Genomic DNA, 72,089 nt, shown 5'->3' with positions numbered 1-72,089 from the left:
AGAAAAATATTGAAAATAATATAATTAATTTTTTGGAGAGTTTCTCTAACTGACAACCATTACTTTGAGCCTCATGATGATACAAGTCTTGCCCATTTTTTCAGAGTCATCCAATACCTTGCCAGGGTAAAGCACAAGCTAAACTAATGGATCCAGTCTCTGAGCCTTTACCAAGGGCTTATTGAGGAGTCACTCGAACCAAAGGTACTATCTTATCCTATGCTAGCAACATAGTTTTGGGGTTTGGATTATCTATAGTCTTACTCAATTCGGTGCTCAATACTACTCCCAAAATATGCCCTGTACTCAATAACTGTAAAGATGTCCTACTTCAGGGAAAGTGTCTCACTTTAGGGAAAACTGAAAATCTGTTATTTTGAGCCCATGCTCAATAATATTGCTTTAGAATTGAACTGAACTTTACTTTAAAACTTGACTATGTTTTTTCTAAAAAATATGACTATGCTTTCTCAAAATTGAGGTACGTTTTCTTTAAAACTGAATATGCTTTCTTTTTGAATTTGTCTATACTTTCTTTCTGAAAATATGCATCTTAATGCAAAAAATACATTCTTGAAACTCTTTCTTGAAAGACTTCTTTAAAATCTTAAATTTTACTTTTACTCATGAAAACAGTTCTTAAGAAATAGTATGACAAGGTGTTCAAATAACTTTAGCTAAGAACGGGGTCATGTGGTAGAATAGCATGAAGCCTAAATCAATCAAGAATCATTAACAAAATAAATTATAATAGTTTCAATAATGGGCATACTTGGAATAGAAAAATTCGAAAATCATGAACTTTGAGGTAAAACTCTAACTTTGATCTTACTAACTGAGATTATAAATGTAGCGCATGAGGAAGAACTTAGTTCCTCACTATGATAGTCTTACATATCTTAAATGCTCCGCAAATCTTGAATAAGAACTCTAAATTGATGTTAAACAATCAAAAAAACTTTTCTTGAGATTCTGAAATTTGCTTCTTGAAAACTTAATGGCCAAGGATTAAGATTTCTATTAATAAACTCATGATTAGATGGAGGAATTTGATTTGAAAATTTTGAAATCATCTGAGAAGGACTTACCTTGATAGAGAACCTTGAAATAGGAATCCTAACTTGATATTCTTGATCTTTGAGAGAAGAAAAATTATGAATTTTGAGAGTTACTATACGTATTAGGATATTTTTATGTTATAAGATTGATTTACAAAAGTTAATTGAGGGATAAAGATCAAGAATATTTCTCTTGGAATGTAAAAAGATAAGGAAAATCGAAAGAAAAGACCTTTTAATGTTACCGTAGGCCAATTCGGCGATTCAAAGGCTCCATTGCCAAAATGGGGCTTTGAATAGACAAAATTAACAGTTTTTGAAGGTTTTTGGGCCATTTAGGCGATGCAGTATGGCAATACAAAAATCTCTTCGATGATTCGCCGAACTCTTCACTCCATACACATTTTAGTAAAAACAAACATAACTTTCTACTACGAAATTTGATTAACGAACGGTTGGAGGTGTTGGAATGAAGACTCATAGAAGATTAATTTGAAAGGTAATGGAACACACGATTCTTCATATTTTAAGAGATATGCTCAATTGAAGTTGACCCTTGCGTGATATTATAGAAAAACTTAATCGTTAGGAAGACTTTGAACTCAACTTAGTGCTAGAGATCCCTTATGATCCTAAACCATCAATGATATACTTACCACACTTAGTAATGAACATTAATACACATGATATGCTTATGCTAAATAGTTTAGATCCTAGAGTAGAATTTGCAAGGTGTTTCAAAATAGTTCAAATCTTAGCTTTGAAATTTGTGGGGTGTTACAATATATTTCCCTTGGGCTCATCTGTTCTCAAATGATGGTCAAGCTAGACTAATAGAAAAAGGAGATACTCTTGCTATCTGTCTAACTTCTAGACTTGCCTACTAACAAAGATGGAGTTGGTTCATACTAAGACTTTGGAACTCAACTAGAATACGCATGGCACAAACGTTCACATAAAATTTCAAGGTGATATATCAAGACATAAAGTTTCTAAGAATCATAATAGGAAGAAGTCTATTACCTCAAACGTTCTCATAACTCTTTGGAGAAAGGTTCATTGGCATAATTCGCATGGGACATCTAAATATGAAACACAGATAGAGTATGAGTATCTTAATGAGCTAACATGATTTCATAAAACATGAAGGATATCGATTTGAACTTAAGTCACACACTACATGAAGTTATTTGACATGAAACCTAGCTACCATGGGCATGAAGTAAGAATAGGACTACTATACCTTAAATGATACGATTGATAAAGTTTAGCTTAGCAACACTTCTCAACTATGGTTATTCTATTGAATATTACACTTCATTAGCTGCAACTTATAGTTCCCATAAGGGTACATGTGACTACTCTTACCAAACTCTGAGTCTAACTACATGCTTTTACTGTGTTCAAGCCTAACTCGAAGGCGCTAGTCACATAATGCAGTTATCCACATTGTATCAATACGACATTCAAGCCTATATTTACAATCGCTTTATGTATTATTTATAGTCAACACTACCTAAGAATTTTCCTGTATTCTATAGCATCTCTATAACTTTAATTTTATTAACTTCTACAAAGAAGCACACCATATATCCTCATCTAAATACTACATATAACTAGGCCTCACTTTGATATTTTTCCATACTTAAAACCTTAGGAGGAATAGACATAATATGGTCTTTACCATAAGAATCATCTACCTTCTGACCTAAACCAATACTCAACTATTATCAACACGTATCTCAAAATTGAAGTATGGTCACAAGAAAGGCTTAGAGCGAAAGATCAAAAGCACAAATTGTTTAAGAAATTTGATCTAAGCATACATGACGTAGCATTATTATACTAGCCATATAGGATGTATAATAACTTCATATGCTAAGCATACTATGAAGCATGAGTGGGATATATCATGATTCGTATAACATAGAGATGTAAATTCTTAATTTCATGGAGTAAGATTGGGATCGTTGAATGAGGTTATTAATTCTCATTCTAGAAACTGAGCATTGATGTGAATTAATATGAAATGCATGAACCTAGCCATGGGTATGATGCTAATACATAAGACAAGAATAGAGTGTCATCTTGACTGAAGTACAAGGAATATATCGAGATAGGAATGCATTGATGTCTCATCTTGGCCAACTCATCACTACCTATGAGAAGATCTTAATTTTACTATTAGAATTAAATCAATGTAGAAAATAAATACTATGATTTCAATCAAGTAAACCCAATCAAAATCGATTTCAACATGAAATATAAAGATAAATAGAAATAGGAGATAAGAAAGGAAGAAATGAGGTCTAACTGAATGCACAATTACTTATGGAGGAAGAGACTTGAATTCTATAAAAAAGGTAAAACTAACTTGAAATCCACACATGAGTGAGTACTATGAAATCAAGAGCAAGGAATCTTCAATCAACAATTGGAATCTACCCATCAATCTAAGCTACACTAAGCTATGCTAGAATAGGAATTCCACCCTCTACAAGATACTAATATCTCAATTCTTCATCTCAAAATAATCTAAGGAAGAGAATAGATAATGCATATATTTATAGGATGCCTCTTAAAAGAGTAGTCTTTTTACATAAATAGCCCAAAAGTGGGTTATTCAAACTATTTAAAATATAGCCATGAATGGTTAATCCTTTCTACCATCTCCTCATCTTGAATCTCTCCACTTTGGCCTTCCATGCTTCGAGCTATCATCCACACGAGGAAGCCCACCCATCCAATAAGATCCTCCTCGGCTCCTATTTATATCATTATGGATTATGTAGCTCAAGGTATAGGTCAAGCATAAGTTGTGCTAACAGTGCTGGTATCAACTTGAAACTTAAAATCTACTTGGTTCAACACCTCATCATCTTCCTCTTATATAGAAGGTAATCATCAAAGGTGTATGGACCTATTCTCTAAATTAAGCTATAAACACAACACTCTGCATGAACGGTTATCTTTTTGTTAAAAAACTATGCTTGGTCTTTAGTAACACAATGATACATCATCATAAACTCCTTTTATGGTTCAATTATACCCTGACTCATCCTAACCAATAACTTTTTCTCTACATTTTACTATAGAAACACATGATACTTACTACTTTTTAGTTAAAACCAAGGGACTCATTATCCCATCACTTATCCTATAGATACATGACTCTATCTATATGACTCAATGTCATGACTCAAGGTAGGCTGTAGATGTGACATGATCATTAGAATCCTGAGAGACCCCAACCAAGCCTATTAGCATATCATACATGAGAGGTAAATAACAAACAAAGATTAAAAGTTAAAAGTGGAATATAAGTCTTAATATAAATATCTCGATAAAGGAGAAATCAAACTCCAAATCCAAATGAACATGATAACATAGACATAATAATATCTAACATGCCTCTACTAGTCTAGCCATGACATATGACAAGCTCCTAGCTCACAAACATAAGAAATAAAAGTCATAATGAAATATGAAAGAAAGTCATAAATGTCCCATCCTCGAAATATGAGGACTCACCAACAATAAGAAGTAGTACTCAAGCTCTAGCCACAAACGAGGATGAGGATGATCGTCGGACCCTACATTATGATACAATATATGCAAAAAGTATCTATTAGCACATGGAATGTACTAAGTATGTGACAAGCATGCATGAAAAATGATAAACATACATAGTTAATATGAACATGTGATGCATGACAAATAGCTTGAAAATATGAGTAAAAATTGAAAACACATGAAGTCATATCATAAGGTCAATGCATCAAAAACATCATTTAAAGCTTGTAGATATATCATATACATATGTGGGATATTTACCTTAACCGATATGTAAGACCATGTGAGCTATAACATGGAATTCAATTTAACTTCCACACCGAGAAGTGAGAGGCTACTTGCCAAGGTAGACTTTGTATAAACATGAATATGAGCTATATATGTATCCATTAGCTAGAACATATAGGCAATCATCGACGAATCTATGTTGATCAAAAGGGGGTGCCACGCCACCCCGTGATCTTAACTAAAAATCTTTATATACATGTATATTTGTATATATATTTATAAGACAAGTATAAATATTAAATATGGAACTCTTAGAAATAATGAGACTTGTGATGCCAGCGCTTAAAAATCAGGTTTACTATCGTAGGGATGGAAGTTTGAGCCCTATTGTAGGGTATATTTTCTTAAAACTTTTTTATCATTCTCACAGTAACAAATTTATTGTAAAAAGAATTGTGAATAAGTATATTAAAACCCTAGACCTCTTATAACTAAAATAACAGAACAAGTCTAAATTTTATATGTAAATTTGCTAATAAATATTAAGTATTATCTTGCTCTACACTGAAGTTTTTGCCATAAGTTACTATTCAAAGCAACGTGGCACCCAGAAATTCAAAAACTTGGATCCACCTCTGAGGCAACCTATGGTGGCACGTAATTTCGAAAATAATAGTTGCTACTAGGGTTCCCTTATGGATATCCACCGCAAAGTTCGCTCAGTACTAAGTAAACCCCAATAAAATATATAAAATATAGTCATTAGGAAAGATAAATCAACCTGTCACGACCCGAACAAGGGACAAGCCACGACGCGGTGATTGGGATGCGAGGGAACCCAACCAAGCCATCTTAGCATACATAAGGTAAATAAACATGGTAAAGATAAGTGGAAGTAATCATCACAAGGGAATAGGACTAAGGGAGATCAACTCAATAGGTGTCCAAATCGGACTACATTATAAGACGTCTAAACATGTCTCTAGTTTAGTCCTCAATTGGGGCTTGGTCAAGCTCCTAGATCACCCTAACAATAGAAGAAAGTCAAGTATCAACAAGAATAAAAGTCATGTCCTTGATAGAATGAGGACTCACCAACTTCTTGAGAATCTAGGATAACTCTAGCTATCAATAGGATGATCGAGAACGTCATCTGTCCCTACATTATGAGACAATGTAGGCAAAATATGCGTTAGTACATTTGAATGTACTAAGTATGTGAGGTATGCATGAACAATTAATAGGAATGTGAATAATATGCCATAAAATGCATGACTATTCATAATAAGCATGAGTAAAGCTTAAAACATTTGAAAACATATGAGCTCATGGTCGATGCATATCATAAAACTTCATCATAGACTCATAAGTTGACATTTAACTTGTGTGGGATAAGACCTTTAACCGACATCTTAAGACCATGCGAGCTATAACATGGAATCCGATGATCCCCACATCGAGAAGAGGGAGGCTACCTTTCCAGGGTACACCCCATCATGTTACTTATCTCAACTCAACTATGCTATATGTGGATCCACTTTCTAGGCCATGAAGGCAATCCTATGCGGGTAAAATGGTTTGGGACTTTAGGTTGCTATTAGGATTTTCTTGAGTAACTAACTGCATTACAGGACCGAACCCCACCTAGAAGTCCTCTCGGTGCTTAGTCAATATCCCAATGGAAACTCATAAAACATTATCATAACATAATAGGAAAAGATAATAACTGCATATCAATCCAACTTTGATGAGAATTGTACTTATCACCATCTTTAATATGATTGTGTAAGAATTGAACTTATCACACCATAATAACTTCTTTGATCATAACTTTCTTCATAAAAATCATAATCTCAACTTTAAATTATAGAAACTTTCATTGAAAATCATTAAACTCAAAATAATCTTTAACTTTCATAATCATAACTTGAAAGTAGCTTTATGCATGGGCATTCATAATTCATCTCAAAATCATGCAATTCATTTAAAATATGCTTATAATGATCATGGATAACATCTAAAGACGGAATCAAATCAGCCCAATACAATTTATCAAAACTATATTTCATAATCAATCCCTACATACCTTGATTGAAATCACTTAGAATTGAAGAAGAACCTTGAATAAAATCTAGAAACCCTAACTTATAGCTTGAAGAAGAACCTTGAGAGACTTTGTTCTTGCCTTAGAGATATTTTGAAGAATGAATTGAGTAGGAGGGGAGTTTGAAGAATTGAATATATATAGGCTTTGAAATTGGCCATAAAAGTGTCTAGGTTCATTGAACTAAACTTGGGAAATGACATAACTACCCCTCATTAAATCTCAACTTGACTCTACAAGACCCCTTTCTATGGGTCGTCAATATGACCCGTCCTGCAAGTCTGAGAAATTGGCTAGAAATGAAGCATCTGATGTTTTGGAACCCGTCAACTCATCTACGGATCGTAGACTTGGTCTGTCATGCAGGTCCCAAAACCTGCAACTTTGAAAGCCTCTGATCTTTGGCTATGAGGGGTTCTTATGACTCATCAACAAGATAACGACTCGTCCTGTTGAGTCGTAGAATATCTCTTGAGGTTTGTTCCTAAATGAGTATAAATGCTCCATGGACCATAGAAACCTATACGGGTCATAGAGTAGGCCGTAAACTCTCATCCAATCAATATTTTAGGAAATTTCTCCTTGGCTCCTACTTTTCGACTTCTGAGGTCTTACAATATCTCCCCCTTAGAAACATTCATCCTCAAATGAGATTAACTTATATAGTAAGGACATGAAAAAAGGACTAGCAATCCAACATGAACATGATGATACCTTAAAATGCATTGAACATGAAAACTTTAACTTGACATAAAACCATGACTTTAAAAATTCAACTTCATGAATATGCATGCATATGAATAACATAGAAGAAACTGAATACGTAAGAGTTCAATAAATTTTGTATAAGAACAGCTTACTACTTTAGACTTGAGTAGAGGGAAAGAGGTACGGGTATCGTTTCATCATATCCGCCTCCACCTCCCAAATAGCACTTTCTACTTGTTGATTTCTCCATAACACTTTGACGGACACAACGTCTTTGTTCCTTAACTTCTTAACTTGCCGGTCTAGGATTTCCATTGGAACTTCTTTATAAGTCAAATTCTCTTTGACATTTACATCCTCCAATGGCACAATAGAGTTTGGATCACCCACGAACTTTCTTAACATAGACACATGAAACACCGGGTGGATCACTCATGAACTTTCTCAACATAGACACATGAAACACCGGGTGAACCATAACTAACTCAAGTGGCAAATCTAACTCATAAGCCACCTTGCCAACGCATCTCAATATCTTATAAGTTCCAAAGTACCTAGGACTTAATTTCCCTTTCTTGCCAAAAGGCATTACACCTTTTATGGGTGAAACCTTCAAATAGGCCCAATCATCCACCTCAAATTCAAGGTCTATTTTCCTAACATCAGAATAGGACTTTTGACGAATTTGAGCCGTCTTTAATCTGTCCCTTATGAGCCTTACCTTCTTCATAACATCTATCCCCAAATCTGACCAATCAAGGCCATCTTATCTACTTCAAACCATCCCACTGGTGACCTACATCTTCTCCTATACAAGGCTTCGAAAAGAGCCATTTGGATGCTAGAGTGATAATTATTATTGTAGGAAAACTCAATTAATGGAAAATGTTTATCCCAACTTTCTTTAAAATTAATAACGCATACCCTCAACATATCCTCTAGAGTTTGGATTATTTTTTTGGCTTGACCGTCAGTTTGAGGATGAAAAACGGTAGTCAACTTAATCTTTGTATCGAGACCCTTTTGAAATAACTTCCAAAAGTGCGAAGTGAATTGAGTACCTCGATCTAATATGATGGACGAGGGTACACCATGAAGTCTTACCAACTCACTAACATACAACTTAGTATAATCTTCAGCACTATAAGAAGTCTTAACCGGTAAAATATGAGCTGACTTAGTCATCCGATCTATAACAACCTAAAGGCAAATCCGTTACAAAATTCATATTCACATCTTCTCACTTCCAAGTAGGAATTTCAATATCTTGGGCTAAACCTCTCCATCTTTGATGTTCAACTTTAACTTGTTGTCAATTTGGACATTTAGCCATAAACTCTGCTATGTCCTTCTTCATGTCATTCCATCAATAAACTTTCCTCAAATCACTATACATCTTGGTGGAACAGGATGAATTGAGTATTGAGAATTATGAACCTCATTCAATATCAACTCTCTTACTCTATTAACATTAGGTACACATATTTGACCTTGATAACGAAGCACACCATCTCCCCCTTTGGAGAAAGCCTTAATGTCTTTATCGGCAACCGACTTCTTCAACTCAACTAACACGGGATCTTGGTCTTATTTGTCCTTAACATCCACCACAAGAGATGATTCCAAACTATTATAAATAAGAATACCTCTATCATTGGAGTCAATCAAACACACCCTAAACGTTTCCATATATGAACATCTTTGATCAACTCTTTCTTATCTTCCTCAACATGTGCAACACTTTCATGGAAAATCTACTTAGTACATCGACAACCACATTAGCTTTGCCAGGATGGTACAACACACTCATATCATAGTCCTTCAACCAGTCAAGGCATCTCTTTTGCCGAAGATTCAAATTGTTTTGCTTAAACACATATTGTAACCTCTTATGGTCGGTGAACACATCCACATGGACACCATAAAGGTAGTGTCTCCAAATCTTCAAAGCAAACACAACCGCCGCTAGTTCAATATCATGGGTTGGATAATTACGTTCATGCACCTTAAGTTGCCTAGAAGCATAGGCTATTACTTTACCATGTTGCATCAATACACAACCAAGACCAACCCTTGAAGCATCAGAATATACCATGAAACCATCGGACCCTTCTGGTAGAGTCAAGATAGGAGTGGTAGTTAGACCATCTTTCAACTCGTGGAAACTCTTTTCACAAGCTTTCGACCATTAAAATTTCACCTTCTTTTGAGTCAAATTAGTCAAAGGTGACTCTATTTGAAAATCCTTCCAAAAATCTCCTATAGTATCCATCTAGGCCTAAGAAACTTCTAATATCCGAAGGAGATAATGGTCTAGGCCAATTATTAACCGCCGCAGTTTTTCTTAGGATCAACCATAATCCCTTCACTAGACACAATGTGACTAAGAAAGGCCACCTCCCTCAACAAAAACTCACATTTATTAAATTTGAAAAATAATTATTTGTCTTTTTGAGTTTGCAACACAATCTTCAAGTGATTAGTATGCTCCTCCTCATTCCGAGAGTAAACTAAAGTTTCATCAATAAACACAATTAAAAACATGTCCAAATATTATTTTAACACCCTATTCATCAAGTACATAAAAGCCGCAGGGGCATTAGTCAAACCAAATGACATAACTAGAAACTCATAACGGCCATACCTTGTTCGAAATGTTGTCTTGTGAATATCACACTCCCTCACCCTCAATTGGTAATAATCAGAATGAAGATCTATCTTAGAGAAGTAACTCGCCCCTTGCAATTGGTCAAACAAATCATCTATCCTAGGAATTGGGTATTTATTCTTGATGGTTACTTTGTTCAATTGTCGTTAGTAAATGCACATACGTAGTGAATCATCCTTCTTTCTAACAAACAAAAGGGGAGATACTTGGTCTAATCAAATCCTTGTCTAATAAGTCTTTCAATTGGTCTTTTAACTCTTTTAATTCTGTCGAGGCTATTCGGTAAGAAGAAATAGAAATAGGTTGAGTGTCCAGAAGAGTATCTATACTAAAATCGATCTCCCTTTCTGGAGGGACACCGGATAAATCATCGAAAAACACATTCGTAAACTCATTGAAAATGTGGACCGAATCTAGAGTAGAGGCTTTGGAATTTTCATCCCTAACCCTCACAAGATGATAGATACAACCCTTGAAAATCATTTTTTGAGCTTTAAGGCACGAAATAAATTGACCTTTGAACACGAAATTACTACCCTTCCACTCTAGGATAGGCTCAGTTGGTAATTAGAACTTGACCACTCGGGTTCTACAATCAATAGAAGCATAACATACATATAGCTAATCCATATCAAGGATTACATTAAAATCGGCCATCTCAAGCTCAGCTAGGTTACATAGGGTAACTTTATGTAAGATCGTGACCGAACAACTTCTATAAATTCTTTTATCCATAACTGATTCACCTACAGGAGTATAAATGGAGAAAGGCTCTAACAATGTTTCGGGGCTAACATCAAACTTCATAGTCGCATAAGGGGTACAAAAGACAAATTTGCACCCGGATCAAGTAATGCATAAACATCATAGTGAAATACCCGTAACATATCGATAACAACATTGAGAATCTCCTCCACCTATTGCCTACCATGGAGAGCATAAAACCTATTGTTGCATTGACCACCCTTTGGTTGCACTTGAGCACCTTGAGCAACTTCGCCTTCATGAAGACCATCTTTGACCTTGTATTCCTTAGCATGGTGACCCAACTTATCATATCGGTAGCACATATTTAAACCGACTAGACATTCTCCCTTATGGTTTTTACCACACTTCTTGCATGCAGGAGTAACTTGGCCAATGTGTTGGGCACCCTATCTTTGTCAAACTTTGGAGTAGTGGCATTAGAAGAGCCTTGGTCGGAGTACTTTTGGCGAAAATGAGGACGTCCACCACTTCTGGACTTAGCATGATAGAATTTACCACCATCGGTCCTTGGTCTCTTGGACTCCCTATTCTTCACCTTTAGCTTCTCACTCTCTATTTTCTCCATATAGGTCATGAGACTAGATATGTCCTCTTGAATCAACATAGCCGTCTTGAACTCCTTTGAGACCATATCCTACACACCCAATACAAACATACTTATACGGGCTCTTGAGTCGGCAACCATAAATGGAGTATATTTTGACAATTGAGTAAACTTAAGGTCATACTCCCTCACACTCAACCACCTTTCTTAAGGTTGATGAACTCTTGTACTTTAGTCTTCCTCAAGTTCAACGGAAAGAAGCGATGAAGGAACACTCTTTGGAACTCATCTCAAGTCACGGAATCCTCCTTTCTAGGCCTTTCACTTTTTCATTGATCATACCAAATAAGAGCAACACCCTTCAATTGGTACATAGACAACTTCACCCTCTCTACTGGGCTAATTCTCATGATCTCCACAATCTTATGGATGCTATCAACAAACTCTTGTGGATCCTCTTCAACTTTGGAACCCTAAAACTCTAGAGGATTCATCCTCATGAAATCACGAACTCTTCTCACCACCGTACCCACATTTGGGTTCATAGGAGCAACCTCCTCATGATTGTCTTGAGCCGTAATGGCTTGAGAAAGTACTTGATCAAAACACGGCATTGGCAACTTTATCATTCAGCTTGTTGTTCCTCTTCAACCATATTTCTACTAGCAAGGTATCTTCATCAAGGAATATTTTAAAAATTGCAAAGAACAAGCATTAGAGGGAAAGACTTAACCACTCTACCGCACAACATAGATCATGAAAGAAGTGAAACTTTTTCTAAGCTATTTCATAGCCTTCTATTCATGGATATGACACACTTCACACTAATATATAAGATTCTACTTAACATGGCATGTTAGACTCCCTAGGACACTTCTAAACCTTATGCTTTGATACCAAATTTGTCATGATCTAAACTAGGGTGAAACCGTGACATGATGATTAAGATACGAGGGACCCCAACCAAGTCATCGTAGCATACATCGTATATATAAGGTAAAACATATGGTAAATATAAGAGAAAGTAATCATCACAAGGGAACTGGACTAAGGGAGATCAACTCAATAGGTGTCCAAACTAGACTACATCATAATATATCTAAACATACCTCTAGTCTAGTCTTTGATGGAGGCTTAGAAAACGTTCCTAGCTCACCCTAACAATAGAAGAAAGTCAAGTATCAACAAGAATAAAAGTCATGTCCTCGATAGAATGAGGACTTGCCAACTACTTGAGAATCTAGGGCAACTCTAGCCACAAATAAGATGACCGAGAATGCGTCCGTCCCTACATTATGAGATAATGTAGGCAAAATATGCATTAGTACATTTGAATGTACTAAGTATGTGAGGTATGCATGAACAATTAATAGGAACGTGAACAATATGCCATAATATGCATGGCCATTCATAATAAGCATGAGTAAGGCTTAAAACCGTTGAAAACATATGAATTCATGGTCAATGCATATCATAAAACTTCATCATAAACTCATAATTTGACATTTAACTTGTATGGGATAAGACCTTTAACCGACATCTTAAGACCATGGAAGTTATAACATAGAATCTGATGATCCCCACATCAAGAAGGGGAGGCTACCTTGCCAGGGTACACTCCGTCATGTTACTCATCTCAACTCAACTCAATTTTGCTATATGTGGATCCGCTAGTTAGCAAGCCATGAAGGCAATCCTATACGAGCAACATAGTTTAGGACTTTAGGTTGCTACTAGGATTTTCTTGGGTAACTAAATGCGTTATCGGACCAAACCCCATCTAGAAGTCCTCTCGGTGCTTAGTCAATATCCCAACGGAAACTCATAAAACATGATCATAACATAATAGGAAAAGATAGTAACCGCCTATTTTTTTTTTATTATTTTTTTTTTTTTTGGGAACAGACCCTACACGAGGCTCCCACCTCTCGTAGTAACCGCCTATCAATCCATCTTTAAAACATATTAGGAATAACTCATTAACTTTAGTGATTCATAAAAATCCATAACTTCGGTGAGAATTGTACTTATCACCATTTTAAACTTGATTGTGTGACAATTCGACATATCACACCATAATAACTTCTTTGATCATAACTTTGATCATCATCATAACTTTTTTCATAAAAATTATAATCTCAACTTTAAATCATATAAACTTTCATTAGAAATTATTAAACTCAAGATCAACTCATAAAATCATCTTTAACTTTCATATCATAACATGAAAGTAGATTTATGCATGGGTGTTCATAATTCATCTCAAAATTATGCAATTCATGTGAAAATAGGCTTATAACGATCATTGATAATATCTAAAGATGGAATTAAATCATCCCAATGCAATTAATTAAAATTAGGGTTCATAATCAATTGTGAATTAAAGGAAACTTTGAAAAAATCTTAGGATTTCATAGGTGAAAGAATCCTATAAATCAATCTCCACATATCTTGATTGAAATCACTTAGAATTGAAGAAGAACCTTGAAGAAAATCTAGAAACCCTAGCTTGTAGTTTGAAGAAGAACCTTGATAGAATTTGTTCTTGCCTTAAAGATATTTTGAAGAATGAATTGAATAGGAGGGAAATTTGAAGAATTGAATATATATAGACTTGAATTTGGCCATAAAAGTGTCTAGGTTCATTGAATCGAACTTGAGAAATGACATAACTACCCATCATTAAATCTGAAACTTGACTGTATGAGACCTCTTTCTATGGGCCATCGAAGTAATGATGGGTCGTCAAGAGGACTCGTCTCACAGGTCTGAGAAATTATCTAGAAATCAAGCCTCAGAAGTTTTGAAATGGGTCGTTATTATGACCCGTCAACTCGTCTAGAGGTCGTAGACTTGGTCTGTCCTACAGGTCCCAAAACCTACAACTTTGAGAGCCTTGGGTATTTGTCTATGAGGGGTTCTTACGACTCGTTAACAAGATGATGACTCATCCTATTTAGTTGTAGAACCTCTTTCGAGGCTTGGTCCTGAATAAGTATAAAGTCTCCATCTGCGACTTATTTTTACGAGTCATAGAAACCTATACGGGTCATAGAGTAGGTCATAAACTCTCATCCAGTCAACATTTTGGGAAATATCTTTTTGGATCCAACTTTCTGACTTTCGGGGTCTTACACAACCAATCCAACATCATAAAAATACATCATAGGAATAGCTTTTTAAAAATTATGATCATAACTTGAACTTGTGAATACTTACCTTTCTAAGCATCCAAATCATGATATCTTGCATATTGTGAGAAAACCTTTCACAATTCATGGTTTAACACTTGAAAACATACTTGATTTATAATACATAACTTTCGTAAATCATACATGATATTTCATAACTTCGTGTTCATAAATCATTCGTGAAATTGATAGCATAATACATGGGTCCTTATAAAATTCATTGAAAACATGTAATTGAATTGAAATCATGCATGAATAGATCATTATAATTGAATAAAAGTATAATTGAATTGAACCAATGTAAATTGATCAAAACTAAAATTTAGGAGAAATTCATGAAATAGAGAATTGAGAAACCTTTGGGAATCCATGGATGGAAGAAGATCCATGGATGAATTTTCACATACCTGGACTTAGAAATCTTGAATCAACTCTTTCAATGGAATCTTGGAGATTTTATCCTAGTTCTAGACTTGGAGAGAATCGAGAGAAACTTGAGAGAATTGGAAGAATGGGATTTTAGGAGAGCCAGGAGTTAGTTATAGGCTAAGAATTAATCCTCAAAAATGTCCAAGTACATAATTAAAATAATGGAAAAAGACTAAAACTCACCTAATGAAAAACTAGCGAAGTGCACTTGACGGCCCACTTATACGGTCCGTGAAACACTCCACCGACCATGGAGTGGTCCGTAGAAACTAGGGGTCAAGTCTTGGTAAAGAAGGAAATTTTGACGGATGGGGTTACAGGTCATAGAGAGCATGACAAGCCATGAGTCCATTGTGAAAACACCCCTAATCAACCTACTGAAACACCCATTTATATGATAGGGCCTACGGATTGTTGTCCCCTCTACAGGTCGTAAAAGGCTTTTTGAAGATAGGCTCTTTCAAGATTCTGAGGGTCGAGTTACACGGACCACCTTACGGTATGTGAAGTAGTCTATTGGTCGTAGACCCTGTCGTAGACTTTGTTCTACTTTTGCATTTTGCCACTAACTTCCACGGGACCCTTCACGGGCCTTGGTTCCTTTTACGATCTGTAGAAGGGTATATACAACCCCGTCCCCAGTCACCATTTCTAGATGACTTCTACAACCCCTTTTCACGAGTTGTGGTGATTTATAAGGCCTCGTGGGAAGTCAAAAAACTGTAATTTTCTGAGATTTTCCTTTCAATCTTCATTTTTTGACTTTCCAACTTTCGAGATCTTACACTCAATCAACCACCATTTCCATTTTTGATTTCTATACTTCTAACTTTATCTTTCTAAATACAGTATCATTCTACTACTTATGGCTTAGAATGCACCAAATCACACTATCTCTTGGGTGAAAACACTACCCAAAGGGTATCATCTAAAACAAGGTTTAGAGAAGAGAGTCTGAGAGCACATCTTTCTTTGGCTCAAATGCACAATTCATATGAATAAGGGTGTATTCTTTCGAATCAATAAACTTAAGTACACTAATGGACACCTCTGAAGCCCTTATGGAGTCTTTTTATTTTTTGATGGATTTATCTAAGAGTACCTTATCGATAAGGATATGAGCTTTACTATTTATACTATCTTGAGTATGAGGGATAGTCGAATGGATTTAAGCAATGCACAAATTTGAATAAGTTTCTTATGGCACATCTCTATTGCAGGATCTCGAGTGTGAAAGAATGGAAAAAAATCTCTTAAATGCCCCATAGCCTTCTAATTATATGTGCGGTGCATAACACACCTATAAAAAATACTTTATTAAACACGACTTCATATGAACCCTAGGATACTTGAACTCTATGCTCTAATATTAAGTTTTTCACGCCTCAAGCCTACACCCTGAACATAGCTGACACTCTAAATAATTGTTGGTCCCAAGAGAACCCTTGGTCTGATTTTCTACTAACTAAGTACTATGACACCATACAAAAGCTTTTAAAAAATGAGCATGCAACAAGTTTAGAAAACAAACTCAACAACTTTATAGATAAAATTTTTAATAATAAATATATTTGTAAAACAACTGAACTATGACTTAACTAACTCGTTTATAAAGCCCTTAACATACTGAAAATAGATTATTAGGATAATATATGAGGCTACCTAAATACTCTACTAACAATATCTAATGATTATTTATACTCTGGATAATCTGGAGTCCTCTGAAAGCAAGAAGGTCTCACCAAAGCTGGATGAAAGTAACATCCTAGTAATGCAACTACTACCGATTCTAAGTACCTGAAGCTACATCATAAAATAATGTAACATTGAATGACTTCAATACATGGAATATACGATATATAAAATAGCTGAATGAAACAACTGGCTAAACTGAATATGCTGAAATGAAAGAGTAGATATGAAGGTGGACTATAAAATAGTCAATTGAAAAGTAAAGAATTCATGTGTACTTTAACAATCAAGTTTTACAACTGAATATATATGCAATAGTAGAAAATCTTAAAATAATATAATTTACTTTTCTTGGAAAGTTTGTCTAACTGACAACCATCATTTTGAGCCTCATGATGATACAACATATTGCTCACATTGCTAGAGTCATGCAATACATTGCCAGGGTAAATGACAAATTAAACTAATGGATCAAGTATCCGAGTCCTTATCAGGGGCTTATTAAGGAGTCACCCAAACCAACACGATCCTAATCCTATTTTAGAAGCGTAATTCTGGTGTTTGAATTATCTGAACTCTTACTCAATTCGGTGCTTAATACTACTCCAAAATCATGCATTGTACTCAATAATTGTAAAGATGTCTCACTTTAGGGGAGAATTTAAAAATTTATTACTTTAAGCCCATGCATGCTCAATAATACTGCTTTAGAGCTGAACTAAACTAAACTTTACTTTAAAACATGACTATGCTTTTTCTGAAAAACATGATTATGCTTTCTTAAAACTGAGGTATGCTTTTTTTAAAGCTGAACATGCTTTCTTTCTTAATCTGTCTATACTTTCTTTTTGAAAATATGCATCTTTTTGCAAAATATACTTTTTAAAACTCTTTCTTGAAAGATGTACTGTACTCATGAAAACAATGGAAATAGTATGATAAAGTTTCCAAATAACTTTAGCTAAGAAGGGGTCATGTGGTGGAATAGAACGAACCCTAAATCAATCCAGGATCATTAACAACATAAAGTATAATGGTTTCAATAAGAAAATTAAATATGGACATATTTAAAATAGAAGAATTTGAACATCATGAACTTTGGGGTGAAACCTAACTTTGATCTTACTATAATTGAGATTATAGATGTAGGGGGTGAGGAAGAAATTAGTTCCTAGCTATGATGCACTTACATTAAACGCTCCACAAATTTTGAAGAAGAATCCTAACTTAATGAAGAACGATCAAAAAATCTTTACTTGAAAACCCTATCGCCAAGGGTTAAGATTTATATTGATAACTAATGATTAGATGGAGGAATTTTATTTGAAAGTTAATTCTTAGAGAATGACTTACCTTGATGAAAAACCTTGAAAGAGGAACCCTAACTTGATGTCTTGATCTTTGGGAGAAAGAGAATTAGGGATTTTGGGAGTTACTAAATGTATTAGGATGTTATTAGGTTATAAGATGGATTTAGAGAAGTTAATTGAGGGTAAAAGGGCAAGAGTACTCCTCTTGGAACATAAAAATACAAGGAAAATTGAAAGAAAAAATATTTTAATGAATCCCATAGGCCAATTCGGTGATTCAGAGGCCTTATCGCCAAACTATTTTGCGGATCGCCAAAGTTAATAGTTTCTGAAGGTTTTCAAGCCATTTTAGCGATGTTGTTTGGTGATACAAAAAGCTCTTCGAAAATTCGTTAAACTGACAGGTGCCATCGCCAAACTCTCCAATCCAGACATGTTCCAAAAAATAACATAACTTTCTACTATAAAATTAGATAAACAAATGGTTTGCGATGTTCGAATGAAGACTCATAGAACTTTAATTTGATAGTTGATGAAATACATAACTCTTTATATTTTAAGAGATATGCTTGTTTGAAGTTAACTCTTGCTTGATCTCATGAATAAACTTAATTTGTAGGAGGGGCTTTGAACTCCACTTATTGCTAGAGCTCCCTTATGACCCTAAACTACATCTAATATACTTACCAACTTAGTAATAGACCTTAATACACACGTAAAAGTAGAACATCACCCTATCCAAGCTAATATGCTTACGGTGAATGGTTCAGATCCATACAGTAAAATATTCAAGTTGTTACACAAAAGTTCATATCTTAGCTTGAAAATTTATGGGTATTACAAATGCTTCCTCTTTTCTCTTGTATGTTAGGGATATCTGAAAGTATACTCTTTTTGTAATTTTGATCAATTTCTGTTTCTAAAGCTTGGAACAACTTGATTTGATTCTTTTGAAGGAAGAAATCAAGATCTCCAAAAAGAAAAGAATGAGTGTAAAAAATAATGGGAAAGGCTTGAAGATCTGAAGCATGATATTTTACTTTCCAATTCATTGATGCAAACATGAACTCCAAAGTATACTCTTTTACAGTCCAAAACCATTTGACGCAAGTTTGATATCAATGCTATCCTATAAAGGAATTCAACATGGGGTTCAAAAGTAGAAGGAAGCTCAGGGAAAAGACGGAAATAAAAATAATAAGCAATAGAAAGGGTGATTTACGATCAAAATTCCATGTCTTCAAAAATCAGCATACGAGATAATATCTTCGACACAGATAAACACATGCCTTTCTATCAATGCTCGATCGGGATCATCAAGGTTGGCAAGAATACATTTCTTCCCCTAATTCTTGATGGTCACTAAACCCTCATGGGTGACATATGGGTAGTAAAGCAAATTAATTTCACGATCTGAACTTGGATCATGATGGCGCCTACCATAACCCCCTAGTAGGCAAGCCAAACCCAACCCAAATTATGAAAGTCAGACCTCAATTTAATAAATAAATAATAACATTAGAAGGCGGAAATAAGAGTAATATAACAAAAGAGATCGAACCATGGTATAAATGTTTAAATATGATACAAAATATACAAAAGGCCCGAAAGTGATAGAAATGATGAACTAATGCTAGACCAATCTCGGACCTGGTGTCACCTATACAGGAGCTGCTAAGTACAAAAGTTGAAATATATATATTATACAGAACTGACTGTCCCAAATATAAATGCAAGTCAGTACAAAAATGGAAAGAAACAAGTCTCTAAACGCCGGAATCTCACCATTATTAGGATCTGTCACAGTTAATGATGATCATGAGCGCGCTAGGGGTGGGTTGAACTGGGAGCTGCATCAAAAGATGCAGAAGTACAATATGAGTACTAAAATACGGGGTACCTAGTAGGCATCATACGCCAACTCATATTAGAAAGAACAAATTTATAAGTGCATTTGATGTATTTATGACCCATACTGCACACTCGCAAACTCAAGTTTTTTTCCATGTCTCTGAATCTCAACTACGAATGTCATCGATAGCTCATAAACTGGCTCGTAGATGGACAAAAGTCACCTAGAACAACTACAACAACTATTTTCAGCACTTAGCTACTGAAATTCTATTTCACTTGCAAAACACTACAAAACAAAATGGAAAGATGCGTTAGAAAAATTTAATGCTAGAAATGATGAAGGGATATTCTTAGGATACTCTTCATAAAGAAAAAACTACAAAATGTTTAACAAGAGAACAATTTGTGTGAAAGAAAGTACACATGTCATCTTTGATAAAGAAAACTACGAAACTCACTCTAGTGATGATGATCCTAGGATTTGACTGGTCCATGACTCAGAAGATGAACAGAACCAGGAAGCTTTCAAAGATGATTCTCCAATTGAAGGGAGGAAATAGGTGTAGGAGATAGGGGGAACCACCTATAAATACAACTATGAAGAAAAGATGCAGACTTCAAAGGGAACCATTCATTAAAAAGATACATCCTACCAGTTGAATACACCTAGACCTTCTGTGACGCCCCGGGAGGGTATCCTAGGCGTGGACGACACTCGAAGGCCATTTCTGACCTCCGAGCGAACCACCTGGTCCAGTCACACATTCAATCAATCACATTTTCTTAGCGGAAAACTCAATTAAAGAAATACTGTTCATATATGGGGGCCGAAGGCCAAACATTTACAACCCAACAAGACAATAAAATAAGACTCCTCAAAATAACAGTTCGACTTCCCCACACTCCAGTCTATGAAGCCTCTATCAAAGTCTAAGAGGTGCCAATGACAAGTCCATGGCTACCAACAATTAAAATAAAGGAAATGTCAACAAAACTGTACATGAAGGCTCAACATCCTCCGGAAATTAGGAGGACTCACCAACTAGCTGAGGGTGTATCTGGATCTTCAACGGAACACCAGTTGATGATCTCTAGTACCTGTCTCTGCATCATGAAATGATGCAGGCCAAATGGCATCAATACATGGAATGTACGAGTATGTAAAATGGCCGAATACAACGAACATCAAGGAAGAATTAATCAACTCGGAAGCTCAACTCAAGAGGAATAACAACTCAATCAAATGTCCTAAGTCTAAACAAGAATATGATTTAGACGGGACCAATCACATACAATTCAACTCAATCTGACTCAGAGTACTATCAAGACCTATTTGGGAGTTTCTCTTAACCGACAACCATCACTTATGAGCCAGTGAAAGTACAACAAGCCGACGTTGTTGCCGCGTCTGTTCATACCTTGCCAGGGTATGAATGAATCAACCAATCATGGATCCAATCCAACCAAGTCCTATAATGTCAGGACAAACATTTTGGGGAAACATCCGACTTTAACAGTTCAATCCCCTCCTATATTTGGCGACGTAGTTATTGGGTTCGAGTATGGACTTTACTCTTGCCCAATTCGGTGCTCGATACTCCTTCCAAGACTCAATGCTCATAAAACTCCATCCAATCAACTCAATCAAATCATATCGACAAGTCTCATTACAACCTTGTCAACTCATCAACTCTATCATGATCAAATCTTTTCCAATCATACTATCCGGTCAATCTCAGTCATATCTTTCAAAAGAAATTTGAATGCACATTTATAGCAACATGTAAGCACAACCAATCATTTCCTCTATCCATTTACTCAATCTTTGAAATTCATCACAACTCCAAGGCTTCAAGTCAACAATTTAAGATAAGCAACATTTTTAAGAAAATAGCATCCTTCATCATAATCCACATAATTATGAAGATCAATAAAACATATTTAACAACTCGTCTTCATCGACTCATACTCACATAAAGGCTCAATTTAGGAACTTCTTGGCTCCACAACATCAACACATATAGAATCAATTACATAGGGGACAAAGTTCATACAAGCATAAACCATACCAAGAAACTCCATTTTTATGGACATCTAGCCTCAAAGCAAGAGTAGGGCACATAGGTGGACTCACCCCATGTTTTAGATGGCCTTACATACCCTAGGGAAGACTTGGAGAAAACCTTGATGTTGGGTCTTCAATGGAAGACTCAAATCTTGAAGCTCTTGGGACAAATCCTTGTTGAGAATGGAGAAGAAGAAGGAGATGAAGAAGAGAGAGAGGAACTTCTAGGGCTTTTAGAGAGAGAGAGGGCTGGAAAGTTTGATCCCAAAATGACAAATGGCAATACATATATAACTTGGGTAAGTTCCCAAATTACCCCTCCTCAAAAGTTCTGAAAATAGGCTAAAAATGCACCTGGCGCGATAGTGGCGCGTCGCGCTATTGCAGCGCCAGGCCGATTATGCCTAAAACCTGCACACCTCGTAGTGGCGCGTCGCACCAAGGACCAAACTACTGATGCATGTTTCTGGCGCGATAGTGGCGCGTCGCGCCCTTATAGCGCCAAGGCCAAAGTTTCTGGGTTTTGGAAATTTGGCCTGAAAAACCCTGCACAACTTTTAGTGGCGCGTCGCGCCAAGGACCAAACTACTGAGGCATGTTTTTGGCGCGATAGTGGCGCGTCGCGCCCTTATAGCGCCAAGGCCATTTCCCCAGCAGTTGCAACCCAGGCCAAAAATGAAATTCCTGCTGCGCTAGTTCGTCTTAAGAGCGTCATATCTTTCGACTCCGAACTCCAAAATTCGCATTCTTAGTGGCGTTGGAAGGAAGACTCGACGAACTTTGATTTAATAGATCGTGGGCTACCCAGATCATCATCTATCAAAAGATAGGGTCGTTAGAAGTCAACCCCTCAAGCGAACTCCTCCTCGAACTTAGTCACGACGAATCCTTGGGTTAAATTTGGTCCTAGGGGTCCTTCATGACCCCACATCACCTCTAATGCTGCAATATTTCTCAACAACTCGTCTTACTCACGCGAAGGCTCCACAATACTCGAGTCCGACCCTACCCGAACATAAGAAGGGTCTGAATCTTAGGGAAAAATTTTGAGGGGTGTTACATTATCTCCCCCTTGGGATCATTCGTCCTTGAATGACGAGAAATCAAGAATGGACTCGGGGTGCAAATCACAATCAAAACTTAGTCATTCAATCAATCAAATTCTCAATCAATTATCAATCAAGACTCAAAATGCACAAATGGATTCAATGTCAAGGAAACTGATATTACCTTTAACATTCTCCTCGGTAGGCACGAATAGATGAGGATATTTAGATTTCATGGCTTCCTCCGCTTCCCATGTGACTTCCTCAACAAATTGATTCCTCCACAGGACCTTGACTGAGGCGACCTCTTTGTTTCTCAGTTTGCAAATTTAGCGATCAAGAATTTGTACCGGAACCTCTTCATAAGACAAGCTATCCTTAACCCCAACGCTATCAATAGGGACTACCAATGAGGGATCGCCCAAGCACTTTTTCAATATCGAAACATGGAACACCGGATGAATAGAGGCTAGCTCTGAGAGTAACTCTAACTCATAGGCAACACTCCCAATCCGCCTCGAAATCTGGTAAGGACCAATATATCGGGGACTGAGCTTCCCTTTTCTTCCAAACCTCATGACACCCTTCATGGGTGACACCTTCAAATACACCCAATCGCCCACCTCAAACTTTAAGTCTCTCATCTTCACATCGGTGTAAGACTTTTGGCGGCTTTGAGTTGTCTTTAGCCTATCTCGAATAACTCGCACCTTCTCTATGGCTTGATGAACAAAATCAGGCCCAATCAACTCGGCTTCACCAACTTCGAACCACCCAATGGGCGATCTATACCTCCTCCCATACAAAGCTTCATAAGAAGCCATTTGGATGCTTGCATGATAGCTATTGTTATATGCAAACTCTATGAGAGACAAGTGATCATCCCAATTCCCTTTGAAGTCAAGCACACATGCCCTCAACATGTCTTCCAATGTCTGAATGGTGCGCTCTGCTTGGCCATCTGTCTAGGGATGGAAGGCCGTACTCAAATTCACCTTCGAACCTAATCCCCTTTGAAAGGATTTCCAAAATTGGGAAGTGAATTGAGCTCCTCTGTCGGAGATGATAGACAAAGGGACCCCATGCAATCTGACGATCTCTCAAATGTACAACCTTGCATAATCCTCTGTGGTGTCAATAGTCTTAACTGCCAAGAAGTGAGCTGATTTTGTTATTCTATGCACAATCACCCAAATCAAATAATGTTGCTTTAGAGACCTCGGTAGACTTGTAATAAAGTCCATGTTGATCATTTCCCACTTCCATTCCGGAATTTCTATATTTTGAGCTAAACCGCACGGCCTTTGATGCTCAACCTTCACCTGTTGACAATTCGGGCATTTGGAAACGAATTCCGCAATATCTCTCTTCATCCCACTCCACCAATAGATTTCCCTCAAGTCATGGTACATTTTTATAGAGCCCGGATGAATAGAGTATTTAGAACTATGCGCTTCGGCCATAATCCTCTCTCGAACATCATCGACATCTGGCACACACAATCTATCTTGGTACCTCAACACCCCATCTCCCCCTTTGGTAAAAACCATTACCTCTTGTTTGTGAACAACTCCCTTCAATTGGAAAAGGATGGGATCTTGGTCTTGCTTCTCCTTTACCTCTGCCACAAGTGAGGACGTAGACCCATCCTGAATAGTAACTCCGCCTTCATTGTTCTCTTCCAGATGAACTCTCAATCAGGCTAATTTGTGTACCTCCTTCGCCAATTCTCTCCTTCCTTCCTCCACATAGGCAGTGCTACCCATAGACAACCTGCTAAGAGCATCAGCAACAACATTAGCTTTACTTGGATGGTAGAGGATGCTCATGTCATAGTCTTTGAGTAGCTCAAGCCATCTCCTTTGCCTCAGGTTGAGTTCCTTCTGGCTAAAGACATATTGCAAGCTCTTGTGATCGGTGAATACGTCAATATGCACTCTATACAAGTAGTGGCGCCAGATTTTAAGCACAAACACCACAACTGCCAGCTCGAGGTCGTGAGTTGGGTAATTCCTCTCATGAACCTTGCTGTCTTGAAGCATAGGCTATCACCTTCCCCCTTTGCATCAACACACAACCCAAACCAATTCTAGATGCATCACAATATATCACCAAACCCTCTGTACCATCGGGCAAGGTTAGAACGGGAGTAGTGGTTAGCTTGGTCTTCAATTTCTGGAAGCTCTCCTCATAAGTATCGGACCATTGGAACTTAGCTTTCTTTTGAGTCAGCTTAGTCAATGGTGATGATATAGATGAGAATCCCTCCACAAACCTTCGATAATAGCCAGCCAAACCCAAGAAGCTCCTTATCTCTGTCGGGGATGTGGGTCTGGGCCAATCCTTCACAGCTTCAATCTTTTGAGCGTCAACCTGAATACCATCTCCAGATATGATGTGGCCTAAGAAAGCCACTGATGCAAGCCAAAATTCACATTTGGAGAACTTTGCATACAATACCTGTTCTCTCAAAGTTTGTAAGATGATTCTAAGATGATGGGCGTGCTCCTCTTCGTTCTTGGAGTAGACCAGAATATCATCTATGAACACAATCACAAACATATCAAGATACGGTTTAAACACTCTATTCATGAGATCCATAAAAGCTGCAGGGGCATTCGTCAACCCAAAGGACATGACCAAGAATTCAAAGTGGCCATAACGAGTCCGGAAAGCATTCTTCAGAATATCATATTCCCTCACCTTCAACTAATGGTAGCCGGATCTCAGGTCTATCTTTGAGAAACAAGTGGCACCCTGAAGTTGGTCGAATAAGTCATCTATTCTGTGGAGAGGGTACTTATTCTTTATGGTGACCTTATTCAGCTGTCTGTAGTCGATACACATTCTAAGGGACCCATCTTTCTTTCGAACAAATAGGACCGGAGCTCCCCATGGTGAGACACTTGGCCTAATAAATCCCTTGTCTAACAAATCCTTCAATTGCTCCTTCAACTCTTTCAACTCAGCTGGGGCCATTCTATATGGAGGAATTAAGATAGGTTGGGTGTCAGAAAGAACGTCAATCCCGTAGTTGATCTCCCTATCAGGAGGGACTCCAGGCAGATCCTCGGGAAAAATATCGGGAAACTCATTGACAACCGGAACCGACTCAAGGGATGGAGACTCAACATGGTTGTCTTTTACTCGGACGAGGTGATAGATACACCCTTTTGAGATAAGCTTCCTGGCCCTAAGGTAAGAAATAAACTTACCCTTAGGCGTGACAGGACTCCCTTTCCACTTTATGACTGCCTCATTCGGGAATTTGAACTTGATAATCCGAGTCCTACAATCAATAGAGGCATAACAGACATAAAGCTAGTCCATGCCAAGAATCACATCAAAATCAACCATGTCTAACTCAACCAAGTCAGCCAAGGTATCTCTGTGATGATTTGACATAGTGCAATCTCGATAGATTCTCTAAGCTAAGACAGAATCACCGATAGGAGTAGCTACGCAAAAGGGCTCACAAAGATATTCAGGAACTTTATTGAATTTACTAGCCACATAGGGAGTCACAAAGGATAGGGTGGCACCTGGATCCATCAATACATAACAATCAAGAGAAGAGACTCGAATCATACCTATTATGACATTTGGAGAGTTCTCTTGATCTTGATGACTACCCATGGCATATAAGCGATTTGTACCTCCACTCATACCCGAAGTAGTGACCCTCTGATTACCCCTAGCCGGCGGTGCGGTGGCAGAATGCTGGACTCTGTTTCCCCCTGTTGGACACTCTCTCTGAAAAATGGTCCATTTGGCCGCATTTATAACAACCAACTCTTCCCGCTCTGCATTCCCCCAAGGGGAGCCTACCACATTTGCCGCATGGTGGCTTTCCCCTCGTACCTTGACTTACACTGGCCTGTGATTGAGAGCCCTGGGGTCTGAAATTCTGGTGACTCTGACCCTACCGATCATACTTGTTCTACGGCATAGGTGCACTAGCAGTAGACGAGGCATAGTTGGAAGGCCTCTTTTGGAAGAAGGACCTGTTTCCCTTATTTTGCCTCTATTCACCATCATGGCCCGCTGATTTTACCTTCTTGATCAGGTGCTCTTCTCTGTCTTTTCTTTTCTCCTCCTCCACTTGTTGAGCATACACCATTAATCTGGAAATATCCATATCTGAGATCAACAATGCTGCTTTGCACTCCTTCTTCACATGCCTCCCTAATTCGGAGACGAACTTCCTCATCTTCTACGTCACATCTGGGATCATTTCTGGAGCATACCTGGACAACTGGATGAACTTCAGGCTGTACTCCTTAACAGTCATGCCTTCTTGTTTCAGATTCACAAATTCCTTCACTTTCGCTTCCCTCAATTCTCGGGGAAAGAAGTGGTCAAGAAAGGCCCCCTCAAATTCATCCCACCTAGCAGGCTCAGCATCCTCACCCCTACCTTATTCCCATTGATTATACCAAATGTTTGCCACATCTTTGAGTTGATAACACACCAACTCAACCCCTTCAATTTCCGTAGCATGCATAGCTTTCAGAATATTCCACATCTCATCAATAAAATTTTGGGGGTCTTCGTCAACCTTAGAACCCGTGAATGCAGGCGGATTCATCCTTAGAAAGTCTCTAATTCTAGTAGCAGCAGATGGCTCTTGGGAACTAGAGCTGAGAGTCGGCGAACTCTGGTTACCACTTCAAGCAGCCATTAATTGCGTGAGCATTGCAATCGCCCCACGAAATTCTGCTTTTGATGTGGGCGCAGGTGGAGTAGCAGGCACTTGAGGTGCCTCCGCATATCTCGTAGGTCGGCCTCTAGCCCTTGCTGGGCGTACCTCTGACTGTGGCATCCCTGCATTATCAACATTCCTCTGGCTAGCGGTACCTCTAGGGGGCATTATCTGTAACGTATAAATGCACGAATTAGAAAGGATTTTTATAGAGTTTAACTCTATCGCATGAATTCCAGAGTATGAAAGAAGTGAAACAATTCCTAATGTCTCATAGCCTCCTGATTATAAGTGTGGTGCACAACACACCCATAAGCAAGACTCTACTAGACATGGCTTCATAGACTCCCTAGGACACTTGAACTCTAGGCTCTGATACCATGTTTGTCACGCCCCGGGAGGGTATCCTAGGCGTGGACGACACTCGAAGGCCATTTCTGACCTCCGAGCGAACCACCTGGTCCAGTCACACATTCAATCAATCACATTTTCTTAGCGGAAAACTCAATTAAAGAAATACTGTTCATATATGGGGGCCGAAGGCCAAACATTTACAACCCAACAAGACAATAAAATAAGACTCCTCAAAATAACAGTTCGACTTCCCCACACTCCAGTCTATGAAGCCTCTATCAAAGTCTAAGAGGTGCCAATGACAAGTCCATGGCTACCAACAATTAAAATAAAGGAAATGTCAACAAAACTGTACATGAAGGCTCAACATCCTCCGGAAATTAGGAGGACTCACCAACTAGCTGAGGGTGTATGTGGATCTTCAACGGAGCACCGGTTGATGATCTCTAGTACCTGTCTCTTCATCATGAAATGATGCAGGCCAAATGGCATCAGTACATGGAATTTATGAGTATGTAAAATGGCCGAATACAACGAACATCAAGGAAGAATTAATCAACTCGGAAGCTCAACTCAAGAGGAATAACAACTCAATCAAATGTCCTAAGTCTAAACAAGAATATGATTTAGACGGGACCAATCACATACAATTCAACTCAATCTGACTCAGAGTACTATCAAGACCTATTTGAGAGTTTCTCTTAACCGACAACCATCACTTATGAGCCAGTGAAAGTACAATAAACCGACGTTGTTGCCGCGTCCGTTCATACCTTTCCAGGGTATGAACGAATCAACCAATTATGGATCCAATCCAACCAAGTCCTATAATGTCAGGACAAACATTTTGGGGAAAAATCCGACTTTAACGGTTCAATCCCCTTCTACGTTTGGCGACGTAGTTATTGGGTTCGAGTATAGACTTTACTCTTGCCCAATTCGGTGCTCGATATTCCTCCCAAGACTCAATGCTCATAAAACTCCATCCAATCAACTCAATCAAATCATATCGACAAGTCTCATTACAACCTTGTCAACTCATCAACTCTATCATGATCAAATCTTTTCCAGTCATACTATCCGGTCAATCTCAGTCATATCTTTCAAAAGAAATTTGAATGCACATTTATAGCAACATGTAAGCACAACCAATCATTTCCTCTATCCATTTACTCAATCTTTGAAATTCATCACAACTCCAAGGCTTCAAGTCAACAATTTAAGATAAGCAACATTTTTAAGAAAATAGCATCCTTCATCATAATCCACATAATTAAGAAGATCAATAAAACATATTTAACAACTCATCTTTATCGAATCATACTCACATAAAGGCTCAATTTAGGAACTTCTTGGCTCCACAACATCAAAAAATATAGAATCAAATACATAGGGGACAAAGTTCATACAAGCATAAACCATACCAAGAAACTCCATTTTTATGGACATCTAACCTCAAAGAAAGAGTAGGGCACATGGGTGGACTCACCCTATGTTTTAGATGGCCTTACATACCTTAGGGAAGACTTGGAGAAAACCTTGATGTTGGGTCTTCAATGGAAGACTCAAATCTTGAAGCTCTTGGGACAAATCCTTGTTGAGAATGGAGAAGAAGAAGGATATGAAGAAGAGAGAGAGGAACTTCTAAGGCTTTTAGAGAGAGAGAGGGCTGGAAATTTTGATCCCAAAATGACCAATGGCAATACATATATAACTTGGGTAAGTTTCCAAATTACCCCTCCTCAAAAGTTCTAAAAATAGGCTAAAAATGCACTTGGCGCGATAGTGGCGCGTTGCGCCATTGCAGCACCAGGCCGATTATGCCTAAAACCTGCACACCTCGTAGTGGCGTGCCACGCCAAGCACCAAACTACTGAGGCATGTTTCTGGCGTGATAGTGGCGCGTCACGCCCTTATAGCGCCAAGGCCAAAGTTTCTGGGTTTTGGAAATTTGGCCTGAAAAACCCTGCACAACTTTTAGTGGAGCATCGCGCCAAAGATCAAACTACTGAGGCATGTTTCTGGCGCGATAGTGGCGCATCTCGCCCTTACAGCGCCAAGGCCATTTCTCCAGCAGTTGCAACCCAGGCCCCGCTCTAGTTCATCTTAGGAGCGTCATATCTTTCGACTCCGAACTCCAAAATTCGTATTCTTGTTGGCATTGGAAAGAAGACTCGATGACCTTTGATTTAATAGATCGTGGGCTACCCAGATCGTCATCTATCAAAAGATAGGGTCGTTAGAAGTCAACCCATCAAGCGAACTCCTCCTCGAACTTAGTCATGATGAATCCTTGGGTTAAATTTGGTCCTAGGGGTCCTTCATGACCCCACATCACCTCTAATGCTGCAACATTTCTCAACAACTCGTCTTAATCACGCGAAGGCTCCATAATACTCGAGTCCGACCCTACCTGAACACAAGAAGGGTCTGAATCTTAAGGAAAAAATTTGAGGGGTGTTACACCTTGCAAGCTATGAATGGGAGAAACTGGAAACATAAAAGCTCATATCCCTTTGAAAATATCATCTCTCCCATGGACTTGGACATGTATACAAGGAAAAAAGTGAGAAATATGTGTATGTATTCAATCTACCTATCATTAATAGAGACACAAAAATATCAAGGAATCCCTACAAGATGTTGACTGTACTGTAGAGATGCAGGAAGAACTCAATCAGTTTGAAAGAAACAAAGTATGGCATCTGATCCCCAAATCTGTTGATAAAACTATTATTAGAACTAGATGGGTCTTCAGAAACAAGTTTGATGATCAAGGTGATGATTACAAATAAATCTAGATTGGTAATACAAGGCTACAATCAAGAATAAGGAATTGATTATGATAAAACATTTGCACCTATGGCAGATTTGAAGCAATAAGAATGTTAATTGCCTTTGCTACTCATATGGAATTCAAACTATTTCAAATAGATGTCAAAAGTGCCTTTTTAAATAGGTACTTGATGGATGAAGTCTATGTAAAACAACCTCTAGGGTTTAAAAGATTTAAACTACCTGATCATGTGTACAAGCTGTACAATGCCCTATATGGACTAAAGCAAGTCCCAAAAGCATAGCCTGGAGCATGGGCATGTAAGATGAAAGATAGACAACACTTTATTCATTAGAAAATAAGGAATCGGGCTTCTAATTGTACAAATATATGTAGATGACATAATCTTTAGAGCTATTGATGATGTTATGAATTAAGAGTTTGCATCTTTGATGAGTAGTTAGTTTGAAATGAGTATGATTGGTGAGCTAAACTTTTTTTGGGTCTACAAATACACCAAAGAAAGGCTGGAACATCAATACATCAGCAAAAATATATCAAGGAACTTCTGAAACATTTAAGATGGATAAAGCCACGATAAATAATACTCCTATTGCTACAACCACTAAACTGGACAAAGATAAGACAGGAGTGGCTATTGATGAGACAAAGTGTAGAAGAATGATAGGATTTTTGTTGTATCTCACCGCAAGTAGAATGATATTTATACAATATGGGCTTATGTGCAAGGTTTCAATCATCTCCTAGGGAATCCTATCTGAAGGCTGTGAAAAGGATCTTAAGATATCTTAAAGAAACTCAAGGGTTGGTTTTGGTAGCCTGCTGGTGACTCTTTTGATCTAATTGTTTATGATGATGTTGAGTATGTTGGCTACTTAGTAGATAGAAAGAGTACCTCTACAATGGAAGACTTTTTGGGATCATGTCTTGTATCTTGGGCTACAAAGAAACAGAACTCTGTAGCATTCTCAATAATTGAAACTGAGTATATAGCTGTGGCCTCTTGATGTTCTCAACTTCTCTGAATTAAGCAACAACTCAATGATTTTGTCATCAATCTAGCATGCATGATTTTGGCATCAATCTATCCTGTATAACTATTTTTTGTGATAATACTAGTGCAGGTAATATGGCCAAAAATCCTGTTCAACACAAGAGGACCAAGCACAATTATGTAAGACATCATTTTCTCAAAGACTGTATTGAAAAAGGGTTGGTTAAAATGATGCATTATGGAATTGATGAACAAATTGCAGACATTTTCACTAAAGTACTTGGACGGGAAGCATTTGAGAGGAACATGTTAGCCCTTGGGTTGATCAACCAACTGTAACAGAAGAAGGAAAGGGAATCTCCCTCAATGACTGACTTAAAGAAAAGAGTAAGCTGATGAGTATTGAGCTATGAATAATGTAATTTACTGAGATTTTGTTTCTTTAGAACACTATCACTAAAAAGAGAATGCATTCTCATGATCTAAGGAACTCATTTTTATTCTTGCAAAGAAAAAGGAAAAAGCTCTCAAGGATCTGATCTCCAAGGTACGCACATCCTTTTCAAAAACAATTAGTAAATAAGTGCATAACTTTAATATTGTCTAAGTAAAGATGACATGATCTCTAAATTCCATCCTTTTTGTCCAAAACAAACTAAAGAACGAAATTTAAATATTATGCTTTTAATCATTACCCCTTCCCTCGAAACTGACAACTGTCATTTCAAAACATCCAAAAACTCTTTTCTACACAGAAAAAACCTTCTTCATTCCTTTATTCTTCTTCACAAGAAACCCTTTTTCAAAACACCCTTCTCACAACAACAAAAAACTGTCATCTTCTCCACTCAACCAAATCTTGACAATGACCTCTCCATCTTCAAAATCCTTTGCCCCACTCGTAGACTACTCAGCTAATGAAGATCTCATCACTGCATCAACTCAAGGGGGCATCTTTCACAATCTCCATCCCCTACCTTTCCATATTCCCCTCCGAGATCACCTATTACTACACAACCATCACACCCACCATCTCCAAATACTCAAAAGTGTGATATACTATTCTTGAACCTCTGATGAAATAGACTCCATTGTTATCCCTCCCATAACCTCAAAATCTTATTCTATTTGATGATGAAGAGGTTGGCAGTGATAGCGATGTCCTCCTAGCCCCAAAATACACAAGGCATTTCGGGGATAAAAAAGCATCCATCAAACCCTCTCAAAAGCCTCGGACTAAACCTCTGTTAACTCCATACCCGCATCTTCTCTCTCGCCAAGAACACCATTTATAATAAAAATACATGATGAGGCACAGAAGGAGGTAGAATAATGGAGAGTTTGAGTTGCAAAAGGAAAGAAGAAAATTTGGGGACGATGATGAACCCATATATATGGACGAGGTGGAGTGAGAAGCAGAAGAGAATGTTGGCACTCCTCAGACGGGGATAAACAAGAACTATGACAAGTTCTTAATGTTAGGACCCCTGGGATACTATGCTATACAAACTCTCCTGAAAGGGAGAGTGCTCGATGAAGAGGTAATATCGAATCCCTTTATTCAGCAATTACTAGATATACTTAGATTTTAGGGGTGGAATCATTTGTTTAAGTTTGTGAAACCTCTGCTACATATCGAGGAAGTTATTGAATTTTACGCAAAGTTAAAAATGTTTGATGGGCTGATGGTTAGTAGTAAGGTAAAAGGGGTAGAAATGATGTTTGACTATGTTAAGTTGGGGAAGATACTAATTGTTCCTTCGGAGGGGTTGGAGGAATATGTTTGAAAATCTGATGAGGACAGCTTGCTGACTAGCAAGTTCTCTTAGGGAAAGGAAATAGGGTAGCTAGGAAAGTGCTGGAAGGTGAAATGTCTCTTGATCACAAATTCCTCTTCAATATTGTGAATAAGGAGATATTATCTAGGGGGAGAAGACATGAGTCTAGTTTCAGGGACACGAGGATCATGAATGCCCCTGATTTAAATTAAAGAATCGACTTCCTTTCAATCATAATCAAGCATATGGGAATGGTATTGCCCCTAAAACTGGTCCTCATGGATTGGCATATGGGTTCTTATTGACTAAGGTGTTATGAAGTTTTGGGGTGCCTAGAAAAAAGGTGTTGTAGGTACAAAGAATGATAAAATTAATCTTTCTACTCTTAAACAGTGTGAGTGTGTGTCTGCACCAACTCCCAACAAGAAGATTTCCAGCCCATTGACTCAATCTTGGCTTGACTTAGAGACCACTCAAAAGGATATTGCTCAACTAAAGAAGAAGAATGCTGGCCTAAGGGAGTGTTAGCTGTTTCTCAGGCTCAGATAGACTCTCCAAATACTGAGACGATCGAGCTGCAAAACATGCATCTCGAGAATATTCAGTTACTATTGATCCTCCTTCCCAAACCCAAGCCCTCCTCTTGATCCTCCTTATAAAGTTTCCCTCTACCCCATTGTGCAAATTATTCATTTCCTATTTGCTCTTAACAAGCAATATGTTTTTTGTAATTATTTAGAAATGTTTTGTTTTGGGCCACAAGGTGGCTTAAATTGTACCTACTGTTGGTAGGTTGAATTAGTGGTATTTTTTTTTTGCTTGAAAGAATGTATGACTTTGATTTATGGCTCTAGTTATTTCATCTTTTGCTTTTTAGCACTGCTCTTCTTGTTCTGATTTTTTAATGATGTCAAAGGGGGAGTATTTGTGTATTTCTCTTGATTTCTAATGTTTGATGTTTATTACTGATTGATACTAGAAATAGAAACGTTGAGGTTGCGGCTCTTGGTCACTGATTTATTTGGAGAGAATATGATATTGCTATGAGTACTACCTACTGCATACTGTATTGTATCTTTGTTGTTTTTGATGTCAGGAATTTTATAAAAAATTAATTTTGTTTATCATCATCAAAAAGGGGGAAATTGAAAAGATCTTGTCAAACAAATTTTTATAATAAGGCAAAAATCTATTTTTGGTTACAGTATACCTATGGTAATAAGTTTATAAAAGGCAAGTTATTCAAGCAAACAAGGAATCAGTGTTCAATTAGGAAATGTTTTGTATCTTTCCTATCAAGAGTAGGACATGATATTACAACTATAAAAGCATGAGGATGAGGGCAAGTTTAACCTACCTGTTGCACACATAGAGAAGCAGTTATTCTCAAGCAATAGAAGAGCTCAAGCAAGTTGATCGAGAAGGCTTTAGGTTTAGATTGTTTTCAATATAGTTTTCTGTTTTGTTTGAGTTGGTATGTGTGAATTATGAGGCTCGTAACAAAAAGTGAGTTTGACTTCTTGTGAGAGTTTTAGAGTTAGAAACAATTCTGGTGAATTATTTGAGGTAAGATAGTAGAATTAGTTCTTTTGATTATTGAGTTATAGTCATAAAACTTAAAAAAATTGGTGGATTTGAGATCGTAATTTTTACTCCTTGAATGAGGAGGTTTTCCATATATTTACCTACTTGTTAATTAAATTAACACGAAGCTGAGAACCTGATTTCACAAAATATCTCTGTAACATACAGTTTAGATCCAAAGTGGTAAAATATAAGTACTACATTACTTTAGAACCTTACCAATTTGTCCTTTCATAATAATCTCAAACTTTCGTGAACTTGAGCCCTACAAGAGTTCCTTTCCATAAAAATCTCATCATATATATCCATTTAACATTATTTCCTAAGTGATTTTTTAATGTCTTTGTGGTCAATCAATATGCGCACAACTAATTTTATAGTTGGTAACAACAGTCCATCAAAATTGAAATAGATAGAAAAAAATTATAATACTATTTTTTTCTATTAAAAATTAAATTTAAGATCTTATAATACTCATTTTTTTCCCTCCATATGTATTATAATAATCTCATCATATCCATTTAACAACTTCGTCTTTTTTCTTTCTTTCTTTTGCTTTATAGAAAATATATACAATTTCTCTCATGGAGCTTAGTAATCACTCAAAAATAGTTTTTGCTCTAGTGTTGCTACTTGTATTTCCATTTTTAATTGCTGCCAAGAGCAAGTCACCGTGTGATTTTCCGGCGGTTTTCAACTTCGGCGACTCAAACTCCGACACCGGTGGATTGTCGGCGGCATTTGGTCAGGCTGGTCCGCCAGCCGGCGAGACTTATTTTGGAGCCCCTGCCGGACGGTATTGCGATGGTCGTCTTGTTATTGATTTTATTGGTAATTATTATAATATAATGTCACTTTTTCAATATTGACTTATTACAACAAATTAAGTTCACTTTCATATTACTTTACCATGAAGTTCTTATTAGGATTGCTATTTTTTTTTTCTCAATTTGTTTTATAATTGAAATTTTGAGAATTAATTAATAAAATTATTTTTATATCACTTTTGAATATTTTAAATTTTTAGTCGGTATAATTTATATTATTTTTTGTATATTAAAATTATGTCAAAATTCACTCTCATAATTTTAAAGTTTGAATACAATAAACTGAGACAGAAAAATAATATTTTGCAATAGTGAAATCATCTTTAGAAACTAATTCAAATTCATCTTTAAATCTATTAAAGAAGAATAATATTTTTTATTAAGGTATTTTCAATTTTCAGATCTCAAAAGTAGCGGTGGGGAAGGAAAAATATGATAATTTTTGTTTGTATTAGGCACGTTTATCTCAAAGCCTGAAAAAGAATCTACCGACGCTAATAGTTTCTCATTTATTCATGTGTAATTGAGTGATATATATAGCGCAATTTACCTAAATCACAGAGGAGTTAAGGGTTAAGATTAATAGCCTATTTGGATTGACTTATTTTTAAGCAGCTTATAAGTTGAAAACTGCTTATAAGTTAAAAAAAAATAGATGCACCCTAATTTATTTATTTTGACTTATAAGCTGTTTTCAACTTATAAACTGCTTAAAATAAGTTCATCTAAATAAATTCAACTATTTATTAGGGCTTATTTTAAGCACAAAATGACTTTAAGTTGGTCAGTCAAACACTCAAAAAAGCTGAAAACAATTTATAAACAGCCTCTAAGTCAATCCAAACGGCCTCTAAATACATGACTTCCTTATTATTTTTTTTCAAATTTTAAAAAATTCTTAAAATTTATAGATTTGGACTTCCGAATATATCAGCAGACATTCAGATACATAAGGAAGGGATGTATTCGAGAGGAGAGAGATGTATCAGAGAGAAGATAGGACATCCGGATATATAGGGGAGAGGTGTATCCGAGAGGAGAAGGATGTACCCGAGAGGAGGATAGAGATGTATCAACGAGAGGAAAGTGACGTATCCGAGAGGAAAATTTTGAAATTTTTTTAAATGGTAGAAAATTTTAGAGATTATGGTAAAATAAGATGTACATTTAGATAATTTTTTCATAATTTAAATTACCAGAAAAAACACATTTTAATAAATAATTACTGATTTTAGCGATACATTTTATTTATTATCATTTATAGCAATACATAACAATATTATGATATATCTGTCATGTATTAAAAGTGAATTATGCATGCAATAAAAATATATTATATTTGTTTAGTAAGAAATTAGCACAATGTATTATAAGTGTATTAAAGTATGTGATAAATATATTATCTATGAATAAAACTTGTATTATATGAGTTTTAAAAATTATTCTCGCTAATATGTATTAAAATTATATTATAAATCTATTATTAGTGTCCAGTGAAAAAAACTATTATTGTTATAAATGATAAATATTTTCTTAATATAATATATTTATGTAAGTTTCCCTTTTTCATATATATACATATTAGATACAAAAGCCCGTGCTAATACGGCCCAATATATATTACTTTTTTATTTTAATTTATGTAACACAAATAAAATTTAGAAAGTAAATTAGATTTTTTAATATGATTTTTAAATTTTATACGTTTTTTACTTTTTGTGATTTATAGTACTATTTATATGATTTTTTCAAATAATATATATTACTCCCTATATCGATTTATATGACACTGATAGAATTTCAAGAGTTAATCAATTTTTTTTATATTTTAAAAAAATTTAATTTATTAATTATTGTGATTTACAATACTTTTTACGTTATATTAAAATAATATATATTATTTTTATTGTCTCAACTTATGTGACACTATTAAAATTTCAAGAGTTAAAGTAATTTTTTATTTTTTTACTTCATGAATAAAATATCTAAAATCATAGATTAAATCAATAAAATAATAGTTAAATGGATTGGTGTGGTGGGCATAGATTATATTGCAAAAAATTAAGGCTAAGACTTGAACTCAAAAACTTCTACTCAAACATTACAGCTTCAACCACCACGCCACAAGCAACTATGTTGTTCTTTAAAATAATATTATATTCTTGTTCAAGTAACAACTGTTTTGATCTTCGAAACAATATATCGGGTGTGTTCAGTGAAAATATTTTTTGAAAAAAGTTTTTAAATTTTTTTATTTTTAATTGGTCAAAAATTTTGAAAAATATTTTTTCTAGAAAAATAAGTTAGTTAAAAATGAAAAAAATATCTTCGGTGGAAATAGAGAAAACAATTAGCAAGTAACATTTCACATTGTATCATCATATTTCGCTATATTTTGACTTTTGTGTTCCGGTCTAGCGGCCTCACAACGGCAGAGCCTCTTGTCCATGGAGTATTAAATTTTTTGGCTCTGCCACTGGTGTCTCGTTCATTCAGTTAATTAATATGATATATATTTAAGTTATATACATTGATCTATCTTAGAAATTTTTCTACTCTTGGTTTACTAGTGCCACTAATATGTAAAAATATATATATATATATATTAAGCATATTGATATGGATTTTTTCAGCTGAAAACTTAGGACTACCACATCTAAGTGCATTCTTAGATGCATTGGGTTCAAATTTCAGTCATGGAGCCAATTTTGCCACAGCTGGTTCAACAATCAGACCCCAAAACACAACTCTACATCAAAGTGGTTTTAGCCCCATTTCATTAAATGTTCAAAGTTACGAATTCAACGATTTCCTTCACAGATCTCAGATTATTCGTACCAAAGGTAATAAAAATACGTACGTTCATAACAAATACTTTGTTATGTAGTCTTGGATTAGCCTAACTATTAAGTATTTGTTTAATAATGTGTACAGGGGATGTGTTTAGTAAGTTGATGCCTGAGAAGAAACATTTTTCTCAGGGGTTATACACATTTGACATTGGACAAAATGATTTGACTTCTGGTTACTTCCTTAACATGTCAACTGATCAAGTTAGAGCTTACGTTCCTGATGTAATCCATCAATTCAAAACCGTTATTCAGGTACATCCTTAATTTTGGCAGATTTGGGGGAAATCATTAAACAGGGGCTATATTTATCAAGAATCAAATATATCTTATTATCGCTAGACCTGACATGTTATGGTAAAAATTGCAGGACATATATGGGCACGGTGGTAGATATTTTTGGATACATAACACAGGTCCAGTTGGTTGTCTACCTTACATATTAGATCGTCTACTAATAACAGCAGGACAAGTTGATAAGGCAGGTTGTGGTTCTCCCTTTAATGAAGTGGCTCAATACTTCAACTCTAAGTTGAAGGAAACAGTGGTTGCCCTAAGAAAGGATCTTCCATTGGCTGCTCTTACCTATGTTGATGTTTATTCCGTCAAGTATGAACTCATCAGTCGCGCTAACAAGCACGGTATGTAAAACAGTCGTACATCTCATCTCTTGTACGTACGTACGTATTATAAGATAGTTATTAAAAGTAGATGAAAATAAGATCAGTTGTTTATATATTGTTGTTGAAATTATACATAGGGTTTGAGCATCCACTAGAAGCTTGTTGTGGTCATGGAGGAAAATACAACTACAACATAAATCATGGATGTGGAAGCAAGATGAAGGTGAAAGGCAAAGAAATAATATTGGGAAAATCATGCAAAAATCCATCAGAAAGAATCAATTGGGATGGTGTACATTTCACAGAGGCTGCTAATAAATGGGTGTTTCAACAAATTTTGAATGGTTCATATTCAGACCCTCCACTTCCCTTGAATATGGCATGTCATAAGCAATAAATCTTAGTTATTCATCAACATTTTGTACCAATTGGATAACCACTTTTATCTTTTATGGAAGAAGCCTAGCTGAATTGGATATTCAGCTATTAAATTGGTGTAATAGATTAGATCTATTTCATTTTCAATTAAAGAATTTTAATATATGTCCCTTTTTAGGTCCTTAGTTAGATTTGTCCCTTTTTTTTTCCACCTGGTGTTCGGTATCCACATTGGAGTCCGACTAAATCCAGATTCTCGCTAGGAAATCCCATATTGTGGGGTAAAGTGCTCCCTAACAAAGGTTTCTGTATCCAAAGGACTTTAACTCGAAACCTCCTAAGAAATACTTACTACTCCACCACAATCCTTGTTGATTTTTTTTTCTTTTCATTATGCAAATATATAGTTCTGATAAATTGCAATCAACATTAAATTCGAGTATAATATTTGCTCATATGTTACTCCACTTTATTGATAAAATATTAAGTTCTATAGTTCTGATAAATTGCAATCAACATTAAATTCGAGTATAATATTTGCTCATATGTTACTCCACTTTATTGATAAAATATTAAGTTCTCAGCTTAATGTTTGTAATAACTTATAAAATTGTAGATTATGACTTAAATATTAGGAAAAATTACTTAATTGAGTGCTTTTTAAAAATTAATTACTGATTTTAGCGATATTTTTTATTTATTACAATTTATAGCAATACATAGCAATATTATGATAAATCTACACTTGTATTAAAAGTGAATTATGCATACAATATAAGTGTTTTAAAATATATATTATGTTTGTGTAGTAAGAAATTGACATAATGTATTATAAATCTATTAAAGTATGTGATAAATGTATTATCTATCTATAAAACTTGTATTATATATGTTTTATAAATAATTATCTGCAATATGTATTAAAACTGTATTATAAATATATTATAAGTATTCAGTGAATTTTTTTTTATTGCTATAGATGGTAAATATTTTTTTAATATTGTATATTTATGTAAGTTTCCCTAAATATTATTTGTGTTGTAGTTTGACTTGACATAAAGGTTTTAAGACTTTATAATTAATGTTTCAAAACTACTATTAAAAAGACAATGAGCTCGTTTGGATGAGCTTAAAAAAGTAACTTTTATGTATGAAGTGCTTTTAGAACTTTGAAGTGTTGAAAGTTATTTTTATAAATAAACAGTTGAGTGTTTGGATAAAAATGCTTAAATGAGAAAAATGATGTGAATTTTAGGGTTAAAAGAATAAAAAGGGTAGTTTGGGAATTTAGTTAAAATATAAGGGATATAAAAATAATTTCCATGGTCAAAGAAAATGATTTTAATCACTTAGAAAAAAAAATTAGGAATCCGAACTTTTCATTTTTGACTGACTTTAAGAACTTTATGGCTTAAAGTTAGCATTAGGCAAATACGTCCAAAAGCTAAAAAGGGCTTAAGTTGGTCAAAACCAACTTAAAACCATCCAAACGGGCTCAATATCTTTGTAGACTTCTAGGCAAATAAGTGGGACCAACATGAATAATATTAGTGTCATTAAATATTTGTCAAATAAAAATATATAATATTATTTTTTTGGGACTAACTAAAAATAAAAGTGTGTCATATAAATGAAAAAGAGCAAGTTTAAGATTTTCAATTTGTTTTTTTTTAAAAAATAGTTTTAGATAGTGATCTAAAAATTTCATACGTTAAAAGAGGACCATTTACTAAGCTTGCTTTTAATTCTCTGGAATATTTTGTTGTTATTTTCAACTATAAAATTGAGTCGCTGGAAAATATATGTTTCTTTAGATTTTTTTACTACAAAATTATATCTCCCTGTAAGAAGTAAGATATGTTAGTAAAGAAGGGGTCAAAATTGATTGCATAATTCGAGGAGGATTTGATGAATTTAAATAGTTGGTTAGTACAGGTCGAATCCTATGTACATATCCTCCTTTCATATTACAGATCTGATTATGTCAACTTTATAATAGAGAATAAAGTCACCATTCAGCAATAAAAAAAGACTACATAAGTCAAATATTTGTGATGACCTCTCAAAGAAAAATGGAGATGGTAAACTTAACACAAATCTTGATTCTATTATTGTGTTTACTGCCAACCCAAATTGTGTGTGTTAGCAATTGCAAATTTGCAGCCATTTTCAACTTTGGTGACTCAAACACAGATACTGGTGGCCTTTCAGCAGCATTTGGACAAGCTCCTTATCCTCATGGTGAAACCTTCTTTCATGCCCCTGCTGGTCGATTCTCCGATGGTCGTCTCATCATTGATTTCATTGGTAATCTAAAATATCCTCTCGAACCTTCTTAGATAGTTTGTCATATATAGAGGTCTTAAATGGTACAGACACGTGTATTCGTAAAATTACAGTCATTTTTTAAGTTCGGATTATCTTGAAGTAGCATAAGAAAAACATATATGGGCTTTGTTGTATCCTAAAGGCCAGGGAATTGCTTGTATTTTTTCCAATATGTATACGGGCAATGTCTTTTTAGGAAAAGTAAATTTATTCACACCTCAAAATCATTTCTTCTTCAATTATGTTTCCTATTTTACTAACCACCAGCTGCAACAAATGCCTTAGTTTTAGCATTTCGTATGATGTCATTTTCCAAAAAACTATTTTCCAGTGTTTGGTCAGATAGTCAAAAAAAATTAAAAGATTGATAATGATATTAGAAACGGAATAATATGATGAATGTTTTTACCATTAAAGGTTGATAATGATGTCTAATTATTGGTTAAAGCAGCAGTATGAAGTTAAAAGTTGAGATAATTGGGAAGGAAAATGACTCTCCCCGAAAAAGTAAGGGTAGTCATTTTTTTCCCATTTGGTGAAAAATGTTTTCCTTGAAAAATATTTTAAGGTGTTTTGTTACTAGAAAAGGATTTCCATTATACCTAACACAACCTTGAGACAGAGGACAAGTTTTTCTTTTCTTGTTATGACTTGTTTGATGAGCTTCTGATTTTTATTTTTTTGAGTTCCTGATTTTTGAATTGCCAGCTGAAGGCTTAAATTTGCCTTATCTTAGCGCGTTTCTTGATTCGATTGGTTCCAACTTTAGCCATGGAGCTAATTTTGCCACAGCAGGATCAACAATTAGACCTCAAAACACAACCATGGCTCAGAGTGGATACAGTCCAATTTCTCTAGATGTACAAGGTGTTCAATTCTCAGATTTTCATACAAGATCACAAATAATTCGCCAAAAAGGTACTAGCTTTATTGTGCAAAGTGCAGATGAAAATAGTATGATTTAATTTTGTGACAGGCTAGAGGTTTTGTTATTCTGCACAGGAAATATCTTTGGCCAATTGTTGCCAAAGGAGGAAGACTTTTCTCAAGCATTGTACTCATTTGATATCGGACAAAATGATCTCACTGCTGGCTACAAGCTTAATATGTCCACTGATCAAGTAAAGGCTTATGTTCCTGATTTACTCTCTCAGTTATCCAATGTTATAAAGGTCAGTAAAAGTAAACCAATCTATATTAGTTATTTACTTATTTGCTTGACGAGTTTTATTCATTTGCTATAAATGCAGAAAATATATGCGAAAGGAGGGAGATCATTTTGGATTCACAACACTGGACCAGTAGGTTGTCTACCATATGTTATGGACCGCTTTACAATCACAGCAGCACAAGTCGATAAGTATGGTTGTGCTAATTCCTTCAATGAAGTGTCAGAGTACTTCAACCTTCTATTGAAGGAAACTGTTGTTCAGCTCAGGAAAGAACTTCCTTTAGCTGCAATCACTTACGTCGATGTCTACTCGGTTAAATACTCACTCATTGGTCTTGCAAAGAAGCTAGGTAATCTTATGATCTAACATTTTAATCTATTTCATGGCATTATCTTCTATATGTTGAAGTCTTATGTAGAGAAAATACTTGCAGTAGTTATTCTTAGATCAAAGTTTTCATAGCTTAAGCGTTTATATACTCCATCCGTTTCAATTTGTTTGTCTTATTTTTGGTTTGTTAGTCCATTTCAAAAAGAATGTCTCTTTTCCTTTTTGGAAACTCTTTAATTTTAACTTTCCAGTGGCATGTTTAGAGACCATAAGATTAAAGGACATTTGGGTACATTGTAAGTATCTTTAGTTCACGACCACAAGATTCAAAAATTTTCTTTACTTTCTTAAACTCCGTGTCAAGTCAAAACTATACAAACAAATTGAGACGGAGGGAGCAACTAGAAATGCATATTAAAGGTTCTGCATGAAATGACAGGATTTGAGAACCCATTCCTAGCGTGTTGTGGTCATGGTGGGAGGTACAATTACTACAGATTCATCAAATGTGGGAGTAAGAAAGTGGTTAACGGAAAAGAGATCGTGATCGCCTCTTCATGCAAGGATCCATCAGTTCGGGTTAGTTGGGATGGAACTCACTTCACTGAAGCAGCTAATAAGTGGATATTTGATCAGATTGTTAACGGCTCGTTCTCAGATCCTCCAATTCCTTTGAGTTTGGCCTGCAACAGAGTTAACCATTGAAATTTGTACTCTTTTCACATGCTGTCTTGTGTTTCTTTCCTATTTGATTATTCTAGGATTGAATAATCTCTCCAGTGTTTCATGAACTCTACCTGCAAGGTTCCTACAGTTTTATGAGTATCATTTGATTGAAATAAAATCTTATTCATTCACTAATAGCTGAGAAAAGGTTGGGGCTACTTATTTTTGCTTTCAATACTATGAGGATTCATGGCAAAGAGAAACTTCAATAAGAGTTAATGACAACTCGAAGAGCATCTTTGATATTATTGGTTGGAATAGTACCTTGAGTTCTAAGTCTCTTGTCTAAAAGGACCTAATAAGAAGGTATAAAGATGGTAAACGTGAGGCATGAAATCGCTATTGGAGTGTGGGAGAGTCTAATTTTGAACAGATGAACCAGTGTTATTCTGCAATTTTCAGATGAACCAACTCATGTTTCAAATTGTAACTGCATTTGAATAGCTAAAGCTCTTTAAATAGTCGCAAAACTGATAAATAGTACACAATTATCAGCTCATTGAATCACATAAGGAACTAATTCTTATAGTTACTTCTGTCTACTTACTCTACAAAGAATCGAAGAATGAGCGAACTTTTGTTCTCTATCTATCCTGGCCATTTGCAAGAAGCATCTACAAGGCTAATCTGACATAAGTGCAGTCAAATCTACCTGTTATCATTCAAATCAAACGCCCTGAATCAATCAAAAAGTTTATTGATTTGGTTCATCCCATTTCATTTATTTGGTAGAGAGGGAGGCTTTGAGTCGCATGGACTACAGATTTTTCCTTTGATTGATTCTTGAAATCACCTCTTGAAAAAACAAAAAAGGTCCTCGGGCCACACCTCAAAAGGTAATGGAGGTGTGCAAAGGTTTCCTGGGGCTAGTCAGAGATTGACCCTCGAGTGCAAAGGCAAAAGAGAGCTCTCCACAGTATAATATCATCCAAACTAGTAACTACCCTTTGAAAGAAGCTATGATCATCAAAATATTATCCCTTCAATCCAAATAGCCTAAGCATATAACAACATGCACATTATCATCTATTCTCTTCCTCTCATCTGCACTTTCAGCTCTATGATCTCTTCTTTAGGCTACATCTATTTTTTTCTTTTTGTGAAGTAATTGTTACATTGATTGGCATCAAGAAGATGTTGAAAACAGTACAAAGAAATTAGGGAAAGCTGCTACATACAAAAAACTACACATAGAGCATTGAGCCATCTCCCTAAATGAGAAAAAAAAATGATTGTTAAGCCAAAGACAGGGAGCTAATGAAATCTACTAGAGGAATAACATCATTTACCGGGGTTAAATTTCCCAGCTGAAAAAGAAACATCAAACACTTAAGACTTCAGAAAAGAGTGAGGAGTTGAAATCTCATGATCAAAGCATTTGTGATTTCTTTCTATCCAGATATTCCAGAAAAATGCATGTGGGTATCATCTGCCAGATCCTTCCACAAATCAGAAGCAACTGAGCAATGCAAAAGTAAGTGGTTGCCTGTTTTTTGAGCTGTGTTGGAACATGAAATGCCTATTTGCTAGTTGAAACTTGACGGTAACTGTGTTCAACCAGCACTTCAAAGTTCTGAAGCCGAGCGAACAACGATGCGAGGGAGCACTCTCTTCTTAACTCTTTAAGAGCTAAAAGAAGTGTTTCATAATATAAGGACAATACTTTTCCTCTATTCTACCAATGAGGAAGAAATGACTTTTCATTTTCTCTTTACTTAGTTCCCCCAAATTTTCCAATTCACACCTTACTAAAACCCAACAAAACTTTGTTCTACAAAGGTAGTCTTGAGTCAGGATTGCCCTGAAGACTATCCATGGAAAGCACATGATTTTATTGGGGAGTTTAGTCCAAATCAGCTTCCAAGTCCAGTGTTCAGTCACTTCATTTTGAGCACACAATTCACTAACCTGCTTTGATCGGTTTGTTCCATTCATTAGTGGATTTTTCTCGAAGTCGACAATCGGAGACCAGGTCCAATGACTTGGGAATGATCTCTATTGAAATATGTATTTGTATTTTATAGTTTTATCTGTCTTAGCTTAGCCATTAATCTGTTAGCTTAGCTGTTAGTCTGTTAATCAGTTAGTTGTATAGCTCAAGTGACAGGTGTTGCCAACTATTAGGTAATTAGAGTTAGTTGATCTAGGATTAGATATTTTCCTTTCATTTTCTATATAATGTACACATCCAAGTGGAATGAGTTGTTTTCGTCTTTCACAATTCACAAATTGTAGTTTCTCTTTTCTCTCTTTCCCCTACGATATAATCCTTGAAGAAGCTCTACCATGGATGGATCTCAAGCTCTTGTAAATTTCAGATCCTCCATCTTCAAACTTGATATGGTATCAGAGCCATGTTCGACATGTACTTTCTACAATTAGGCATTCCTCCTTCAGTAATCAACTTGTGTGCTCACGTATGCAGTTTCAGATCTGTGATCTGTGTGAGTTGTTCCTTTTCAAATTGAGGTTCGTTTTCTCATTATCTTCTATGTGAGCATCTCTGTCTTTTCAATTAAGATTTGATTTCTCTTCATCCTCAATTTATGAAATCTATCTTTGCTTGAGATTTGCTTTCTGTTTGAGAATTTGTTTATGTTCAGCAAATCGATAATCACTCACGCTATGGCTACTAGTATCACTGCCAATCTCAATAAGGACGATACTACAATGGATTCATCTAACCCACTGTACATGCATCCATCATCCATCAAATAATCCAGTCGTTGATTTGCCAAACTTTTTGCTATGGGAAAAGATATGATCATATCATGGATTTTGAATTCCTTAGGAAAGGAGATCTGTCACGACTCAAGCCTAGGGCCTAGACGTGACATGACGAATGAGAAACTCGAAAGTACCTCAAACAAGCTTCTTAGCATTTTTTTAGCCTTTCATAGGTAATGACAATAAATAAACATGCGGAAATCATAATAGTAAATCTTCAACTTACATATGTCCAACAATACCTCTAACTTTTAGATTTAATGGGGCTAAGACAAGTCCCTAGCTCACCCTCAATCATAATATATAGAAATGTCATAGTAAGTGTCTAAAGATCTCAACATATCATAAGCTAGAAAAATAAAGGAGTATTGTTCTCGGAACATGGGAACTCACCAAAAGTAGCCTTCAAATGAAATCTCAACTAGCCACGTGGAGGAGAACTAGGAGGAGCATCGGTCCCTACATGGTGATATCATGTAGGCAAAAGAGTATGCGTTAATACTTTGAATGTACTAAGTATGTAGGCACGCATTATAAAGTAAAACATTTAGGACATTTATAAGGTAAAGTACATAAATTAGTGTATGCATGAGTAATCAAGTAGATATCATTTAAATCATACATATGTGGTTATATACATGCATGAGTAATCATGTATATAGCATTTGAAAATTTCATTTGTGTAAAGTTGACTATAACGGACATTAAGACCATGCGAGCTATTACATGGAATCCAACATACCCCCTGCGTTGGCCAGAGAGTCTATTTGCCTAGGGTAGATATCCGTTAACTTTACATTCATTCTTTAACTTTAACTTTAAGGGCTTTCATGAATCCATTAGCCTAAGCCTACAAGGGCTCCTATGTTGGCACATAGTTAATGAGACAATATGTTGCTACTATGATTCCCTTACCGAATCTCACCTCAATGACCCATTCAATGCTTAGTCAATCTCACTGAATAGTTTAATACTTCAAAATAGTCATAGCATATAGCTTGAGAATTCAAAACATCACATTCGGTAGAATAGCTCATTAAAACCTTTAATGATTCAAATATGCAAGAATTGCCCTTATATAATAAAGAATCTATCATTTACATCATTTCATCATTCTTTTATTTCAGAAGACTTCCTTTTGATCATAGACATTGTTTTCATAAACATTTATTTAGAGTCAAAGTTTTCAAGTCAAACTTCATTGAAAATATAGTAAAACTAGGTGAGTTTAAATCACTTCAATTTCAAACATATATATAAATGAAATTATGCATAAATACTTTGAAATCTATTAATTAAAAATCATGCTTTAAACAACCCACTATAAATTTCAAGAACCTTTAAAGAGCTAAATAGAGAAAAAATTCTTGAAAAACCATTAATTCATACGTATGAAATCATTTTGCATCAAAATAGACCAATAATCGATATTTAACCATGATTCATTCTATTAAGTAGAAATAAGAATTACCCATAAGAAAAATTTATTTGAAATTAAGAGATTTAGTTGAAAGAGTTTTGGACTACATGGTGGAAGAACCCATGGATAAACACTCATATAACTTAGAGTAAAGCTTAAAGAGAATTAGGTAAATAAACATAATTTATCATATAATCAAAATACTTTAGGAATTAGAGTGAAATGAATACTCTCATTGAAGCCTTACATACCTAAAATTCTAAACTTTACTCAGAATCGAAGGACTTAATGAACACTCTTAAATCCTAGACTTTTCTCCTCGTCGGAGCATTTTGTATACTACCCAGAGTATATGAATCACCGAGATAATATTTCTACACTACTAAGAACTAAAATTATATTTTGAGAATGAGTAAAGAAGTGTATAGAGAGAAGAGTTGCTTGAGAAAGCTTGATGTACAAAATAATGAAATAAGATGGGTATTTATACATGTTAAGGAGGAACCTTACAATAATTAAAATAATTATAAAGAAAAATCTAAAAATTTAATGGAGGATTGTGTTATCATGGGTGATGTCAAATGAAAGACTATTGATGTCATGAGTGATGCCAAATGGATCTAGATCTTCTATGGTTGGTGAGATGAATCTCATTTTTACGGAATACCATTTTTCAGAGCTATGTTGGAATAAGATAACTTTCTAATTAGGATTTGATGTATTCACATGAATTGTAGATCAAGAAATCTTTGGATCATTCTACAGTTAGATATGATGTTTTTTCTACAAATACTCCATTTCATCACAATATCAGGTCTTGCAAATATTAATTTATTTGACTTACTTAGCTTCCGAAGCTTAAGCTATGGTCACAAAAGTTGTAGGTAATGATGTTGGGGTTATTTAGAAATTTGAATTACCTAATTTAGACCATTCTATAAAAGGTTATGCCCAAAATACAGAAGAAGTATCATTTTCATCGAGAATTGAAACACCATATACAATGTTTTTAAGGAGTGTTACAAGATTACTGATAGCATTAAGTGTGTGAATGATGCATTTGAACTTTGAAATGAGCTAGAAGATCGATATGACCAAACTAATGGTGCTAAGTTATATAAAATTCATAAGGAAATTAATGACCTCTCACAGGGGATTTTGGACATCACAGATTGCTACACCAAAATGAAGAAACTATGGGAAGAATTAAACAGTCTAAACACAAAGATGCAATGTAGTTGTGCTTGCACTTGTGGTGCAAAGGAGAGTGTGCAAAAAGAAGAGCAAGACATGAGACTTATACAATTCCTGATAGGGATAAATGAGGTATACACTACAGTAAGAGGCACCATTCTTATGATGAACTCCTTGCCCTCCTTAGCACAAGCTTTTCACTACTTATTCAGGATGAGAGACAACGAGAGATCAATCATGGAAATCAGTTGGGAATTGGTTCCACATCTTTTAATGCTAGTACTTCCACTTCTGGGGGACACAATGGCAACAATGGTAATGTCCACAAGCCTAATTATGTTGCATTCAAAAGTAGCAATGGAAACGGCTTTAGAATTAATTACTCACAGAGGGATCAATCTTCACATAGTCACATATATAAAGTTGTATGTGAGTTTCGTAAGAAGTCAGACATACAAAGGACAATACCTCAAAATTCATGGTTATCCTTCCAGCACTCAGAATTACCAAATCCAAAACTTCGGGTATAAAAAAATAACAATCATATTGGAAGAGAAAGAAAGTTTTTCATGCTCAAGGACCTCATGGAGACATGTTGTCAATGAGGGATGATGATATGGAACATAGAGAAGAAAACTAAAGTTTGAGCCTGTCCAAGGAACAATATGGACAACTGGTGAATCTTTTGGAACATTTTCATTCTAGGAACCCAGGAGAATCTTCAAACAACAACATTGCTAATGATTATATGAACTTTGCAGGTATTGTTATCTATTCTAATAAATTTCTTCCAATGGCTTTGACAAGCTTTCATATAAATGTTCAAAAAAGTAAGAGAAAACATATGGATCATAGATTCAGGTGCATCAAACCACATGACTTCATAAGACTCATTTAACTGACATTAGACAATTGCCTTATCATGTTCGAGTAAGCCTCCCAAATAGTTACAAGGTCAAGGTGACTGATACTGGTAGTGTGGTCATGACATCTGAAATCATCCTGCATAAAGTTCTTTATGTTCCTCCTTTCAAATACAATTTTTTTTTGCATTGCTTGACCTTAAATTTTAAAGGTATTACTTCAACAACAACAACATCATACCCAATGAAATCCCACAAATGAGGTCTGAGAGGGTAGAATGTATGCAGACCTTATCACTACCTCATGAAAGTAGAGAGATTATTTTGAAAGACCCTCGACTCAAGTGTAACAAATTCAAGCACAAAGAAGGATACAGTGAAGAGAATACAACAAATAATAATGTAACATTGCAAAGTCTACCAAAATACCAAACACCACCTACTAACCTTCTAGCTTAATATATAATTCACACCTTCCTATCTAAGGTCATGTCCTCGGTAATCTAAAGTTGTATCATATTTTGTTTTATCACCTCTCTTCAATACTTTTTTGGCCTACCTCTACCTCTCTTTGTACCCTCTATAACCACCCTCTCACACCTCCTCACAGGTACGTCTACGCATCTCCTCTTCACATATTCAAACCATCTTAGTCTCGCTTCCCTCATCTTGTCCACCACTAAGGATACTCCCATAAATAACTTTATCTCTCATCTTATCACTTCTAGTATGACCATACATCTACCTCGGCATCCTCATCTCCACCACATCATCTGTACATAAGATTTTTTTATTGACCAACACTCTGTCTCATACAACAATGTCGGTCTAACCACCACTTGATAAAAATTACCTTTGAGTTTCGACAATACCTTTTTATCAAACAGAATACTAGAAGCAAGCCTCCACTTCATCCACAGGACACAAATATGATGTGTGATATCATTGTCGATGTCGTTATTCCCTTGAATTATTGTAATGCCCTAGAAATTTCTAAGTTCGAATCAAGCCTTTTAAAAGTACTTAAGATATTTTCGAGGCTGAAACTTGCCAAAGTCATTCGACGATTCACCAAAGTGTACATGAGCTTGCCTAATTATTCAGATATTTTGGTCAGGACTCGAGAAGATTTGCAAGGATACGTGAATTTGGAGACTCACCGAACAAGTTCGGTGAGCTAAGAAATTTCACTAAAAAGATTGGAGAATTTTGCTTAGGATTGAAGTTGGCGAGAAGATGGAGAAATGGTGACTCACTGATTGAGTCAGCGAGCATTGATGATATTGCTTAAAGATTTAGAGAATTTTCCCCAAAATTTGAGAAGTTTTGCGAGGAGAGGGAGAGATCAGTGACTCACCAATTGGGTCGGCAAGCACGATTGATCTCGCCAAACAGGCTTCTTTAGTCTATTTAACAAAGTTATTTCAGTCATTCTAAATTCTTATTAAAATAATAATACCAAGTTGTTTTGGGCTTTTTCTCACAAACTATAAATACCCAAATCGTCCAAACTTTCCCCCATTCTCTTAAAATTCTCCAAGGATCACAATGATTTCTCTCTCAAGGTATTCTTCTCCGCCAAGCTAGGACTTCAAGAACTCAAGTCTCCTTTTCAATTTCGTAGCTAAGGATCATCGAGGTAAGTGGGAATTTCATCAATGAATATTCTTCCATCCAAGGAGTCACAAAGAATTTCCACTTTTACTTTATGATTTCTTCCTAAACCCTAGGTATTTTCATGATTATGTATTGGATTTAATTAATTATGGTTTTATTCAATGATCTCATTATGCATAATCTCATCTTAATTACATGTTTTAAAGGATCTTTACATGAACCCATGCATTACGCCTATTTTATGATTATGATCTATGTTTTGAGAGTATGTATGCATTATGATTTTTATGGACTATGATTTAAGGATGCTTCTAGATGAAGTACCAATATGAATTTTATGAAAGGTTTATTATGATTTTGATGCTTTAGCTAAGTATCTTTACGAATATATTTGTCATGATTTGTTAAAAGAGTTATTCTTATGATTCAAGTAAGTTATGATGAACTTGGTATTACTAAATTCTTACCATCATCAAAGCTTATGATATACTACGTATGATATTCCTTTGAGGGTTTTCCTAGCACCGAGTAGATCTTGGGATAAAGGCTCACCCGGTAGTAGAAGCGGAGTCCTTTAGAAGCAATCACATTGTCCCAGGGTACTCCTTAAAGAATAAGATTTTCTGCTAGATCCCGTATTTCCCTGGGATTGTAGTTCAATTGGTCAAAGCACCGCCCTATTAAAAGCTGCGGGTTCGAGCCCCGTCAGTCCCAATGGATCCAATAAATACATCTATTCATCTCTCCCTTTTTATGAAGGGGACCAGGAAAAGAATTCCATTGTCAAAGCAAAGGGGAAATCCTTGAGAAATGATCGCCCATTAGTAGATGTTTGATTCCTTAGAAAGGGTCACCCATTAGTTGAAACTTGATTCCCTAATAGCCCAGTGGATCCACTTAGGGGATGTTACGGTTCTTACCTTGAAAAGTATGGACCCTCTCTTTTTAGTGTGTGAGGAAAACACCGGACTCTATGTTATAGCTCACATGGTTTATGTCAGTTAATAGTATCTCTCACAAAGACTTATGACTCTCATTATGACTTATGATTCTCTCGCTATGTTACATATGACTTATGATTTTCTTACAAGTTTGCATTGACCATGTATTATGTTTCACATGATGTTTTAAAGGTTTTTAACTATGTTTAGCTTGGTCATTGCATTATCATGATTTACGACATTGCATATTCTCCATACTTAGTACATTTCATGTAGTAACACATACTTTTTCCTACATTGTATCATAATGTAGGATTCGATGATCATTCTACGCATCTTTTTCGTGGCTAGATTTTGGAGTTGCTATCTACTTGTTGGTGATTCCTCATGCTTTGAGGACACAACATTTATAGTTTTCTTTTATGTTCTTTTATGACTTTTTCTTCTTTACATTTTAGTGAGCTAGGAATTTGACCTAATCCCCATCTTTAGTAGTAGAGGCATATTAGACTGTTATGTCTATGTTGTCCAATTTATTCAGAGATGAATATTGACTTCTCTTATATCGATATTGCCATGTTGAGTCTTATATTTCACATTCAAGATTATCTCTTGATATTGTCTTACTTACCTTATGTATGCTCATGTATAATTTGCTAGGAGGCTTGGTTGGAGTTTATCGGGGATCCTAACTATCGTGTCATGTCTAAGGCCTAGCTTGGGTCATGAAAAATTTTGTATCAGAGTACAAGATTCAAGGTGTCTTAAGGAGTCTAACATGCACGTCAAGCAGAGTCTTATTCATAGATGTAAAATATGTCACATCGATAAATAAAAGCTATAAGACATTTTAGAAAATTCCACTTCTTTCATCATACTTGAGTACTGTGATAGAATGGAACCCTAATGTTTTCCCTTCTAACACTTTCTCTTTGCAATTATAGAATTATTTCTCCATGAAGAGCTCCCGTGAGAAGAAATTTTGAGGAAGAGCAACAAGCTCCAAATGATACTTTAGCCAAACAAGTGTCACATGCCAAGTTTAGGGAGGCTTTTTAAGTGTTTGCCTATTAAAATCCGTGTCCACACAAGGTAACTGAGAGGTTTTTGTTCCCATGAGCCCAAATATGGGTACGGAGGCTAGACGAGTTCATGATTTCACTTGTATAAACCCTCTTGAGTTTTATGGTTCTATGGTGAACGAGGATCCACAAGAGTTTGTTGAGGGTATTTACAAGATCGTGGATATTATGGGAATTGGTCTGGTGGAGAAGGCATACTTGGCGGCATATAAACTTAAGAGAGTTGCTCATATTTAGTATGAATAGTGGAAGGGCTAGAGATATGAGTTTGGTTGATTGGAAAGAGTTCAAAGGTTCTTTCCTTGACCCTTTTTTCCATTAGAATTGAGGGAAGCTAAGGTACAAGAGTTCATTAAATTGAGACAAGGGAGCATGAGTGTGAGAGAGTATGCACTAAAGTTCACTTAATTGTCAAAGTATGCTTTGTTCATTATTGTCGAGCTTATATGAGCAAATGTTTTTCGGGTATTTCATACTTGGTATTCAAAGAGTGCAAAAACCTCCTTGTTGATCAAAGAGATGGACATATCAAGGCTGATGACTCATGACGAGCAAATTGATGATGAGAAGCTTAAGGAGAGTGCTAGGGAGGCTAAGAGGGCCCGGACTGATAGTGGTTCATCTTTCGCTAGTGCTCCGATTCCTAAGTTCAACAAGGATAGGCATCCCTTTCCCACTTGTCAAAAATATGGTAAGAATCATCAAGGGGAGTGCATGGCCGATAAAGATGGTTGTTATAGGTGTGGTGAGATTGGACATAAGATGAGAGATTGTCTAACAACTTCTAGGAGAGGTAGGGAGATGTCTAGGTCTATATCTTTAGGTAACCCAACCCAAGAAGGTACTTCGTCTGATCCTAGTAGCGGTTAGTGCCAAAATAAATTATAGGCTCTTTAGACTCGATCGGATCGAGAAGATTCCCCCGATGTGGGCACTGATATATTATGAATACTTTGGTTTCAATGTTATTATTGATATGGATTGACTTAGTATTTGTTATACCTCTATTGACTTTAGGACTCGAATGGTTAAGTTTCCATTTTCGATGATGTATTAGCTCCTCATGTCCACTCCTTCCAATTCACGCGTTTTAGCAATTCTCATATTTTCATGTGAGTGTATGTTCATAAAATGAGTTTTAAAGCCATGTTTTAGCTTGGGGTTGATTTCTCCTTGGTTTATGCATTTTTACGTATTGTTGCATTTATGTTGGATTGTTAGATCTCTTTCCCTACTTTATTCATACTAGCTTGAGTCTCATTTGAGCATGAATATTCCCAATGGGGATACTATAACGCCCTAGAAATTTCTAAGTTTGAATCAATCCTTTAAAAGTACTTAAGAAATTTTTTAGGCTGAAACTCACCAAAGTGCATGCGAGCTCACCTAATTGTTCAGAGATTTTGACTAGGACTCAAGCAAATTTTCCAATGATAAGTGAATTTGACGACTCACTGAACAGGTTGCTAGGAAATCTCGCTAAAAAGATCAAAGAATTTTGCTCAAGATTGAATCCAAGTTGACGAGAAGATGGGGGAACGGCACCTCGTTGATCAAGTCGGTGAGCACTGATGAAATCACTTAAAGATTCAGAGAATTTTCCCTAGAATTTGATAAGTTTGGCGAGGAGAGGAAGAGATCGGTGACTCACCGATCGAGTCAGTGAGCATGACCGACCTAGTCGAATAGGCTCTGTCAATCTTTATAACAGGGTCATTTCAGTCATTCCATATTCTTTTTTAAAAAAGTAATCCCATGTCATTTTGGGTCTTTCCTAGAAACTATAAATACCCAAACCCTCCAAAATTTCTCCCATTCCCCTAAAAGTTTCTAAAGATAACAAAGATTTCTCTCTCAAGATTTTCTTCTCCTCCAAGCTAGGGTTTCAAGAACTCAAGTCTCCTTTCCAATTTAGTAGCTAAAGATCATCGAGGTATGTGGGAATTTCATCTATGGATCTTCTTCCATCCATGGAGTCCCAAAGAATCTCCACTTTTACGTTACGATTTCTTCCTAAACCTTAGGTATTTTCATGATTATGTATTCAATTTAATTAATTATGATTTTATTCATTCTCATGATCTTATTACGCATGATCTCATATTAATTACATGTGTTTCAAGGATCTTCATATGAACCCATGCATTATGTCTATTTTATGTTTATGAGCTATGTTTTGAGAGTATGTATGCGTCATGATTTTTATGGACTATGATTAAAGAATGCTTCTAGATGAAGTACCAATATAAATTTTATGAAAAGTTTATTATGATTTTGATGCTTTATATAAGTATATTTATGAACATATTATGATGTCATGATTTGTTAAAAGAGTTATTCTTATGATTCAAGTAAGTTATGATGAACTTGGTATTACTAGATTCTTACCATCTTCAAAGCTTATGATATATTACGTGTGTTATTCCAATGAGATTTGACCTAGCACCTTGGGATAAAGGCTCACCCATTTGTAGAGGTGGAGTCCTTTAGAGGTAATTCCATTGTCCCATAACTATGTGCCACCGTAGGAGAAAGTATCACCCGTTAGTAAAGGTTTGATTCTTTAGAAAGAGTCACCCATTAGTTGAGGCTTGATTTTTGAGTAGCTTAGTGGATCCACTAAGATGATGTTACGGTTCTTACTGGATCCTCTCTTTTCTATGAGTGAGGAAAATAATGGACTCCATGTTATAGCTCATATGATTTATGTCAGTTAACGATATCTTTCACATATACTTTTAACTCTCATTATGACTTACGATTCTCTCACTATTTTACATGTTACTTATGATTTTCTTAGAAGTTTGTATTGATGATGTATTATGTTTCACATAATATTTTAAAGGTTTTTAACTATGTTTAGCTTGGTCATTGCATTATCATTATTTATAATATTCATTGCATATTCTCCATACTTAGGATATTCCATATACTGACGCATACTTTTGCCTACATTGTAACATAATATAGGGTCTAACGACCAATCTATGCATCCCACTCGTGGCTAGATTGTGGAGTTGCTATCTACTTGTTAGTGAGTCCTCATGCTTCGAAGACACAACATTTATGATTTTCTTTTATGTTATTTTATGACTTTCACTTCTTTACGTTTTGGTGAGCAATGAACTTGTCCTAAGACCTATCTTTAGTAGAAGAGGCATGTTAGATTGATATGTTTATGTTGTCCCTTTTATTCGGAGATTTAGCATGACTTCTCTTATATTGAGATTTCTATGTTTAGACTTATATTCCATATTTATGATTATGCTAAGAAGCTTGGTTGAGGTCTCTCAGATCCTAATCGCTATGTCACATCTAAGGCCTAGCTTGGGTTGTGACAAACTTGATATCAGAGCACAAGATTTAAGGTGTCCTAGAGAGTCTAACATGCCGTGTCAAGCAAAGTCTTGTTCATGAGTGTGAATCGGACCACATCGATGAATAGGAGGCTATGAGATATTTTAGGAAATTCCACTTCTTTCATTATCCTTGAGTCATGTGATAGAATTAAACCCTAAGATTTTTCCTTCTAACGCTTTCTCTTTGCGATTATAGAATTATGCCTCCATGAAAAGATCCCGTGAGAAAAAATATTGAGGAGTATCAATAAGCTCCAAATGATCCTTTTTCCAAACAAGTGTCATATGTCGAGTTTAGGGCGGCTTTTCAAGTGCTTGCCCAAGTCGTGGCCATATAAGTTAACTGACAAGTTGTTTCTCTCGTGAATTCAAATGTGGGTATGACGGCTAGTTGAGTTCGTGATTTCACTCGTATAAACCCTCCTGAGTTCCATGATTCTAAGATGGACGAGGATCCACAAAAGTTTGTTAAAGGTATTTACAAGATCATGGAAATTATGGAATTTGATCCGATGGAGAAGTCAGACTTGGTGGCATATCAACTTAAGGGAGTTTTTCATATTTAGTACAAATGGTAGAAGGATGAAAAGGCTAGAGATATGGGTTTGATTTATTGGGAAGAGTTCAATTGTGCTTTCCTTGACCCTTTCTTTCCATTGGAGTTGAGGGAAGCTAATGTACAAGAGTTCATTAACTTGAGGCAAGGGAGCATGAGTTGAGTTAGTATGCACTAAAGTTCACTCAATTATCAAAGTATGCTCCATTCATGTTTACCGACTCTAGAGCTCATATGAGAAAATTTGTTTCGGACTTGGTATCCAAAGAGTGAAAAACCGTTATGTTGATCAAAGAGATGGGAATCTTAAGGTTGATGACTCATGCCGAGCAAATTGAGGAAGAGAAGATTAAGGACAGTGCTAGAGAGGCTAAAAGGGACTAGACTGATAGTGGTTCATCTTTAACTAGTGCTCCATTTTTTAAGTTCAACAAGGATAGACGTCCCTTCTCCAGTTGTCAAAATGTGGTAAGAATCATTAAAGGGAGTGCATGGCAAAAAAGGATGGTTTCTATAGATGTGGTGAGATTGGACATAAGATGAAGGATTGTTCGGCAGCTTCTATGAGAGGTAGGGAGATTTCTAGGTCTACTTCTTTGGGTCGCCCGACTCAACAAGTTACTTTATTTGATCCTAGTTGATTTTAGTACCAAAACAAGTTTTATGCTCTTCATACTCGACCGGATTGGAAGGATTTCCCAATGTGGGCACTGGTATGTTATGAATACTTCGGTTTCGATGTTATTCTTGGTATGGATATGCTTTGTATTTGTTATTCCTCTATTGAGTTTAGGACCCGAATGGTTAAGTTTCCATTTTAGATGAAGTATTAGCTCGTCATGTCTACTACTTCCAATTCATGCGTTTTAGCTATTCTCATGTTTCTATATGTATGTATGTTCATGAAATGAGTTTTAAGGTCATGTTTTAGCTTAGGATTGATTTCTCCTTGGTTTATGTGTTTTTACATGTTGTTGTATTCATGTTGGGTTGTTACATATCTTTCGCTACTCTATTCATGCTAGCTTGGGTCTCATTCGATGACGAATGTTCCCAAGAGGGATATTATAATTCCCTAGAAATTTCTAAGTTTGGAAGCCTTAAAAAGGTACTTACGAAATTTTTGAGGCTGAAACTCACCAAAGTCACTCGGCGACTTTTCGAAGTGCATGCAAGCTCACCTAATTATTCAGAGATTTTGGTAAGGACTCGAGCAGATTTAGTGAGGATAAAGAAAATTTGGAGACTCATCGTACAGGTTTGGCGAGCTAAGAAATATTGCAGAAAAGATCAGAGAATTTTGCTCAGGATTGTAGCCAAGTTGGCGAGAAAATGGGGGAAACGACGACTTATTGATCGAGTCGGTGAGCACTGATGAAACTTAAAGATTCAGAGAATTTCCCCCCAAATTTGAGAAGTTTTGCGAGAAGAAAGAGAGATCGGTGACTCGCCAATCGGGTTAGCGAGCACGATCGATCTCTCTTAATAAGCTCAGTCAATATTTTTAACAGGATGATTTCAGTTATTCCATATTTGTTTGAAAAAAAAACAATACCAAGTCGTTTTGGGCTTTTCCCCACAAACTATAAATACCCAAACCCTCTAAAATTTCTCCCATTCCCTTAAAATTCTCTAAGGATCACAAGGATTTCTCTCTCAAGTTTTCTTCTCCTCTAAGATAGAGTTTCAAGAACTCAAGTCTCCTTTTCAATTTTGTAGCTAAGGTCATCGAGGTATGTGGGAATTTCATCCATGGATATTCTTCTATCCATGGAGTCCAAAAGAATCTCCACTTTTACTTTATGATTTCTTCCTAAACCCTAAGTATTTTCATGATTATGTATTAGGTTCAATTAATTATGGTTTTATTCATTCTCTATGATCTTATTATGCCTTATTTTATCTTAATTACATGTTTTCAAGGATCATTACCTGAACCTATGCATTATGCCTATTTTATAATTATTAGCTATATTGAGATATGCATTCATTATGATTTTTATGGACTATGATGTAAGGATGCTTCTGGATGAAGTACCAGTATGAATTTTATGAAAAGTTTATTATGATTTTGATACTTTAGATAAGCATCGTTATGAACATGTTATGATGTCATAATTTGTTAAAAGAGCTATTTTTATGATTCAAGTAAGTTATGAAAAATTTGGTATTACTAGATTCTTACCATCATCAAAGTTTATGATATATTACGTATGATATTCTGTTGAGAGTTTTTCTAGAATCGAGTGGACCTTGGGATAAAATCTCACCTGTTAGTAGAGGCAGAGTCCTTTAGAAGCAATTCCATTATCACATAACTATGTGCCACCGTAGGAGAAAGGATCACCCGTTAGTAGAAGCTTGATTCCTTAGAAAGGGTCACCTGTTAGTTGAAGCTTGATTTCTTAGTAGATTAGTGGATGCACTTAGGTGATGTTATGGTTCTTACCTTGGAAAGTATGGACCCTCTCTTTTCGATGTGCTAGGAAAACACCAGACTCCATGTTATTAGTCACATAGTTTATATTGGTTAATGGTATATCTCACAATGAATTATGACACTCATTATGACTTATAATTCTCTCTCTATGTTACATGTGACTTATAATTTTCTTACAAGTTAGAATTAACCATGTATTATATTTCACATAATGTTTTAAAAGTTTAAACTATATTTAGCTTGGTCATTGCATTATCATGATTTACGATATACATTACATATTTTCCATACTTAGTATATTCCATGTAGTAACGCATGCTTTTGCCTACACTATATCATAATGTAGGATCCGACTATCATTCTACGCATCCCACTCGTGGATAGATTTTGGAGTTGCTATCTACTTGTTGGTGAGTCCTTATGCTTCGAAGGCATAAAATTTATGATTTTCTTTTATGTTCTTTCATGACTTTCACTTCTTTACGTTTTGGTGAGCTAGAAACTGGTCCTAAGCCCTATCTTTAGTAGTAGAGACATATTAGATTGTTATGTCTATGTTGTCCTGTTTATTCAAAGATTTATCTTGAATTCTCTTATATTGAGATTTCCATATTGAGACTTATATTCCGCATTCATAATTATCTCTTGATGTTGTCTTACCTTCCTTATGTATGTTCATGTATGATATATTAAGAGGCTTGCTGAGGGTCATATCACGTGCAGGGTCTAGCTTAGATTATAAAAATTATAGACCCAAGATACTTGAAGTTGTCTTTCTTGGGGATATTTTGAGTGTCAAGCCCCACTTCCCCGTCTACCTCATGCATCGCATAATTGAATTTGCATATCACATACCTTGTCTTGGTCCTGCTCAATCTAAAATCTTTAGTATCCAAAGTTTATCGTCATACCTCTAACTTAACATTTACTTCATTCATGTCTCTTCAATTAATACTATGTCATATGTAAATAACACACACCACGTCACCTTATCTTGAATGTCTTTCATTAATTCATCTAATACAAAGGTAAATAAAAATGGACTAAGAGTTGATCTCTGATGTAACCCTATTTCCACATGAAAGTGCTCTAAGTCTCCTCCTACCATTCTTACCCATGTTTGAATTCCTTCATAAATGTCCTTTATTGCCCTAATATAGGCAGTGATACATCTCTTGCCTCTGGACATCTCCAGAGGACTTCCCTCGGTACTTTGTTTTAGGCCTTCTCAAGGTCGATGAACATCATATGTAAGTCCTTCTTTCTTTCCCTATATTTTTTCATCAGTCTCCTCACAATATTAATGGATATTTTGGTCAATCACCCTGATATAAATTAAAACTGATTCTCATAAGTAGACACACTTCTTCTCACCTTCATCTCCACCACACTCTCTCAAAATTTTATAGTGTGGCTTAACAACTTAATACCATTATAGTTATTGCAATTTTAGATGTCACCCTTATTTTTATACACCGGAATCATTGTAATCCACATCCATTCCTCGAGCATCTTATCCATCTTAAAGATGATATTAAACAATCTAGTTAATCACTCCAAACCCGGACTATTTGTTTTCTTCCAAAACTTTACTAGCATCTTATCTGATCCTGACGTTTTTCCCATTCTCATCATAATTATAGCACGCTTCACCTCCTCAACCTTAATAAGTCTACAGTTTTCAAAATCTAGATGTCTATCATAGTGCTTCAACTCACCTAGGATGATCTCTATGTCCCTTACTTCATTCAATAGATTGTGAAAGTACACTTTCCATCTTTGCTTAATGAGGGTTTCTTCCGCCAACACCTTGTCTTCTTTATCCTTAATGCACTTTACTTGATTCAAGTCTCGGGCCTTCCTCTCTCTCACCTCCTCAAGCCTGTACAACTTCTTATCTCTGTCTTTGTCTCCTAGTTTATATATATAGTCTTTTGAAAGTTGTTGTTTTAGTTGTTGTAACTGCTAACTTAACCTCCATCCTTGCCGCCTTATAAATTTCCCTATTTACCCACTTGTCATCCTCGTTCATGCAATCCACTCACTTCACATACGCAACCTTCTTTGCTTTTATTTTACCTTGAACTTCTTCATTCCACCACCAATCCCCTCAGCATCTATTAAAGTTACCCTTCGACACTCCTAGCACCTTTTTAGCTCCTAGATATTACTTTTTTTTACATAAATTGTGTCTTCTATGAGCCCCTTCAATGAAGAGGCCTTTGGAGATTGGTGAAGTGAAGTCTTCTATACTCTCGTTGTTTGAAAATTTTTGTCTAACACTCTTGTATTTCTATTTCTACTTTGCATTCTATTTTTGTTTCAAAAAATAGTAAGAGAAAAAATAAGATTAGTACTAGTATTAGTTTCCCTTTATCTGTTGAAGTGCACTATAAATCTATCCTCCCATCTTGAATATCAATAAAGTGAAACTTCTTTCTACTTCCTTTAGCTCTCCTAGAGATAATGTAGATTTGATGTAGCTCAAAAGACTTGGGCATGTTATTTTTGGCAAAATGAAGTGTATCTTACCAATTCCTGTCCATTTTTACTCCAAACAACCTTTTTTATTTAATATTTTCCCATGGCTAGACAAACCAGGTTACCTTTCCCAAAAAAAAATCAATTTAAGAAAATTTTTGAACTACTCCATGTTGTCTTATAGGGATCATATCATGTTGCCACACATTATTATAAATACTTCCTCATAATAGTGGATGATTATAGTAGGTGCACTTGGGCACGTGTCTTGCAAAAGTAATGCATAGCAAGTTATCAAATCTATTGTCAATCTAGTTGAAAATCAATTGAGTGGTCACATTAAAATCATCGAATCAGTTCTTAAATACGAAAATCAATCAAATTTTTTAGTCAAAAGGCATCATTCATCAAAAAAGTTGCCTTTGCACATCATAACAAAATGGTGTGGTAGAAAAAAAGCATAAATACTTACTAGAGACTTCCACAACACTTTTCAATACAAATTACCAACCAAATACCGGAGATAATAACTACTCACAACAACATATATAATACATAAACTTTCCAGACTCTATCTCAAAAACAAGTGTCCACTAGAGGTTCTACACAAAAGAAACTTGAACTACTCTCACATGAGAGGCTTTGGTTGCTTGTGCTATTCTACTATACCTAAACATCTCAAGTACAAATTTGACTTCAGTACAATTCCTCGTGTATGTTTTGGATAAGTTTTTGGAACCAAGGGATACAAAGTCTTGAGTTTGGCCACTAAGAATACACATATTTTTAAATATGTCACATTTCATGAGAGCATCTTTCCTTTTTAAACTTGTTCCCTTTTCTGATTCTTACAAATGTGTCCCTAATAACATTTTTATTCTCCTACTAAATGTGAAAAGGAACATAGACTATATTGTGATGGCCCACCACATCCTCAAGCCACATAGGCGCCACATGGCGCAAAGTTGTTTGTGAGGAAGATTACATAGGAAAGAAAACTAGCCTTAGTGGAATATTCTAGAGAAATATAGGGATTTTCCATGGTAGATCCTAGAATATCATAGATTTACATAGAAAGTCCTTGGAATATTCTAGGATTGTAGAGCATTCTAGAGAAGCGACTTATTTGTAAATAGATAGGGACTTGTTTAACAATTATTATTTATATATTAGCCACTAAGTAAGTAGTATAAATTGAGTGCCACCCATTTGTAAAATCATTAAGCAAAAATAAATCAAAATTCTCTATATCACAATTCTTCCTACCAATTTTCTTGTTGTCATGACCCAACCCCGTAGACCGTGACTGGGGTCCGACCTGGACCCCCATATACATAACTATCAGATGTAACAATCGATATAAGAACTATACATAAGAACTCTAGTGGTAATAACATTTTCTTATACTTGTAGCCTTTTTCATTTGCATCATATCATGAAAGGGCATGCAAGCCGACAAGGTTGCCATAACATAATAACATTTACAACACACCATATAGGCACAGCTGAAACAACTCATAAACAACCCACATACATATGTCTACAGACCTCTAAGAGTATCAACGGGAACATATAGCGGGACAGGTCCCCCGCCATACCCCTGAATAAACAAATATGTACATCAAGGTTCAATACCAAAAACTAGGCTCCGATATAATGGAGCTCTTCCCAAACTTGCTGAGTGGAATCCTGAGTTGGAGGATCCCCAAAATACGTATCTGTACCGGCGGGCATAAAATATAGTCCCCCAAAAAGAGAGGGTTAGTACGACATATGTACTGAGTATATAAAGTATAAAACATCATAAGGATATTACAGCTGACATAGGGATGCAGGGGGCAAGTATAACATTTAACAAAGTACTGTACCTGCATCTTATAAAATATAGTCATGTATACCATTGTCATATACCATACCGTCCCGCTGGGGACTCGGTGTTACAAATCCATCATTCTATCATCATAGGAATATATATACTATTAGCTTTGTAGAACTTAAAGCCCGATCCATAAATATAATAGGTTAGTGCTAAGGAACGTATGGCCCGATCGATATATAGTATAATAGTGCCAACGAACGTACGACCCGATCCTTATATCATATAATAGTGTCGAGGACGTTCGGCCCGATCCTTATAGAGTAAAATATGCCGAGGAACATTTGGCCCGATTCCTACAAAGTAAAATATATCGAGAAACGTTCGCCCCGATCCTTACAAAGTAAAATATGCTGAGGAATGTTTGCCCTGATCTATATACATATATACCATACCAGCTCTCTAGTGAGAGGCTAGGTACCATCATTATATCACCGTATACATATATCATACCCGACCCGGGACTCAGTGAAATGTAGTAAAGTTGTGCACGATTAACATACCCGACCCATTATGGGACTCGATGGAATATGTACTAACAGAATGCACAAGCAAAGTAGTGATTAACCATTTGCAAGTTAAATCATCATCTGGGACTCTATGAAATAGTCAAGTGAACCGTGACTTGAAGATCAGGATAGTAATTGTCTTAAGTACCCTTTAAAGGTCATTAGGAATTATCTCAAAAGGAGCCTCAAGAATCTTACACGTGCCTCAACATAATGCTACACAACTTATGTAATCAGAGACATTTATCATCATAGAGCCTTTAGAAATAGGAGCTTACGTACTCAGTCACTACTCAACATATAGAAGGCTCGAGAGTAGTAGTCCAACTACTTTAAGACTTCTAGCATTCAGGAGTGAACACGAGTCATGAGTTATAGCCGGAACTTATGAATGGAACTACCTCCAAAATCATATCATATATCAATTCACTTACATTTAAGACATTTCAAAAGAAGGAAGGAATAGGCTTCACGTATACTACTTTTCATCATGTAGAAGACTTACAAGGCAATAACTTAACTATTGCAGGAGTTCTAACATTAAGAAATGAATAAGATTTACGAATCATACTCGAGTTTCTATGAAAGAAATTATCCTCATATTACATATACCAACCACTTATGGCTAAGACATGCCAAGAGAAAAAAAGATAGCTTTACATACCTCTTATGGATTAATCGTAACCACGCTTGCCTTGTCGCCCTCTGGACCTATTTAATACGAAGTAATACTATTAAGAATACACTTTCGACCTTCCTTCTTACAAATCTATTACCAAGTAGCTATAGGAATACACTTCTCGACTAGTATCTTGACTAGTTAAGAAGTTAACAGAAATCGGGCAGCATCTCCCCTATAATTTTCCCTATTCGAACTTCCAATTTAACATCCAATTGGTACAGACATACTAACAACAATAACCAAAAACCATATATACAATTAAACTGATTCAATACTACACAATACAAGTTCCAACCGACTCACCCAAAACAACGACGCCAAAATAGGGTTTTCAATCTTTATTTCATAAAACCTTAACCACACCAAAATGGAGTATTATGTGGCTGCAACCAGCAGCATATATAGCCATTTTAAACCACATTCCATCCCTACAACATAGATAACCTGCCTCCAAACACAACACCACAACTATAACAACACTATTCAACTTTAGCCCAACTAGAACGACTTCAATTCCGTTCGCTTACAACGTCAATCATAATTATGAAACTTTCTTACTTCCAATCATAATTTAACACTAATAATCTAATCCGTAACAACATCATTAACTCCAATTCAAAGGAGGAACCTTACCTTGCCGCAATTCGACTTCAAAAACTTCTTAACACGGCTGAACTTTGGTGGCTGCTTGTTGCACTATCTTTCTTCCCCAAACCATTAATTTATGTTATTTAACACCTTTATTTAACTAAGGAATGCCTTAGATAATTAATTTATGGAATAAAAATTGGAACCTTACCTTGATAGAGCTTGGTCGTAGCTCTCTCTTCTTTTCCTCTTAGTTTTCTCTATTTTTTTCAAGCTGAAAGATGAAGAATGAGACCTTAGTCATCATAATACACATATATACCCTTTCTTGGAGGATGACACATGTTATCCCTTAAGGGTGACACATGTCCAGCCCTTATTGGGCTACCGCACCCATGCGGCCAATCCAAGGTTGCCATGTGGCAGGGTGGGGTCCACCCCAAGTAGGTGCATCACCTTCTACCATGTATCATCTTCTCTTGCTGCCATGTCCTCTCCTCATGCTGCCATGTGTCCTCTCCTCCGTTTCTAGGTTTGTAAGCTTATTTTATTTTTAAGAACCCGTGTAATCCTTGCTACGTAAGCTCGTTATGTAATCAAGTAACTTAAGTATGTAGGACATCCAAGTTGGTAGCTTATGCAAGTAGGTCGATTACCACGACTCACTAATTAGCCTCCAACTCCTTTCCAATCCTTCCAAACCTATTTCTACCCATCACTACTCACATAGAACTTCATAGATAACATGGATCACATGGCAATCGTTTAGAGAAAAAGAAAAAAAAAGACATGCTCCAATGTACAGAAGTGTAGAGTATAATATCCTTCCCCCCTTTAGAACATTTGTCCTCGAATGTTAACTAGTCTCATAAGGTCTTTAAAGGATTTCGAGAAATATTTGTGACAGTCGCTATATATAAATCTCTTATTAACAAATACAATCGATTTAGGAGTTTAGATTACCTGCAGACATAGGGACCAAGTATAGACACTTATTTTTCATCTCTTCTTCGGTTTCTCAGATCATCTCTTTTTCTATTCTTATTTCGCCATAATACTTTAACAGAAGCCACTTTCTTAGTTTGCAACCTTATAATCTACCAATCTAAGATGGCGATAGGTCATCCCTTATAGGATAACTCTTCTGGTACATAGACCTTATCCACGAAGAGTATTCTGGAAGTGTTCACTTATATGATTGCGGAGCATCGACATGTGAAAAATAGGATATATTGTTTTCAATCACATAGTAGGTCCAACTCATAGGCAACTTTGCCTATTCGACGAATGATCTGATAAGGTCCTATATATCTCAGGCTAAGTTTCCCTTTCTTGCCGAATCTTATTACCCACTTTATGGGTGACACTTTCCAGAATACTTAATTCTCAACCTCAACTTTAAGTATGAACGTCGGTTATCTGAGCATGACTTCTGTGGACTCTGGACTGCTAATAGGTTCTCCTGAATGAAATTCACTTTATTCACAGTTCGTTGAACCATGTATGGGCTTATTAGGTTAGTCTTACTAACCTTAAACCAATTAATAGGTGTTCCACACTTTCTGCCATACAAAGCTTTATATGGTGCCATTTGGATACTATTATAAGAAAACTCAATAAGTGATAAGTGACCACCCCAGCTACCTCTAAGGTCAATAATGTAGGCCCACAACATTTTTTTGAGCGTCTGAACAGTGCGCTCAACATGTCCATTAATCTAAGGAGAAATGTCGTACCAAGGCTCACTTGTGTTTCTAATCCCTTCTGGGATAATCTCTAGCAGGTAGTTGTAAATTGAACTGCCCTGTATGAGATAATAGATGTGGGAACCTCGTAACATCTTACTGTTCCTTTAATATATAATCTCGCATAATCTTTAGTTGAATACATCTTCCTAACTGGAAGAAAATGGGCTGATCTTGTTAGCCTAGCTACCATAACCCATATGAATTCCTATTTCTATAGAATACGAGGTAAGCCTATAATACAACCCATATTAACTACTTTTCATTTTCAAGTCGATATTCCCATTTCCTGTAATAGGCTACCAGGCTTTTGATGCTCCACTTTGTTTAAACAATTATGCCATTTCTCTTAACCTAACTTGGAACACCCTAGGCATGTTCTACTGCGCTTTTACTCAGATCTTCTTTCTAGTTCTCTTACCATACATCATATTGCGATCTTTACACGAACGTGTGTAGGTGTTTAAAGCAGCCCAAAAGATGTCTTAGCATCACCATACTAGTCTCTTATCTCCTTTAGTTGATGTCAGGGCTCAACTATGGCCTTTGTGTTATGGCCCGCCACTTGATCTTGAAGAAGGTAGAAGAATCTAGAGTCTTGGAGATGTTAGTGGAACACTCTAGATCCTTATAGAAGTTTGTAGAGAAGTCTTGAAAGACTTGGAATTCTCTACAGTGTGTAGAGAATTCTAGAGATGGACTTCTTTGTAAATATGGAGGGACTTGTATAGCAATTTCTATTTACACTTGAGCCCCTTAGGAGTAGTATAAATAAAGGGGGCATTCATTTGTAGCAAACCATCAAGCAAACAAGTATTCTTCCAAAGCAATACAAAAGCCTTCTTCATAAAAGCTCTCTTGTCTTCTTATAATCTAGCATTCCCTTAGCGATCTAGTCATAAAGGCTTACTTGAGCTTGCAAGATCGTGAAAGATTCATGAGTAAGTTATCAAGTACCGCACGGAAGTCTTAGCATGAAGTCTAAGTCCATGATAACGTGGTATCAGATCAAGGTTCTACTAAGGGATATGGAAAGTGAGAGAGACATCAACGCCACTACCGCCACCAACGTCAAGCAAGATATTAGAAGGAAGCACCGCAAGGGAAAGAAAAACTCATAAGAGAAATGAGGAGGTGCCGCTTGAGCCTACACCAAGCGAGGCCCTAACATCCTACTCACCTTCGGCCACTGAGGTGAGTGACAATGAGTGAGGCGAGGAGCCTGTGGACGTCACGCTCGGCATGGAGTGGATTGAAAGGGTGAATGCTGCCCGGCAAGCTGTGGAGATATTAGGCAAGCGCTTGAACAAGGTCGACGACAAGTTCAAGTCTCTAAAAGAGTTCACCCTTGAGGAGAACGACAACATTCGGAAGGAGTTATAGGTGCGCAAGGCTACCGAGTACGAAGTGAAGGAGGTGATCACTTCCTTAAAATATCGGCTCATGGATGCGCTAAGCACGATGGAGACTATGATGGCCAAGATAGCAGCACTCAAAGGAGACATAGATGCCGGGAGATGCATGACGTCCAGTGCAGACCGGGAGGCCAAGATTGAGGCTCCCAAGCCACCTATGTTCAAAGGTGCTCGTGATGCACAAGAGGTGGAGAACTTCCTTTGGCACTTAGAGAATTACTTTAAGTGTAACAAAGTGAAGAGCGATGAGGCGAGGATCAACACGGTCGTGTTATACCTCTCGGAGATGGACATGTTGTGGTGGAAGAGCAAGGAGTTCCAGATCAAGAAGGGTTTATACACCATCAACACCTGGGAGTAATTCCGGGATGAGTTCAAGAAGGCTTTCTTCCCCAACAATGTCATCTATGAGGCCAAACGCAAGTTCCGGGAGCTGAAGCATACGGGTAGCATACGGGCCTATGTGAAGGAGTTCACTACCCTTACGTTTCAAATCCCCAACCTTATAGATGAAGATATACTCTTCCACTTCATGGATGGGCTGCAGAGTTGGGCCAAGATGGATTTGGAGCGCTGTCAAGTCAGCACCATCGATGAGGCCATCACCCAAGCCGAATCCCTGATGGACTTTAAGTATGACAGGCATGACAGGGGCAAGGTCAAGGAAATAAGGAGTAGTCATGCCAAAGGTAGGGGAGATCATGGCAAAGGCAAAGAGCAACAACCTCCACCCAGGAGCCATGATTCCAACAAGTCCAACAGTAGGAGGTTCGGGCGATAAGTCTATGTCGAGAGAAACAAACAGACCATGAAGGGCAACAGCTGCTACATATATGGAGGTCCTCACGGCTATGCTAGGTGTCCGGAGATAAAGAATCTTGGTGCCATACTGCGGGAGCAAAAGGACAAAGAAGTAGACAAAGGGCAGGGTTTGGACACAACTCAGCTAGGCATGATCGGGCTATGTGGAGCCATCGCAAAGCAAGCTGAGAAGGCGGGGGATTACTCTGCCCAGTATGTTGACATATCCATCAACGGAGGACCAGCTCTTGCTATGGTAGATTCTGGAGCAGAAGCCAACATCATGACCAAGACGGCAACAGCAAGGTTGGGTCTAAGTTATGGGCCAAGCAACACCCGACTGAAGACGGTCAATGCCCCATTGACTCCTATGTGCGGAGTCGCTCATGGAGTGGACATCACGTTGGGCAAGTGGCAAGGTAAGACAAGCTTCACTGTCGCCCCTTTAGATATCTTTGATATTATACTTGGGCAGGAATTCTTCCAACGATATCACACAATGATCGATCCCTACCTCTAACAACTCTTGGTGATGGAGAGAGAAGGACCCTGCATGGTACCCCTATTCAAGATACCGAGGAAGGAAGGACAAGCCCACCTATTGTCCATACAGCTTGTGAAGGGCCTAAAGAAGGGGGAGCCGACGTTCGTAGCCACCATTGCGAGCTTGGATGAAGGAAATGGTGCTAAAGAGACATTGCCACCTTGCATAGAGAAGGTGCTTGAAGAAAACATAGACGTGATGCCCGAAGAGTTGCCAAGACACCTACCTCCGAGGCGCGAGGTAGACCACAAGATCGAGCTGGAGCCAGGAGCGAGGCCACCCGCATACCCTCCATACCGCATGGCTCCACCCGAGTTAGAGGAGATGAGGAAGCAGTTGAAGGAGCTCCTTGAGGCCAGACATATCTGTCCATCCAAGGCACCTTATAACACACCGGTATTATTTCAAAAAAAGAAGGATGGCTCATTGCGCCTATGCATAGACTATCGGGCGCTCAATAAGGTGACCATAAAGAATAAGTACCCCATCCCGCTCATTGCCGACTTATTTGATAGACTTGGATAAGCCAAGTACTTCACCAAGGTGGATCTAAGGAAGGGCTACTACCA

General features: G+C 36.3%; 3 protein-coding genes across 3 annotated transcripts; all 3 read left to right on the top strand.

Annotated features, from left to right (window-relative positions):
- The first annotated feature begins 35,938 nt into the window (after positions 1–35,938).
- Positions 35,939–40,289, top strand: LOC129880398 (GDSL esterase/lipase At3g26430-like). The gene is made up of 5 exons (XM_055954412.1): positions 35,939–36,278; positions 38,908–39,117; positions 39,209–39,378; positions 39,494–39,764; positions 39,884–40,289. Exons 1-5 carry the CDS (start codon positions 36,032–36,034, stop codon positions 40,141–40,143), a joined length of 1,158 nt encoding a protein of 385 aa, XP_055810387.1. The 5' UTR covers positions 35,939–36,031; the 3' UTR covers positions 40,144–40,289.
- Positions 40,290–41,912: 1,623 nt separating this feature from the next.
- Positions 41,913–44,817, top strand: LOC129875762 (GDSL esterase/lipase At3g26430-like). The gene is made up of 5 exons (XM_055951010.1): positions 41,913–42,431; positions 43,161–43,370; positions 43,455–43,624; positions 43,703–43,973; positions 44,394–44,817. Exons 1-5 carry the CDS (start codon positions 42,179–42,181, stop codon positions 44,657–44,659), a joined length of 1,170 nt encoding a protein of 389 aa, XP_055806985.1. The 5' UTR covers positions 41,913–42,178; the 3' UTR covers positions 44,660–44,817.
- A 9,752-nt stretch (positions 44,818–54,569) lies between these two features.
- On the top strand, positions 54,570–55,394 carry LOC129870557 (uncharacterized). The gene is made up of 2 exons (XM_055945382.1): positions 54,570–54,716; positions 55,014–55,394. The coding sequence occupies exons 1-2, from the start codon at positions 54,570–54,572 to the stop codon at positions 55,392–55,394; spliced, it is 528 nt and encodes a 175-aa protein (XP_055801357.1).
- Positions 55,395–72,089: the final 16,695 nt, after the last annotated feature.

This window comes from Solanum dulcamara, chromosome 2 (assembly GCF_947179165.1).
Source record: "Solanum dulcamara chromosome 2, daSolDulc1.2, whole genome shotgun sequence".
Classification (NCBI taxonomy): Eukaryota; Viridiplantae; Streptophyta; class Magnoliopsida; order Solanales; family Solanaceae; genus Solanum; species Solanum dulcamara.
This window is presented reverse-complemented; position numbering and strand designations above follow the sequence as displayed.

Coding starts and splice junctions, on each gene's coding strand:
- LOC129880398 (XM_055954412.1), top strand. CDS start 36,032: ATGGAGCTTAGTAATCACTCAAAAATAGTTTTTGCTCTAGTGTTGCTA. Junction 39,379..39,493: donor AATTCAAAACCGTTATTCAG/GTACATCCTTAA, acceptor TAAAAATTGCAG/GACATATATGGGCACGGTGG. Junction 39,765..39,883: donor CAGTCGCGCTAACAAGCACG/GTATGTAAAACA, acceptor AATTATACATAG/GGTTTGAGCATCCACTAGAA.
- LOC129875762 (XM_055951010.1), top strand. CDS start 42,179: ATGACCTCTCAAAGAAAAATGGAGATGGTAAACTTAACACAAATCTTG. Junction 43,371..43,454: donor ACAAATAATTCGCCAAAAAG/GTACTAGCTTTA, acceptor TATTCTGCACAG/GAAATATCTTTGGCCAATTG. Junction 43,974..44,393: donor TGGTCTTGCAAAGAAGCTAG/GTAATCTTATGA, acceptor ATGAAATGACAG/GATTTGAGAACCCATTCCTA.
- LOC129870557 (XM_055945382.1), top strand. CDS start 54,570: ATGGGTACGGAGGCTAGACGAGTTCATGATTTCACTTGTATAAACCCT. Junction 54,717..55,013: donor GAATTGGTCTGGTGGAGAAG/GCATACTTGGCG, acceptor TGGTATTCAAAG/AGTGCAAAAACCTCCTTGTT.